This window comes from Haliotis asinina, chromosome 4 (assembly GCF_037392515.1).
Source record: "Haliotis asinina isolate JCU_RB_2024 chromosome 4, JCU_Hal_asi_v2, whole genome shotgun sequence".
NCBI lineage: Eukaryota > Metazoa > Mollusca > Gastropoda > Lepetellida > Haliotidae > Haliotis > Haliotis asinina.
In genome coordinates, this window is record NC_090283.1 from 62,664,384 (window position 1) to 62,736,472 (window position 72,089).

Consider the following 72,089-nt stretch of genomic DNA (forward strand, 5'->3'; position numbering starts at 1 on the left):
TGGGTGGGAGTACACAGCCCAAGGTCAGGACACAGTCATGACGTCACTATTGCCAGCTATGACGTCATGCCGCCCAGGTAGCAGGTCTGGCAGACGTCCAGCTGTTCCCAGCCGCTGTTTGTAGCCAAGACACTTTTATTGTGTGAGAAGCAACTGAGTACCGAGACCGGGGACAATGTCATGACGTCATCATAAGGAAACAAAAGTGCAAAAACTGAAGATTGGTAACAATAATAGCAACCAGTATTGCCCTTAAAATAAACTTTTGTCTGTTGGCAGTTCCGTTTGTGGTGTAGTTCATTTTACTACCTATTCAATCAAATGGAACACAGGAAAATATAAGTTCGTATGTACACACGCGACATGATCAAAGAAGGTGTAGTTTTCCGGGACTTCTTTCACAAGTCAAAAAAATTATTTACGATTTCACAGCCTAAATTGTGTATTAATTTCACTTGATGAGTCCTGTGACAGGCTTATCATGAAATCGGTCTTAAGTTTCAGAGTAGCCGTGTAAAATGGAAATATCGCGAAGGAATTCAAACTTTGTTTTCCAATTAAAAAACCTAGTATTTCTTTGAAACGCCTTGGCTTGCGTTGCATATGCTATTACTTGCAAAGCTGACTGTCTGACATAGGTCTACATACTCGGATGCGACTGTTTGACATAGATCTACATACTCGGATGCTCACAAGCAGCATGTTTTAAGGTTGTACCAGTTACTGTAGTGACCTCACCAACGTGTCTAATAGTTTTAGACAAGGAAATTCTTGACACTAAACTTTTCATTTTGTCCGACTGTATTTCATTGTCGATAATAGCTTGCGGACATTAGTGGATAGTGGGTGTACAGGCTCTCACTACAGGACGTACAAGCTGTCAGTACAAGATCCACTGGATGTACAGGTTGTAAGTGCTGGATGCACCGGCTGTCTCCTCTGGATGTACAGGCTGTCTCTACTGGATGTACAGGCTCTCAGTATCAATTGTACAGGCTGTCGTTACAGGATGCTGCGTGTACAGGCTGTCAGTACTGGATGTGCAGGCTTTCAGTACTGGATGTACAGGCTGTCAGTACTGGATGTACAGGCTCTCAGTATCAATTGTACAGGCTGTCGTTGCAGGATGGACAGGCTGTAAGTACATGATGTATAAGCTGTCAGTACTGGATGTGCAGGCTGTCAGTATCAGCATCAGCACTGGACGTACAGGCTGTAAGTAAGTCATGTAAGGGCTTCAAGTACTGGATATACAGGCTGTAATTTCCGGATGTACAGACCGTCAGTATCAGATGTAGAAGCTGTCACTACAGCATGTACAGTCTATAAGTACAAGATGTACAGACTGTAAGTAAAGGATGTACAGGTTGTCAGTACTGTATGTAAAGGTTGTCAGTGCTGGATTACAGGCTGTCAGTACTGTATGTTCAGGCTGTAAGTAGTACATTACATGTCGTACGTAGTAGACAAACAGACTATCAGTACTGGGTGTAAGTACTGGATGTAGAGGTTGTCAGTACTAGATACACAGGCGGTCAGTCCTAGATGTACAGGTACTAGGGGTACAGTCTGTCAGTACTGGGTGAACAGTCTGTTACTACTGGGTGTACAATCTGTTAGTGCTGAGTGTACAGGTTGTCAATACTGGATTGAAGGCTGTAAGTAGTAGATAGATATACAGGTGGCCAGTACTTGATGTACAGGTTGTGAGTACTGGATCACAGGCTTTAAGCAGTGGATGTACAAGCTGCCAGTACTTGGTGTGCAGGTTGTCAGTACTGGAATACACGCGCGCTGTAATTAGTGGATGTACAGGTTGTCAAGCTGTAAGTTGTAGATGTACAGGCAGCCAGTGAGTGAGTTAAGTGAGTTAATATTTAACGTCACATCGGCAATCTTGCAGCCATATCGTGACGAGAACAGTCTTGAAAAGAGGAATTTATATATATAGTAAACAACCTGTCAATGAAGGACAGTAAAACAACTAGAGTATCACAATAATAAATAAAACTAGCTTGGAAAGTTAAAACTAACATCACTTTTCACACAATACCATAAAAACAGGCTCCATAGATCGCCAACAACTGAAGGTAGATCACCATACTAGAGACCATGGGGACTTACAGTACCTTTGCTACCTGCATAGACCCTAGCTGGATTTACACCATCCCCTCAGCTGCTGGAGATTTTATGCAAGATTAGCCACAAATTAAAATGACAGAAATACTACAGCTACAAAAAATGGAAGATTAAAATTGACCTCAAATGTTTTGGGACTTACGTACCCTCTCAGGAGGACAATTATTTTACGGTACTTCAACCCCCTTCGAGGATACAGCCACTAACGATCTCAGTTACTAATTCAACTTCCAATCATAAAATGTTTAGATATTTACAAGTCAGATAACAAATCTAATTCTTTTAAAAATGCAAAAATTAAATGAGAACGTACGTTACTAAAAAGGTCCATCATAGTACAGGCAGCCAGTACTAAATGTACAGGCTGTCAGTACTGGATTACAAGTTGTAATTAGTAGATTACAGGCAGCTAGTACTCGGTGTACAGGCTATCATTACACTGTATGCACAGGCATCACTAATACTTCTACAAGTTGTCAATACAGGATGATCAGGCTATCAGTATACTGGTCGTACAGGCTGCCAGTACTTGACAGTATTCCTACTAGATGATAGTAGCAGCAGCAGTAATAGTAGTAGTAGTTGAGTGAACACAGTGACGCTTTCTGATGTGTGTACTATGTGACAAACTCGATTACCTAACGCCTCGCGACCCAACTACGTTCATTTCTTGCAGCTATTCTCTGCACCATGATAATCTTGGTATTAAACTGTTTCTCCTATCCCACACGTGTATCCATGTGAAACATATCTCAGTAACCTCCAGTGCTGGTTTTAGCTTATCAAAAAGTTGAAAATTAGTTTTAAAAGTCCTAATTTAAACACACACCGACATGCCCACATGTTATGAACGTCATCGAAATCACAGCACGCCTGACAACACTGACTGTAGCCTGTGTATGTAGATTTTGAAACAAGGGACTAATTCATGCATAACGATGTTCAAATAAGATGTTTGGAGATGGATTATGTGTGCAATTTCTTGTCGACGTTGAGGAACGTCGACGTCTGTCTCGTCGACGTAGGAGCCGGGAACAGCAGGAAGAGGAATATCGTTGGTGGGTGTCAGTACAGGATGTACAAGCTGTCAGTACAAGATTCACTGGATGTACAGGTTGTAAGTGCTGGATGCACAGGCTGTCTCTACTGGATGTACAGGTTGAGCAGGATGCATGTTGCTGTTTATTTAAGTGGGCACCAGATGTGACTCGTGAATATTATCTGTGAGACATTGTATTTACTGCATAACTTAGTCAGGTTGGCATTAGATGTGGGAAGAGCTTCTGACGTGCCTCTATGTGATGTTTTCGTAAACTTTAAGTTTCCTATAGGTGCAATTATTTATACTGTGTTATTATAATAAACATTCTTTGTTAAAACTATATTGTATTCAGTTGTCATTTACCCCGCAGCAAAGAGTGGAAAGAACCTGGGTCAGTAGTACGAGCTTGGCATTTAAAGTTTCCATATAACACCTTTTATGTAAATACACAACGCAAAGTCCATTGGTGGCCAGACTCGTCCTATTACATCTGGAACGCTTGAGTAACTCACGTCCAACTGGGATGTTGTTGCATAACACAGTCCAATAGGTCTCGGGTTCAGAGACGTCTCACAGTGCCCCACTGTTTCAGACGCTTGTTATTTACTGCTAGACATATATTAGATGGTCCTGCGCACTAAACGCATTTGTGACAAGAGAGGCATTTGTGACAACACTTGGCTGCTACAGGTAGCTTCACGATTATGCACGTGCAATACATGCTAACCGTGACATGAAATCAACACGGCATATTCCTTCGAATGATAAGACTGCAATTTCAGGCATAAGATACTGATATTCCACGCAAACCTTTAGTTAAGACGAAGACAAATAGATGATTGGGGCATTGACAAGCATTTTAGATATTCAACAATTTTGTTAAAAAAAACCCAGGAAAATGTCATTTGGTTCGTGAAATGGATCGGTGGTCCTAAACATATTTGCTCAGTATATTGTGTTGATTCAATTCGTTGGGATTGTACCTGTTCAGAAATCGAGTGTGCTATAACAATTGATGCGTGAAACGCACGGGGAAAATGAACTTCTCGATATTTATCAGACAACCTGTCTCCCTCTTGTTTCAAGTGAATCGTTCTGTGGGGCGTTCCCAAGTATGCAAATTGGGGTCATTTGTCAGGTCGTGGATCATCTTATATGCATTTACCAGTAACACAAGGCTCGTACTACACGAGGCTGTGTCACAACACCTGAAATCCGTTCGATTCCATTTGAGACCACTGAATAGCTCACTAACACAAAATCTAATAATTGCAACAAAACCAAATTTTGCACAGCCACAAGACCAACTCTGACGATGTGTCTCATAATTTGGGACACCCGAATAAAAAGATGTTTAACAAACGATCATCATTTTCTTGTCACTATTTTGTACGAGGGGGGGCCTCTTGGTGGTAGAACAGCCAGGTGGGCAAGGTGCACGTGTGAAATTGACACGTGTGAGTTGCTCGACAAACCAGACATTCGTGATTGAAACGTGAGATTATCACACGACGCTAAGTCAATTATTTGCAAAGTATTTAACTTTTTTAAAAACGAAAGTGAAAGGGGTAGGCCTCAATGTGCTTTGGCTAAGTATCGTTTATGAACTGCACGTGCTGTTGGGATGACGGAAGGGAAGTCATAAAATGAAATTTCTATCGTTTGAGCTGGGTGAATTAGATAGAAATTGATTTCTCTTCTGGGACAAACCCGATAAAAAGTGGAGGTAATGCATGGTTTAGAGGGCGCTCTCAGATATGTTCATAAATGTGACGTCACAGGACGTTAAGTTCATTCTCGGCTGCGACGACCAGTACTGAACATACTGATTTGTTACATTTGAAATAAACGTTTTGTTTATGGAGGTGGTGCAAGAATGGTTTTATATAAATAGTATAAAAATCGAGATGTGGACACTGCTGCAGTGGTGTCATACCTACCTTGTAGGTAGAAAAGATGTTACAGTAGCATCTGATATTTTACACTGATAATATGATTACTTTTACTTTTAGGATGCAATTGTAGAAACTGCCTTGCAGAAAAGCTGTGAAGGTTAATCTGAAAGAGGCTTGTAAGCGTCGAACAAGACGAGGAGGCTTGTATCATCACTGACGTCATGTGTTGTACCACGTGCAACTGTAATAAACGCCTCGGCAAGTGTCGCAGGGGGCTTACAAAGATGTTAGTTGTTTTATCTGGTTTGTGCTAGTGGTAGAAGGAGAACTATCTTAAAAACTGTCCCGATTCAACCTGCACGGACACAACTGAGGGGACCGTCTTAAGACCCACACAATGTGAGATAGTCGATTCATTTCAACAACAGCTGATTTGAAACGCCATTAAGTCTCTATATAAGCAAAATACCTTTGTCTCTCTGCGTATTCTGAAAAAAGCATATGAAAACAAATCATTCTTTGGTTATTTCAAAATATCAGTTGTCGAAGTTGCTTCACAAATTTGGTTTCCGTTACAAAAAAAGTAGGCTCAGAAAATAGACGTGCACTGTGCGAGAGGTCTGATATTGTTCGACTAAGAAACCAGTACTTACGCACAATTCGAAAGAAACGTACAGAGGGTTACGAGCCTGAATATGTGGGCGAAACATGGGTAAATGCTTCCCATACCACAGGGACACAATGGTTCGCTAGCTCCTCTTCAGAGTCCTGTGCCAGAAAATTATCACTTGGCAAGGGAGAGCGACTGATTGTGCTCCATGCTGGTTGCAAGAGTCGGGGATTCCTACCTGGCTGCTCCCTAGTCTTCAAGGCAAAATTTAAAGACAACCGAGACTATCATAACGAAATGAACGGGATGGTTTTCTTAGAAATGGGTACAAAATCAATTGGTACCAGCACTGCTCCTAAAAGTCTGATTGTCATGGATAACGCTCAATAGCATGGCGTTCAAGTACCTAATACAAAGGCCCCGACATCTAACAGTAAGAAGAGGGGCATGACAGAATGATTGCAAAACAAAGCAATATCGCATCCAGAAAAGCAGCCAAACCTGTCCTGTATGACATCATAAAGTCAAATAAAACCACACCTGTCTTTAAGGTTGATGAGTACCTTACAGGACAAGGTCATTCAGCTTTGCGATTGCCACCCTATCATTGCGATTTAAACCCAATAGAACTCATTTGGGGTATGATGAAATCGAATGTTGGCAGGCAAAATGTAACATTCAAACTTCGGGATGTACAGACGATTGTTCAACAGTCAATAGACACCATCAGGCAGGAAACATGGCAAAAGTGCGTTGAGAAAGTTGAGAATGAAATAGAAAGACATTATTGGGAACAAAGTGGACAGGACCATGCCACCATCAAGCCAGTCGTCATGAGGGTAGACTCTGATGACAGCGACACCGATTCGGACAACAGCGTCTTCTGAAAGTGGCAATACTGACTCCCATTGAACATCTCAAGTGGTAACCAGATAACTGCTTTTGAGATGACCCCATCTTCACAACACACGCGTGTTGATTACCTGGCCGTTCTACCAGGAAGTCCCTCCACCCTCCCAACACACACACACACACACACACAACTTTTTTATCCGGGTGTCCCAAATTATGAGACACATCATCAGAGTTGTAGTCGGTATGTATCGAAACATTTAACAATCCTTTCATTTTGTTTACTTTGGCAAAAAGTACCGGAGATTTCACCTGTGTAGAAAATGCTCATCTCAAACCACAGTCAAGATCCCCTACTTTGAAGTGGTTTCTCCCTGATATCGTACTATAAAACACAGATACATTCACACCTGTGTCTCGATTGTCGATTTATCGCATCGTATCCTCGCTATCAGCAGTATTCTATCTACGCATTCTTCGCCTTCGCATTCTATGGAATGAACCTACGCATTCTCAGAGATGTTCAGTTTCTTTCGTTCTCGAACAGCTCAGGGACCCCAGGGAGTCCAGACCACTCAGGGAACCCAGGTGATCCCGACTACCGAGACACCACAGACCACCCAGGGACCCCAGGCAACACCCACATCATAGGCTAGCAACAAGGCATCATCATCCAGGATGTTATCGACATCTTCGACGTCCACCCCGGCAACAACACCCGTTCCAACAACTTCACGTGGAGATGCAACAGCAATGAATGTGAGTAAACACAGCATTTGGTAATGTTTTTGTATCCCTCAATAATTAAATTTTTAATGTGTTCATTAAGATTCTGGCAATCTGATTGGTTAACTGGGAACATTTCTTTTGATTTCATTTCCCAATGAATCTGAAAAAAATAAACCACGCCCACCGAACCGGACTACTTTCGGACCTGAGGAATGTCGGGGAATACCTTTACACAGCGAGGGAATTCCCTTGCACTCGGGTACCTTAACGAACTTTGGGTAAACATTGAAGTGATACATTGTGGTTAACATAAACAAATAACTCAAAATTATCCGTGAACGTTAATAACGTTGCAACGCCTCGACAAGAGCATGCGCACGTTGGAACATCAGTTCATGGCATCGCAATCCCAGTCACATCACAGCCTCTTTCTACTTACACAAATACTACAATCTCAGTTCCACTAACTTCATATCATCTGGCTTCTTTTCCAATTTTCACTTTCAGTTCGCAGGTAGTAATGCAAACGTTTGAACTTGAAACTTTGCCGATACCGGGACGCGTCACGTTGAGTTGTTCCACTCTGATTCGCCGACCGATGTTAGCTTGGTTGATTGACAGCGGTTTGGGGGTGTTCAATGCTGATTGGCTAATGGTTTGGTAGGCGTGTCATTTTATGTAAATGAGTCACCTGAGTCATGTCACGCCATTACCGAATTCTTACTCCGAAAATGTTAATTGGTGGTAACAAAGATATCTGTTTCGATGAATTTGATTATGTTTAAAGAAAACATTGTTGAAAAGGTATAGTATTTGTTGCTGAATTTCATTATAAGGATTGACTGTGTATTTCTTTCGTTGCATTGAAGAATGAAACTAAAAACCAGGGGCGGTATTCTAAAAAAGTCTAAGATTTCTCTTAAGTTTTGTCTTAAGTTTTCAAAAATTGACTTAGCTAAGTCAGAAACTTAAGTTCGTATTCATAAAGTGACTTAGTCAAAAACTTAGCTGAGTCGGACGTTAAGTCGATCATAAACTTAAGTTCTTGGCCGCGGTGCGTGCGCATCGTTGCTAGTGGGAAAATACCAGCAACGGAAAACTTCCGGTGGAACTCTTTAATGCAAGAAAATAAAAAGTGACGTCAAGCGGGGATTCCCTTCTGTCATCGGAACGCAGACGACAAGAAATCATGGCCGAGACCGATGCTAGCAAGAAAAGAAAACCCAACTGGCATAAAGAAGAATGTCTGCTGTTAGCAGAATTAGTGAAGGAGAGGAAGACTGTAACAGAGGGGAGATTCGGACCGGGTGTGACTTCGGCAAACCGACATGAGGCGTGGCAGGTGAGTGCATTCAACACGTTAAAGAACGTCTTATCAGGATAAATTTGATAACACGTAATTATGTATAATTACCTCATGAATTGATGGTACATTGTACAATAGGAAATATATACGAACCTTCAACATCATCAATTAGTATAAAAATTTACGAGCACCATTTAATGTATTTTATCAATTTTTGTGTAAACTGATTTTTAAAAAAATGGTTGATTTGCACCAATTCCCTCCTTGTAATATAAAGTATTATGCTGTCAGTAATGATTGTTTATTTACAGAAATATTCCGTACATTCTTTTCTACAGACCAAAAGTCGTTTGGTTCAACTTATAATGTCCCTGAGTAATGGTACACAAATACTAAATCAGAGAAATCATTAATCATAATGAAAAATTACTTTTACATTAATTTGAAAATTGTCATGTTCTCTCCTGAAACAGAAGAATGCCAAAACCAAATTTGTTATTTTCAAACCAAGGATCCAGGTAATATTAATCCAAATGTGAACCAATTTTTGTCTTAGAAAATCACAGACACCCTCAATGCAAATGGTCACCAACAAAGAAGCAAAGAGGAGGTCATTAAGAAATGGAAGAATCTGAAGAGTGCCGGAAAAAGTGCTTACAGCACATTCAAGAATTCAACAACTGCAACCGGTAATGTTTAGATTTTATTTCCTACAAAGAGTAATATATCTGGGATAAGGCCTAAAAAAATTCTTGGGGTTCCCATGTCTCTACTGACCCAAAATTTTCCCACTGACCATAACAATTTTACTCACCATAATAAATCCGACTTTCTTTCAGTTATGTAAGTATTTTAAAAGCACAGGAGAAAACCTAAAGTAGTATCATATCACACCATTGTTTATGAATTATAAAATCACAAAAACACCAACTTTTAGTTTTGTGTGAGGTAAATCTGTTCATTGCCATGAATAAAATTGATCATCTATATTTCATATGAGCAGGTGACTATGGGTTGATTGTGTAATATTTTTAATCTCACCAATGTGGTATGTTATAGTAGTATAATTAATTCAAAGTAAGTCTGACTATATTTTCAGGCGGTGGACCACCCCCAACACCTATAAGCCCTGTCACAGAGGCGGTGGTGGACTGTATTGGCAGGGATAACACTGTCCTAACCGGGATTGGGCCAATGTCAATGGATTCAAGCTTCATACAGCTCCTACAGCTAGACCAATCCTTCGAAAAGTAGGTAATAAGTTATTGATAGTATTATATGAGTTCCCCAGGCTACATGCATGACTGACTGTGTGAAGTCATAATTTAAAATTAGAAATTAGTTAAACCTTCTTTTAAGATATAAAATAAGAACAGAAAACAGGAATTGAAAAGCATATGTATTAAAATGAATACAAGATTGATGATATACGTTTATGTTTCAGAGAGTTAGAGCCATCATTGGCATCACCATCAACATCAGCATCAGCCTGCACATCAGTCTCCACATCAGCTACTTCCTCAGCAGTTTTGGAAAAAGAGAAGTTGTTACTGGAAATTGAGGTTCTGAAATTACAGAAAATTTATCTTCAGTCAAAAATCAGGAAATTGGAAGAATAGCTTTTCACATGTATTTTACTAGTTCCAAATATACAGAACAATCTTTAACAAGCACAAGTATTGCTGTTATGAAATTGTTGTTGCGTGTGACTTATCCCTAAAATACAAAATTGTGTATGTTATCATTGTTATGTCAAAGGTAGACATCTCTTGTGTAATTTTAAGAGCTAATGACAACCGATGAATACAAACTTAATGAACAGTCAGAATATTGGAAAACAACACCTTGGATTTTCTTTCACTTGAATTGTTGGTACAAGACATTATCTTACTCTGAAATTATGGCATATTTCTTGACTTGCATCTGACATTTTCGCATATTTGGAGGCTTTACTTTTAATGTTATCCAATATTGCTACGACTGATATGACCAAATGTTATCTGTACACTTGAAAGATGATGCCCACTGATAATCTACTTCAGTTTTGGAATAAATTGCATCTTATTTCCGGTACATGATTTTCAGGGCCAGGGGGAATTGTGATCTTCGTAAGACTGGTGTTGATGTTTAAGATGATATACATGTATGTGGTTAAATTAACCATGGGATGAGGTTGAACCCCTTTTTTTATATCAAACGTTTCAAATTATTATAGTTTTATGGCTTGTTATGATGCTGCTATTTAAAGAATGTACATATGGAATATGTTTGAAATCGAATAACTTGAGGCTTAAACATGGGTAATATTAGCATAATTCTAAAGTGCTAGAACTCAGTCTGATCCACTTTACACTTGATGCCATTTTGCACAGAAAAATGAAAACAAGTCAACCTTGACTGTTAACATAGGAAATTTTGCTTTTACCTACATGAATCATCTGGATGAATCCTAGAATGTATTGCAATGCAAACAATTATATTGAGTTTTTCAATGGATGATATTTATTAACCCTTTGAATGAATTCTTCTTATGATGCCATAATCGTAATCTGTTAAACTATTTCACATCAAAGGAATTATTTATTAATTGTAATGTAATTGCATGATCTTATGACAGACTTTAATAGTCTGATGTTTAGGGTGTAAATTATACCCGCTCTACAGAGTAAGGGGGGTATATAGAGTTCACTCTGTCCGTCCATCCTTCCATCCCAAAATTTGGACCTGAGCATATCTCTGAAAGTTTACATGTTAGGTTCACCAAACTTCACATACATGTCAATCATTACCAATAGATGTGCCTTTTGCTATTTGGAAGTTGGGGTTTTTTTTCAAAATTTGGGGTATTTTTTACTGTTTCCATGGAAACATGACTATTTACTGGCAAAGTGTGTGCAACATGAGACAGTCTATTTCAATTTTATGTCAGGTTTCCACAGGAAAAATAATGTTTCCATAAATTGTTAGTCTAATTAGTACATGGGAAGTAGGGGGATGTAAGCTTTGTTCAATTCTACACTTGTTTCAATTATACTTATGATTACATAGCTCTGTCAATAAGCATTGATTTATACACTTTACTGTAGTGTGTGAACAGTGCTCATTGTTCTCATGTTACCATGTTGGTTATTTATAAACTGCTATATGTAATATAACTCAACACTGCAATTAGTATATTGATAGAATATACCGGGATGCATCATGTGTTCTGTTCTTATTGATACTGTATTGTAGAAAATTGGGTTGGTTTCAGAAACTAATCCTTTCTACCAGTCCTAATAAATGTTGGAAATAATTTTGATAGTTGCTTCAGTCAATCAGTAATGTATGTCATCAGACTTACATGGAAAGTGAGTCCTTGCAAACTGCTCCCTGTACCGAACTCCCATCAAACCTTGTGGAGGCAGGACTGCTGGTGCTGCGGCTGCATTGCGCTGTTGTTGCTGTGGTATACCATCAGCTGGTGGAATTGGAATATTACGTTCCTTGCAAATATTATGCAAAACAGCGCCGGCCATAATGATCTGAAACACATGAAATGACACAATGACAAAATCTCCAATGAACATGGCACATCTTATTACAGCCACTTACAAGATATTACTAAATTGAGTGATTTCTCAATGACATATTTGTATCCCTTCATTTAGCTTCTCATTTTTACCTTGCAAGTTCTCTCTGGGGATTGTCTGATTTCACCATGAAGGACTCCAAATCTGCGCTTCAGTTGGCCAATTCCACGCTCAACACAACTCCTTGTGATCTTGTGTGCTCTGAAAATAATTGTCTTAATATCAAAATATATCAAAATAACTTTGGTTCACACCAGTTTAAAAAAAACAAAAAACAAAAAAAACATGAATGGGGTTAATAATGATATTATTGTATTTATTTAGTGCCTAATATGCTCCATAGATATGCTCAGTGGCACTGTAGCAACATTGGGAAAGGAAATAGTTCACACAGCTTTACAGAAGAGAAGCATGAATTGATAGATGTTAAGTAGATATTTAAGAGTTTGGGTTCCTTAATCTTCTTATGTTATTTGAATTCAATTTTACTGAAAAAAAATTCAGGTATATTATTGTTAGAATGTGCATTATCATAAAAAAACTAAAAAAACTAGAAAAAGTTGAAGATAGATACAAATTACTTTGATGTGATCTGATCAGTGTTTTGTGTCAGTGCCAAATTAATGTTCTTACATTGAAACACATTATTATCAAATCATTGAATTTATATTATTATTATTATTATTCAAATGATTATGATAATAAATATGATCATCTGTTGGATATATACTTGCATGTAACGCAAGGTTTAATTTGGTTATTTTTTTCCGTATTATGTGTATCCAATTATGATCGCAAGTTTTTACAAACTAGCAAGGGAGGTTACTCCAATATTTTGTGGATAGTTCTTACCGGTTGTAGCGTGCCTGACTGCCGGGTTCTGGGCGAAGGAATGGAGTAAGCAGCCAACGTTTAGACGGATAACCACTATCACCGAGAAGGTGACACCTAGCTGGCAAGTTGTTGCTCTCCATTAAACGGAAGAGGCCACTCTGAGAGAGGATTCTTGAGTCGTGTGTGGACCCAGGCCAGCGTGCCACGATGTCAATGATACGGTCGAAGGGATCGAACACTACCTGACAAATACAAATCCACAGCAACAAGTTTACAAATTTCTTACAACCAATCGACGATTCAAAATTTTGTGAGATTATTTGGAAATAAGCTTTGAGAACACAAATATATGAATCTGTGAAGAAAGTACCTGTGTGTTTATGCTGTGGTAGTGATGTCGATTGACGTAAACATCCTCATTTACAGTTGGTGCCTGTATTTGTATATGCGTGCCGTCAATGACGCCGATCACCCCTGGGAAGTTCGCCGTCCGGTGAAACTCCACCTTGTTGCGTTGACACTCTGCGGGACTGGGAAAATGTATAAACCGTGCCACCATGGCAGGGGCGGACAAGGCTTCAACAGTCGTGTATATCGCACGTGAAACGCTCGGTTGACTCAACCCGTGATCATCCCCATTACACAATTGAAACTTGCCTGTTGCCAGAAACCTCAAAGTTACTAAGAGCTTTGTTGTTGCATCAATAGCATGATTCCGTCCAGTCAGTGGCTGTATTTGTGCTCCAATAAGTTGCAATAAAAACCTAATACCTTGTTGATTCAGTCTGTATCTTCTAAGTAGTTCCTCGTCATTCATATCATTGAATCTGTTGGATCTTGGTAAATATACACGCTGTGCGGCTGCCATTTTGGTTAGACTTAAGTTGAAATCCTATATTTAAGCCTACATGGGTGCAGGCTTAAGAACTAAGTCAAAAAACAACAAGACTTAAGTCTAAAACTTTTATTGAATATGACTAAGAATAAAGAAGTGATTTAAGACAAAACTTAAGTTTTTCAAAAAAAACTTAAGTCATTTTTATAGACTTAAGTTTTTTTTAGGACTTAAGACTTTTTTAGAATACCGCCCCAGTGTGCAAACTGCATGAATCCGCGTAGCGGATTCTTACAAACGTTTGCACATTGGTTTTTATACTTCAATGCAACGAAAGAAATACACAATCAATCCTTAATTGAACTTGTTTTACTACATGTCTACAGGTTCTTTACACGCCTACTATCTTATTCCTGAGGCGTGTTCGGAATCGTGAAAGCCCGCGTGCGCTCGCGAACTATCCTCACAGCTACATCGCCAAGCGAACCAGTATGGCGACGAAGACAGAGACGGTGGAAGAGGTGATGTTACAAAACCCCAAAGGCACCAAACGTTACTCGCTGTTTGTACCTACGTCACTGAGGATCCAATCTGACAGTGGTAAGCTAACTGTGCAACCGTGAAAGAGTGACGCAGTGTATGTTATGAGTGGATACCATGCAGCAATCGTTAGTAAACGTGTAATGTCACACACGTGCTCTTTGCCTCCCACTGTCTGAAGTGATGTTTTTTGCTATTGCGAAGTCATTAGTGAGTGAGTTAATATTTAACGTCACATCGGCAATGTCGCAGCCATATCGTGACGAGAACATATACGAAAAAAAGAATACATATGGATAATATGAAGAACCTGTCTACGAAGGACAGTAAAACCACTAGATTATCACAGTTAGTATTAAAACTAGCGTGGAAACTTAAAAAGTGATAGTATCACTATTTGGACAGTACAATATAAAAACAGGCTATAGATCGCCAACAACAAAGGGTAGATCACCATACCAGGGACCATGGGGACTTACAGTACCTCTGCTACCTGCATGATCCCTGGCTGGATTTACACCATCCCTTCAGCTGTTGGCGACTGTATGCAAGGTTAGCCACAAATTAAAATGACACATATTCTACGATTAAAAAAATGGAAGATTCAATCTGACTTAAACCGTTTTGGGACTTACGCATCCTCTCAGGAGGACAATAATTTTACGGTACTTCAACCCCCTTCGAGGATACAGCCACTAACAATCTTAGCTGCTAATTCAACTTCCAATCATAAAATACTTATTTATCTACATGTCAGTCAATAAATTCAATTCTTTTAAAAATGCAATAATTAAATGAGAACGTACGTTACTAAAAAGGTCCTTCATAGTTCTTGATTTAAAATAATTGTCCCTTGTGATGGAATATTCAACACAGTCAAGTAAGACATGCTTGACCGTGATGATTTCATCACAAGGGATGCAGAACGGAGGAGCCTCACCTTTCAAAAGATATTCATGCGTATACCTAGTGTGGCCAATACGACATCGTCGTAGTATGACCTCTTCAAATCTGGACCGACAACCCAAGTAGGTGTAACCAACATATGGTTTTATTGCATGTAATTTATTGATACCTACTTGTGTGTCCCACTTCTTCTGCATCAGATCACGGATGTAAGATCTAATTGTAGCTTTATAATCAGTATAGGGAATATGAAGTGGTGTCACAGATTTGTTTAGCGCTGCCTTAGCAGCAAGGTCAGCCAAAGTGTTACCTGAGATTCCAACATGGCTGGGTAACCAACAGAAGACGATGTCGTATTGGCCAGTCGCAAGATAGTTATAAAGTTCAATAATTTCTATTAAAAGTGGATGTTTACATGCTAGGTGTTTAATAGCCTGAAGGCAAGAAAGAGAGTCTGAAGAGATTATGTACTGTTTATGTTTAGGATGTTTTTGGATATATTTAAGAGCTGTTAATATGGCGTTAGCTTCTGCTGTAAAAATAGAACTATTATCTGGTAATCTAGACGATATTGTTCTGGATCCAAATACAGCGGCACAAGCCACTGCGCCACCGTCCTTGGACCCATCTGTAAATAAGGATTTATAATTGCTATATTTATGTTTGAATTGATGATATTCTTGTTTGTATTGTAATTCATTAGTTTCTGATTTTTTAAAGGTAGTTAATGTTAGGTCGACTTGTGGCCTAACCAACTGCCAAGGAGGAGAGGAAAGAAGACGGGAAGGAGCTATGGTTTCCAGCTCAATGCCAGCCGAAGAAAGAAAGGGTTTAATTCTGTGCCCGAGAGGTGGAACAAGAGAAGACTTTTTGTTGTACAAGTCCTCGTACAGAGGATTGAAAACACAGTTATATGCAGGGTTAGATTCGTTAGAGTATAGCTTTGTTATATATTGTAAAGATACTTTTATACGGCGTTGTGTAAGAGATGGTTCATCGGCTTCAACATACAGACTGTCAACAGGAGAGGTTCTAAAGGACCCAAGACAAAGTCTTAGACCTTGATGATGAACAGAATCTAATAATTTTAAGTTGCTGTTGCAGGCTCCACCATATACGATGGAGCCATAAATGTGACATATGTTGCAAGTTTAGAACGGACAAGTGATCGATATAGATGGAGGAGGGTAGCTTGATCACCTCCCCATTTAGAATTTGATACCACTTTCAACAAATCAAGTGCTTTCAGACATTTAGTTTTCAGAGATTTAATATGAGGCAGAAACGTTAGGTGTGAGTCAAAAATTAATCCCAAGAACTTGGCCTCCTTGACAACTTTAATGGGAGTGCCATCTAGAGATAGTTCAGGGTCTTTATATGTGCTTTATATTTACGACAAAAATGTATGCAATTAGTTTTGGATTTAGAAAATTTAAAGCCGTTTTCAAGACACCATTTATTTATTTTGTTTAAACACAACTGCAACTGCCGCTCTATGGTATTCATATTTTTACCACGACAAGAAATATTAAAATCATCCACAAATAACGAACCATCAATAGAATCATTTAAAACTTTCAATAAACTATTTATCTTTATACTAAAGAGTGTGACAGACAAAATACTGCATTGTGGAACACCCAGATCCTGATTGTAATGATCAGACAGGGTAGAACCCACTCGCACTTGAAATTGTCTATCATTTAAAAAGCTGGCTATGAATTGCGGCAAACGACCTCGCAAACCGAAGTCATGTAAGTCTCTTAAAATACCATATTTCCAGGTTGTGTCATATGCTTTTTCTAAATCAAAAAAGATAGACACAGCGTGTTGTTTTTTCATTAGTGCGTTTTTAACAAATGATTCCAAACGCACTAGGTGATCGACAGTACTTCCATTTTTACGAAAACCACATTGTATATCAGTGATAAGGTTATTAGTTTCCAAGTACCAAACAAGTCGATTATTTATCATGCGTTCCATGGTCTTGCAAACACAGCTTGTTAGTGAAATAGGTCGATAATTGGACGGATCGGTATGATCACGTCCAGGTTTAGGTATTGGTACTACTATAGCATCACGCCATGAAGACGGAAATTTACCGGAAGTCCAAATATCATCAAAAATAGATAAGAGTGCCTCTAAACAGGACTCTGGTAAGTGCTTCAGGAGCTGATAATGGATGCTATCAGCTCCAGTAGCAGTGTCATGAGCTTGATCAAGAGCAGTATGGAGTTCATGAATAGAAAATGTTTCATTATAATCTTCCCCATTATCTGAGTTGAAATTAATAGTTTTCTTTTCTTGTTGTTTTTGATACTGTTGGAATTTAGATACATAATTAGAAGAGGAAGAGTGTTTAGCGAGGGTTTCACCCAGTTTATTTGCAATATCTGATTTATCAGTAAGCAATTGGTTTCCATGTCTAAGATGATGGACAGTAGATTTAGTACCTTTACCCTTAATTTTCTGGACCATGTTCCATACCTTGGACATGGGTGTCCGAGAATTTATTTTGGACACATAATTTTGCCAAGATTGGCGTTTGTTCTGTTTAAAAGTACGCCGTGCTTTAGCATTTAAAATTTTAAATTTATTTAAATTATGAACCATAGGATGGCGACGGAAATAATGCTCTGCCTTTTTCCTTGCCTTCCTAGCTTGTTTGCATTCATCACTGAACCATGGTTTTCGGACATGTGGAACTGCAGAGGACTTTGGTATACATTCATCAGCTATGGAGTTCAGTTCATGAGAAAAGCATTTAATGGCATCTGGAACGTCAGTAAAAAGTTCAGGTTTACGTTTTTCAGCATACAGTGTTTCATATAAAGCCCAGTTAGCCTTTTTAAAATTCCGCCTTGATGATGGAGGAACATCAGATGGAGTTACAGATTTTAGTATAGTAGGAAAATGGTCACTTCCACAGAGGTCATCGTGGACAGACCATTCGAATTCATTTAATAGTTCTGAATTTGTGACTGACAAGTCGAGAGCAGAATAAGTTCCTGTACCAGGATGTAAATATGTATTGGAGCCATCATTATAAATACATAAATCATTATCTGAACAAAATTCCTCCAGTACTTTACCTTTACCATTTATTGTTGCACTACCCCAGAGTGGGTTGTGTCCATTTAAATCTCCCATAATAATGCAGGGCTTTGGGAGTTGATCATATAGAGCTTGAAGATCGAGTTTGTGAAACGTTGAAGACGGAGAAACATACAGAGAACACAATGTAAACGCAACGTGCAAAGTGGGTCGCACTGCAACAGCCTGAAGATTAGTAGTAAGTGTAACTGGGCTATGGATAACGCTCTGTTTAACTAGAATGGAAGACCCTCAAGTGGCCCTGTCACCCTTAGGCGAAAAACAATGGTATGCACTTAACGGACGTAGGTTAAGAACATCTGTCTCTTTCAAATATGTCTCCTGCAGACAAAACGCTGAGGGTGATAAATCTTGGATTAAAAGTTGTAATTCATGGAAATTATTCCTTAGTCCCCTACAGTTCCATTGTATAATAGGATTATGATAGTCTATCGCTTGGGAGGATTTATTGGGGATCTTCCCCGTACCTTTTTGGCGGGCGACAAGCTGTGTGCCCTGGAGCGGACGTTTTCAGTCACGTCCATGTCCTCAAGGGATCCATATTTGTTGTATAGATTGATTTTATTGTCTGACCCTTTGGGGGCTCTACCACTAAGTTTTTTCAAAGAATCTGGCTTTGTACCTTTGCCTTTAGAGAGTTGTTTAGACTTTGTAGGCTGAGATGATGCGTTAAGATCAGAGGATGTTTCACACTGGCTTTGAGATGTACTAGGGACTGATTCTGTTGTTTGGGTAGATATTGCAGGTGAGAATATCAGAGGAGATTCCGTTTTAACCCAGGTCAGGTTTGTCTGACAGCATACAGATGACGTTGTTGTTTTAGCGGTTACTGCTTCTGACGATGTTCTGGTGATAGACGCATAGCTCTCCTTATGTTCTGAGCTTTGAACTAGCTTTTTAGCTTCCGCAAAACTAACGTTTTGAGTGAATTGTATCCTATTTATCTCCATTTGACGTTTCCAAGCAACTTTTAGAGTAGGAGGAGTGGTCACCCGCACAGTTTGTACATTTTTTAACATTACTGTCACAATCTTCTGTTGTATGTGTCTTTTCGCCACAGTGAGCACATACAACAGACAATGTGCAAGTATTGACGCCATGACCTAACTTTTGACATTTAAAACACCGCAAAGGGTTTGGAGTGAACATGTCCACATTGATGTTACAATAACCTGCTTTAAGAGATTTTGGAGCAGTTGGTGAGGAAAAGGAGAACAGGTAAGTATTGGTGTTATTTACAACATCATTCTTCCGGATTGTGAAACGTTTTACATTGAGTACACCCTCATCTTTCATCTCAGAGATGATGTCAAGCTCTGTCATATCCGCAAACAATCGGTCACGATCTCTGATGATTCCCTTCCTCGTATTGAGTGTTTTATGAGCCGTAACCGTGACTGGAACGCCGACAAACAATTCTGTGCTCATAAGGTTTGTGGCTTGTTGCCTTTTCCCGCATTCAACCAACAAAGCACCGGAACGCAAACGTCTAATATTCTCGACATCACCTGCAAGGCCCTGTATACCCTTGGATATGGCAAAAGGGTTCAACTTTAATGAAGTCTTGTCAACAGTTTCAATTACAAGAAATCGTGGCCAGTATTCAATGGACGTGGGCAGTCTTTGATCAGTATCAATTGGATCAGTGTCTAGTTGTCGTTTGGTTTTTTTAGGAGGGTTTTCATAAGCCATGGTTAATTTCCAATAGTTCGTCATCCGAGCTCCCCACCCACCACGGAGTATCACAAGGACAATGCTAAAAACAAGTGGGTCTCCAACTTGCAGCACCAAGGATACTCGGATGATATACTCCAGCAGAAGAGTTATTAATAACACATCTACCAGATTGGCCCATGAGCCACCGCCTTCTGGCAAAAGACTCTAGGCAAAATGCAAAACACATCAAAATCATAAACATGTTTAGAGAATAATTCTGCCAAGACCACAAGTAACACATTTTCCAAACAGATTAGTGTAGTGACAAAAAATTGAGTCCATACACAGGGCTTGGCGTGACCAGCCGATTGATAGAATCGGGCCGATTCTACCACCCGTCTAGGTGAAGTAAGGGCCAAAGTGGTGTGTTGGGCAAATGGAACGCAATTTAAAGCCCATCTGCCCTCAACTACCAGGATTCCGTCCTCCACCGACACGGGACGCAACCCACGGCAAACAGGTTGCCCAATTTAGTCGCCTCATACGACAAGCAATGGGGTGCTGTGGACGACATTCTGCCCCGGGTCCACACGGGAACGAAGTCTTTAGTACACTGCATGAAGTTAGCATCTTGAACTTGTATTGTCGCAGCTCTGTGAAATCGACAATGTATGATGTGCCATTGTTCATGTAAGGTTAAAATGTCATTGTGATGTGTACAGTGAAAACATAATGAAGATGACCATTCGTGATCAAACATGAGTGAGTGAGTGAGTTAATATTTAACGTCACATCGGCAATATTTCAGCCATATCGTGACGAGAACATTTAACACTGAAATGGATGATATATAATTTCATAAATAACCTCTCAGCAAAGGACAGTAAAACAACTAGAATATCACAGTTACAATTTAAAACTAGACTGGAAAGTTAAAACTAAGATCACTATTAGGACAACACAATATAAAACACGGGCTATATATCACCAACGACAGAAGGTAGATCACCATGCTAGGGACCATGGGGACTTACAGTACATTTGCTTCCTGCATGGACCCTAGCTGGATTTACACCATCCCCTCAGCCGTTAACAATTCAGACAATCTAGCCATAAATTAAAAGGACACGTATTCTACGATTAGAAACAGTGGAATGTTTTGATGTACTTTAAATGTTTTGGGACTTACGTACCCTCTCAGGAGGACAATAATTTTACAGTGCTTTAACCCCCCTCGAGGATACAGCCATTAACACTCTAAGTTACTAATTCAAACTTCCAATTTTAAAATATTTATCTATTTACAATTCATTTAGCAAATCTAAGTCTTTTAAAAATGCAATAATTGAATGAGAGCTAACATTATTAAAAAGATTTTTCAAAGTTCGTGAGTTAAAAAAATTATCCCTTGTGATGGAATATTCAATACAGTCAAGCAGGACATGCTTGACTGTGATTCTTTCATCACAATGGATACAAAACGGAGGATCTTCACCTTTTAATAGATATTCGTGAGTATACCTCGTATGGGCAATGCGACATCGTCGCATAATGACCTCCTCAAATCTTGACTGACAACCCAAGTAACTATAACCGATATAAGGTTTTATTGCATGTAATTTATTTATACCTACCTGGGTATCCCACTTCTTCTGCATCAGATCACGGATAAAAGATCTTATTGTGACTTTATATTGTTTCTTGGGTGAAAGAGCAGAAATAACTTTGATAACTTCTGTTTCTGTCAGCTCTTTGGGGGCTCCAGCATCAGAGGTGGCATGCATCTGGAACCGAAAATGAATTACCTATATCATCAATGTGTACACGAAGGTAATTCATTACTATTAATTCTACAATGAATCTCCCCAACTAAAAATGGCTTTCCATTAGCAAATCTTTTCATTCTAGTATTTCTGATCCTCGTCAAATCAGTATGATGTAATGAAAAGATGTCCAATTTTGTGCAAGATTGCAAACTGCAATGGCCCAGAAGTGACTAATACTTTTATCAAATGCATTTACATTCAATTATGACCCGTGTGAATTTGCCTTCACACTTAATTGTTGTTTGGGCAATCTTCACTGTATAAATTATTTCTACCTGCAATGTACCTGTGTTCATCTCAACATCAGTTGGTTCTTGAAGCGTAGATTCATCATGATCATCACCTTGATGTTCCTGAAAAATAAGATTCAACATAATCATTATTTATAATTTCATTCAAGTTTTTAATATGATCACTGTATTAGATTTCATCTGTAGAGAAGAGCAAACCATGTATCCTAGGGATTGGGAAAGAGAGCCTTGACAATGGGCCATTTTCATGATTATTAGCCATTTTCTGAATTTTGACTAAGCTACAGCCCTGGTATCAATAGTAAACTTCAACATTTTTAATGGGCCGTTTTCTAATGTGTGAAATGGCCCATCCTATCCCAGGTGTACCATATCCAGATTTACATGTACTCTATGCAAATGGGTAATAAACATTAATAATATTTTTTAATCTGAATGTTTACACCAAATTAGCACATAATTTGGTATCATGATGGGTATGACATATGGGGTAGGTGTATCACCTTACCCCTACACACATAATGGTCAATAAGTGTGTGATGTATTTCAATGTACATACTTGACTTTCAGTTGGAGACTGACAGGCTGACTCTGGACGGTTGATCTCTTGCAGTGCCTCATCATCATAGTCTGAACCATCAGAGTCAAATGCATCTGGGAATGTTGAAATGGAATCATCAGTAGGTCTCGCATGGGGAATCTACAATTTAAGATATCAGAATTTTTTTTTATTTCTTGTAATAAATATGACATACAAACTTAGTAAACGTAGTACATGTACATTCATTGCTTCATGTCATGTATGTGAAAAACATACAGAGCGAGTTGTGATTTAATACCACTTTCAACACTATTTCCATTCTATCATATCTGTTAGCATTGGTTACTATTAGTGCATGAACAATGTGTACACCAGCAATAGGGTTTATCATGTTAAAGCTAAACTTATCAACCATGTCTCATAATTAAAAGTCAGGTTATCACTGCACCAACACCTGAGTATAGAGTACAGTTCTCTATACTACAGACACAATTGTTGTGACATTTCAACCAAGAAACCTGTGGTTTAAGCTAACACTGTGCTATTCTGTTCTCAAAATAAGTTGATATGTACCATTTCTTTAGTGGAACTTCAAACTAACAACCATATGTGAGGCTAGATTATGGTCATGCATTAATCCCCTTGGTCAAAGACACTTTCCCATAAAATCTAAGCTACACCATCACAGTAGTTTAGGAGAAGAAGTTGACTATCCGATGGAACTATCTTAGAAAGAATACTGGACACAGGTTCAAACCTAATAAGCAACAAGCACATCTGAAAAAGTGAAAAAGTCTTACTTCTCTGCAACAAGATAAATCCTCTTGAATGTATGATCCTGAGTCTTCAATGAAATCATACCCCTCCTTAGGATGTTTTTGACAACATGTGACCCGTGAAGGTCCCGGGGTAGAATAGGCCTTCAGCAACCCATGCTTGCCATAAAAGGTGACTATGCTTGTCGTAAGAGGCGACTAACGGGATCGGGTGGTCAGACTAGCTGACTTGGTTGACACATGTCATCGGTTCCCCATTGCGCAGATCGATGCTCATGTTGTTGATCACTGGATTGTCTGGTCCAGACTCGATTATTTACAGACCGTCGCCATACAGCTGGAATATTGCTAAGTGCAACGTAAAACTAAACTCACTCACTCACTTTGACAACATGTGCCTCTGTAGTTTACAACTTGTATGCCCTTGATGTCAGCAGCACGACCAATAGCCACACCAAGTTGGCCAGGTCTAGGGATTCTTTTAGCATCTACTATCAGCCTGTGCAAGGTTAAGCCTTGAGCTTTGTGGACAGTCAATGGAAAGGCAGGGGCAATTGGATACTGGTATCTCTCAGCTTCAGTGGTGTTTTCCTCAGCCTTATAAACTGAGAAACATGCTTTGCTTAGTTTTATTGTGGTGTGGGGAGAAGCAACTTAGACCACTGCCCAGTCCCTTTTGCAAGTTTTGTAACAAAATAACAGGACAATCAACTTTAAGGAACAAAGTTTCCATAGCTGTAGTGTGCATCAATTTTTCTTTGTTCCCCGAGTCATCTGACTTGTAACACTTCAGTTCACCTGGAGGCCTATTACGTTCCATGACATTATGAATGTCAACCTCCATGTTTTCAGTATATAACACTGTAGGTTTCTCCCCTTGGGGTGGAGGTCTGAATAAATTTGTTTGATGAGATGGAATTCCCCTTCAGTCTCCTTCATAGCAGTGATCAAATTGTGTTCCGATTGTCTACAAACCTGTGTCAAATGCACCTTGCGTTTTAGAACGGAATCCCAAATATTTTATTCAAAACAATATCTGCCAGGTTCCCATATTGAAGGATTGGGAACAGGTGGTAACTGGAACCAATCACCCACAAACACCAACTGTGTCCACCAAAGGTAACCTGGCTGTTCTTCACCTTCCTGCATATGTACTCCACCTGCAAACCAAAATAGTATGAATCAGACTTCATGTAAGTCATAATACAAAATGAACAAAAGGCCTACAGAGAATTTTAAGCATAAGAAATGTGAAATTGAACTTCTTGTTTGGGGATCACTTTACTGTCATGGGGGAGGGAGGTTTGTTTTTCATAAAATTGTTTATCTTCTTAACTAATATGATAGAGAGGCTTTCGTAACAAGCAATATATTTACATTTAATTGTATCTCTAATTCAGTTATAAATCATGTAAATTATCATTTAATCAATGAACAACTAATAAGTAATTAGGAGGGGTAAGTTTAAGTTCTAGAATGTTCATGTTGTTAACAATTGGATAAATCAGTCAATACACATGTTAAATTAGAATGTCATTTCTGGTTTTTTAACTTTAAGGCCATAAATCTGATCATCCAACTTACCTTCTCAAAAATGGCAGTGCTGATCATACTGGTTTCATCTGCAATTAGTATATATGTAGCTTTGATCCGTGTACTTAAGCAGTTCTTCACCTTCCAAATGCCCATCTTGCATCCCAACCCAGGAATGCAATGTTCTGCCACTCCGAAACTCTGTTGAAGCCATACCCGTGCTGGCCACAACACTGACATTCTTCCCAGGTGATGACAAACGTGCAGAAGTTTCTGGTATGGAAAGAGATTTTCCAGTGCCAGCCTGTCCGAAAACAACTACACTGTGACCTTTTCTTATCAAGTCATATGCATATGCATAAAGAATACATTTCCGAGCATATGATATCGATAAGTACCTTTAAAATTTTACGTGGTGACATTTTCAACCTTGCCATGTACGCTGTGTTGTGATCGTGACGTGGACCAATCAGAGAGCTGGGTTGCATTCGGCGCGGAGTCTCCATGTGAGTAACGTAAACTTCCGTCTTACAGAAATGCGATACCGGTCAAAAAGCGGTCAAAACGGCGTAATAAGGCAAAATAAAAATTACGTCGCGGATTAGGTCCATGTTTACCCATGTCAAGCGGGAAATTAGCGAGAATCGAAGTTCATCGAAGTATCCAATATGGCGAGTGAATTACCTTGTTCTTATAGTCCTTTATGATAAGGGTCTTACCTCCCTTGGTTGAATTACCTCCCTTGCCATTGGCGAGCAAGATAGTAAACAGATCGGATCAAATGGCTTTGAAGGTTGTACAGTGCGTGATTGGAAGGCACACCTGCGGGAACGTGGCTGTCATGTATCAGGGACAAAGGCCGAGCTCGTAAAGCGTGCTATGGGATTGAGGTTTCTGTCTGAAAGGCAGTTCTCCAACACTGACCTTGAGCAGACAGAGGACAAAGTTGAACACGTAGATCAATGTTGATGTTTTTGATATAAACAGAAGTCATTTTCTCAAAAATGATTTTTGGCCGAAAATGACATGTTACGACATAATTAGGCTGAAAATGGGTGAAAGTTTACTTTGTTTTACAATCATAGGCTCCAATGTCATTTCAGTGTTCATGATCATGATGATGTAGATCTAGATCTAGCATATATAATTATACAAATTCTGAACCTATCAATTTTTGTCAACTTTTCATAAAATTCGGCACGAGTGTTAATCACCTCCTCTGAATCTATGGAATTTCAAACTAGAATCCAGTCCACATTATTAGAGATACTGTGATTTAATCAACAAAGCATAATTTTTGTGACATGTCACTGAAAGTCCCATTGGGGAATCAGCTTGTAAACTCGACTATCATCAATTTACAAAATGAACCAAACACAAACACTACAAATACTAAGCTGTTGTTTCAATTTTTCGTTCTTATACCCAACTATTCCATGAAATACATTGCTATTGTAATGCAAAGAAACATAAACTTTGTTATTATTTAATATTTAATGAATTTACATTTTGATCCGGACTCTCTCGGAGAAAAACTCCCTGAACAGTACCCAGCTCTGAATGGACCGACAGTGAAGAGAACATTTCCATTATTAGATATTCAGATCTTTACAATTATCTTGTCCTAAACAGAAGAATGAGTGAGTGAGTGAGTGAGTTAATACTTAACGTCACATCGGCAATATCTCAGCCATATCGTGACGAGAACATTGAACAATGAAAAAGAGCATATATAAATCATAAAAACCCGTCAACGAAGGACAGTAAAACAACTAGAATATCACCATTTCAATTAAAACTAGCATGGAAAGTTAAAACTAATAGCACTATTTAGACAATACAATATAAAAACAGACTATAGATCGCCAACAACAGAAGGTAGATCACCACACTAGGAACCATGGGGACTTACAGTACCTTTGCTACCTGCATGGTCCCTAGTTGGATTTACACCATCCATTCAGCTGCTGGCGATTGTATGAAAAGTTAGCCTAAATTAAAAGAACATCAATGCTACGATTAAAATCCTGGTAGACTTAAATTTACTGTGAATGTTTGTGGACTTACGTACCCTCTCAGGAGGACAAAATGTTTACAATACTTCAGCTCCCTTTGAGGGTACAGCCACCAACGATTCAAGTTACTAATTCAAACTACCAATCATTAAAATGCATCTATTTACACAACATAATTTTCAAAATTCCACCAAAAAATCAATTTCTTTTAAAAAACCAATGATTAAATGACAACTAACAGTGCTAAAAAGGTCCTTGATAGTTTTGACATTGAAAAATTTATCCCTTGTGATGGAGAATTCAACACAGTCAAGCAGAATATGCTTGACCGTGACTCTCTCATCACAAAACGGATACAAAACGGAGGATCCTCACCTTTTAAAAGGTATGCATGAGTGTATCTTGTATGGCCAATACGACATCGTCGCAAAATGACCTCTTCAAATCTGCACTGACAACCCAAGTATGTATAACCAATGTAGGGTTTTATTTCATGTAGTTTATTTATACCTACTTGGATGTCCCACTTCTTCTGCATCAGATCACGAGTGTAAGCTCTAATGCTAGCTTTGTAGTCAGAATAAGGAATACGAAGTGGTGTCACAGATTTGTTAAGTGCTGCCTTAGCAGCAAGATCAGCCATTGCGTTACCGGAAATGCCAACGTGGCTGGGTAACCAACAGAAGACGATGTAGCAAGATCATTATATAATTCAATAATTTCTATTAAAAGTGGATGTTTACTAGAAAGATTTTTAATAGCCTGAAGGCAAGAAAGAGTCGGAATAGATTATGTATTGTTTATGTTTATGGCGTCTTTGAATATATTTAAGAGCTGTTAATATGGCGTTAGCCTCAGCGGTAAAAATAGAACTGTTGTCTGGTAATCTAGAAGATATTGTTCTGGATCCAATGACAGTGGCACAAGCTACTGCACCACCGTCCTTGGACCCATCTGTAAATAAGGATTTATAACTGCTATATTTGTGTTTCGATTCATTATATTCTTGTTTATACTGTAATTCATTAGTTTCTGATTTTTTAAATGTGGCCAGTGTTAGGTCCACTTGGGGCCTAACCAACTGCCAAGGAGGAGAAGAGAGAAGACGGGAAGGAGCTATATTTTCCAGCTCAATGCAGCAGCAAGAAATGGTTTAATTCTTAAACCAAGAGGCGGTACAAGGGAAGATTTCATATTGTATAAGTCCTCACACAGAGGACTGAAAACACAGTTATATGCAGGGTTTGACTCACTGGAATATAATTTTGTTACATACTGTAAAGCTAATTTGATACGTCGCTGCTCAAGAGATGGCTCATCAGCCTCAACGTACAGGCTGTCAACAGGTGAAGTTCGAAAGGAGCCAAGACAAAGTCTTAGACCTTGATGGTGAACAGAATCTAAAAGTTTCAGGTTGCTTTTACAGGCTCCACCATAGACAATGGAGCCATAATCAAGTTTTGACCGGATCAGTGATCGATAAAGTTGCAGGAGGGTAGCTTGGTCCCCTCCCCATTTAGAATTTGAAACGACTTTCAACAAGTCAAGTGCCTTCAGGCATTTAGTTTTGAGGGATTTGATATGTGGTAGAAACGTTAAATGTGAGTCAAAAATTAATCCCAAGAACTTGGCCTCCTTTACAACTTTGATGGGAGTGCCATCTAGAGATAGTTCAGGGTCCTTATGTGGCTTATATGTTCTGCAAAAATGTATACAATTAGTTTTGGACTTCGAAAATTTGAAGCCGTTTTCAAGACACCATTTATTTATTTTGTTTAAACACAACTGCAGTTGCCGTTCAATAGTATGCATATTTTTACCTCGGCAAGAAATATTAAAATCATCCACGAAAAGCGATCCATCAATTGAATCGTTTAAAACTTTTGATAAACTGTTGATCTTGATGCTAAAAAGAGTGACAGATAAAATACTGCCTTGTGGAACACCCTGATCCTGATTGTAATGATCAGACAGGGTAGAACCCACACGGACCTGGAATTGTCTGTCATTTAAAAAGTTGGCAATAAATTGAGGCAAACGACCTCGCAAACCAAAGTCATGTAAATCCCTCAAAATACCATGTTTCCAGGTTGTGTCATATGCTTTTTGAAGATCAAAAAAGATAGACACAGCATGTTGTTTATTAATTAGTGCGTTTTTAACAAATGATTCTAAACGCACTAAGTGATCGACAGTACTTCTGTTTTTCCGGAAACCACACTGTATATCTGTGATAAGATTATTTGTTTCCAAGTACCAAACAAGTCGATTATTTATCATGCGTTCCATGGTCTTGCAAACACAGCTAGTTAGTGAAATAGGTCGATAATTGGACGGATCCGTATGATCACGTCCAGGTTTAGGTATTGGTACTACTATGGCGTCACGCCATGACGGAGGAAAGTTACCCGATGTCCAAATATCATCAAAAATATTGAGAAGAGTTTCCAGGCAGGATTCCGGTAAGTGCTTCAGGAGTTGATAATGTATGTTATCAGCTCCAGTAGCAGTGTCATGAGCTTGATCAAGAGCAGTATTGAGTTCATGAATAGAAAACGTTTCATTATAATCTTCCCCATTATCAGAATTGAAATTAATAGTTTTCTTTTCTTCTTGTTTTTGATATTGCTGGAATTTTGGTACATAATTAGAAGAGGAAGAGTGTTTAGCAAGGGTTTCACCTAGTTTATTAGCAATATCTGATTTATCAGTAAGCAATTGATCTCCATGTTTAAGATGATGGACAGTAGATTTAGTACCTTTACCTTTGATTTTCTGGACCATGTTCCATACCTTGGACATGGGTGTCCGAGAATTTATTTTGGACACATAATTTTGCCAAGATTGGCGTTTGTTTTGTTTAAAAGTACGCCGTGCTTTAGCATTTAAAATTTAAAATTTATTGAAATTATGCACCATAGGATGGCGACGGAAATAATGTTCAGCTTTCTTCTTTGCCTTCCTAGCTTGTTTGCACTCATCGTTGAACCATGGTTTTCTTATGTGTGGAACTACAGAGGAATTTGGTATACACGCATCAGCAATGGAATTCAATTCATCAGAAAAAGATTTAATAGCATCGGGAACGTCAATAAAACGTTCAGGTTTAAGTTTTTCAGCACACAGTGTTTCATATAAAGCCCAGTTAGCCTTTTTAAAATTCCGCCTTGATGATGGAGGAACATCAGATGGAGTTACAGCTTTTAATATAGTAGGAAAATGGTCACTTCCACACAGGTCATTGTGGACTGACCATTCGAATTCATTTAATAGTTCGGAATTTGTCAATGACAAGTCGAGAGCAGAATAGGTCCCTGTACCAGGGTGTAAATATGTGTTGGAACCATCATTATAAATACATAAATCATTGTCGGAACAAAAGTCCTCCAACAATTTACCTTTAGTGTTTGTAGTTACACTACCCCAGAGTGGGTTGTGCCCATTTAAATCTCCCATTATAATACAGGACTTCGGGAGCTGGTCATATAGAGCTTGAAGATCAGTTTTGGCAAACGTTGAAGACGGCGAAATATAGAGAGAGCACAGCGTAAATGCTACATGTAAAGTAATTCTCACTGCAACAGCCTGCATGTTAGTAATAAGTGAAACAGGGCTTTGAATAACGTTTTGTCTGACTAGAATGGATGATCCACCAGTGGCTCTATCACCCGGAGGTGAAAAACAATGATATGTATTAAAATGACGAAGGTCAAATGTATCTGTTTGTTTTAAATATGTCTCTTGGAGACATAACGCTGAAGGTGTAAAATCTTGGACTATTAGCTGTAATTCATGTAAATTAGTCCTCAGTCCTCTGCAGTTCCACTGTACAATATTATTGGAATAACCTATCTTTTGGGGGGATTTATTGGGGATCTACCCCGCACTCTTTTGGAGGGCGACAAGCTATGTGCCCTTGTTTGGATGTTTTCGGAAACATCCATATCTTCCAAGGATCCGAACTTATTAAAAAGTTGGATTTTGTTACTAGACCCCTTTGAGGCTCTTCCACTTTTACCCTTTTGTGAAGATTCACATCTAGATTTAAGCTTGTTTTTCTCAGTTTCTTTCACATTGGATTGAGAGGTCCGTTTTGCATTTGTCTGAGATAATTTCTCCTGTGTACAAGGTACATCCTGAACACCCATGGGCTCCGGAAGTACGTCAGCAGTTTGAGTGGATGATTGAGGTAGCAAAGTCTGAGGAGTGTCAGTATTAATCCATGTTAAGTTGGTTTGACAGCAAACAGAAGACTTGATTACATTCACGGTTGGCGAAGGCGATGTTCGGGTAACAGAAGCATAAGTTTCTGTTAAGTATGATCTTTGGACAAGTTTTTTTGCATCTGCAAAGCTAATGTTTTGAGTATATTTGATTTTGTTGATTTCCATGTTCCGTTTCCAAACTGGACAGTCTTTTGAGAAAAAGACGAGTGACTTCCGGCGCAGTTAACGCATTTCTTAAAGTTGTTGGTACAATCTTCTGTTGTATGTGTCTGCTCACCACAGTGAGCACACGTGACAGACAATGTACAACTATTCACTCCATGTCCAAATTTTTGGCACTTAAAACACCTTAATGGATTAGGAACATAGGTATCAACAGCGATGTTACAGTATCCAGCTTTCACAGATTTTGGAGCAGTTGGCGAGGAAAAAGAAAACAAGTATGTATTTGTTGGAACAGTTTCTTTATTTTTCCGGGTTGTAAACCTTTTGACATGCATCACACCTTGATCTTTCATCTCTGTCCCAATATCTAATTCCGTCATGTCCGCAAACAACTGATCACGATCTCGAATTATGCCTTTGCTAGTGTTGAGCGTCCTGTGAGCTGAGACTGATACAGGAATTCCTACCAACATTTCAGTTGTCATCAGGTTTGTAGCTTGCTGTCGTTTACTACATTCAATGAGAAGAGCTCCTGAACGCAAGCGTCTAACATTTTTGACATCACCCGCAATGCCTTGAATAGCCTTCGATACTGCAAACGGGTTCAACTTTAGTGGTGTCTTATCATGAGTCTCGATCACTATAAAGCGTGGCCAGTAGTCAATTGATTGGGTCGGTCTGTGTTCATTATCATCTTCTTCAGGGTCCAGTGGACGTTTTAAGCCATAGTTGGTTTTAAATGGTTCATCATCCGAGTTCCCCACCCACCACGGAGTATCACAAGGACAATGCTAAAGCAAGCGGGCCTCCAGCTTACAGCACCAAGGATACCCGGATGATATACTCCAGTAGAAAAATCAAAAGATTAATATTTCCACCAGATTGGCCCATGAGCCACCGCCTTCTGGGCATACGACTCTAGGCAAAAACATATATAAAATGATGAATTTCAAATTACTATCTCCAAAGAGCCAAGCATGAAAAATCAAATTACCAGTTTCATAAATTTTGAGCATGAAATAGTTGTAGCTCAGGGCTTGGCGTGACCAGCCGATTGATAGAACTGGGCCAGTTCTACCACCCGTCTAGGTGAAGTAAGGGCCAAAGTGGTGTGTTGAGCAATAGGAACATTGGTCCTGCTCCCATTGCCCTCAACCACCAGGATCCCCTCCTCCACCGACACAGGGCCGCAACCCACGGCAAACGGGTTGGTGGACCAAATATCCCCCCGGGTCCACTACGGGGGTGTCGGCGAGCTCTTGGCGTTACCCAGCACCCACCACGAGGAGGTGGCTCGCCACGGGTGCCTAAACAGAAGAACTTTTGATCAGAAAACAACAAAAGCAAAGCGTCAATTGAAAGCGAAAGTATTTGAACACCTCGGGGGAAGAAAGTTATAACCCACCATTGGTGATTTTCAGCGATTTTCATATTTTTTTGTGGGTTGCCAGACCATAACTAATCATGTGAACGGAAATTATCTCCCCTTACTCTTAAACTTAAGCTATTGCATCAACACCCAAAATATCACAAGCCGCACCCACATAAACAAATTTCAGAAAAACAATCATAACCCACAAAAACATGGCGGAAAAATGTTCACAGATCAGCAAGTTTTAGCGCAATTGTCTAGTGACAGTGAAAACGATGACAGCACAGTTGATCCTACATATAAAGGGACAACTTCTGCATCCAGTGACAATAGTTTTCCCAGAGGCAAGTTGTATTTTGCTTTAGATTTAGGCATTTTCCTGTATTTTGTGGGTTATCATATTCTTTCAAAAATGCTCATTTCGTCAATCGTGACAACCCCAGGGTTCTATTACGGAAAAGCAATAGCATTTTCACCAAAAAATGAAATGATACTTTGAAGTTAATTATATACATATGCATGTAAAAACGTTTGGGGTGTCTTCAACAAAAGATAAACAGAGAAATTTTGTATTTGTAGTTTATTATTTTTCGTGAAACGAAAGTGGGAAATACTGAGGGTTATCAACCGACACGTTATCACTAAAACGTTCACTTTGGTAAAACATTATGATTGTTCAGATGCAAGTTGACAGCTAGCATTTTCTTTTCACAGATGACACTGATAAATCTACCCGAGGAAGTAGTAGTTGGAATTCTGGAATTCATTGAACTGGAACACTTAATCAAATCAGTCATTCCCGTCTGCAAATTCCTGTACAATATTGTTCATGGAAACAGTATCCTCTGGAGCAATGTGGATGACTTTGCTGTTGACCTTTTTATGTTTGAGAAGAACCATCTGCAAAAACTGATGTCTCATTCATCCTGTTTTAGATATTTTGAAATACCATATGCAGAGTACTTGTTTTCATCCACCTGTGCAAGTGACATTTTGTGCCAACAGCTGTCCAGATCTACACACTGAACATCGCTCATACACCCATACAATCTCTTTCATTTCTGACTAACATGAACCATTTAAAGATTCTAAACACTTAGTGGATGTTCTGTGCTCCCAGGGAATGAAATTGAGAATATTAGACACTGCCCAAAACTTGATTTTTTGTATGCGAGTTTTACAGAAGTCAAAGCACATGACCTGCGTTCAGTTCTTCCTTCAGGCTTGCTGCACGTTGATGCCGCTTGTGTAGAGTTCTCATCAGCACAAGTTATGCAGGTCATATCAAAGTCATTTGCATCCCCAATGTCAATGTTAATCTCACGTGCTCCAGGCTGTTCACATGAACAATTTAGGTTGATTGAGAGAACATATGCTGATTTTGAAGTAAAGTTATTTAACTAATCGATTTCAGGATAAAAGAGAGACAGAAAAAACACAGTCTAGAAAACGCAAACGAAACAGATCCTAAAAGGCCATGAATAAAGATTTAAAGAAAAAAGGAGAAGCTTATGTATCAAGTAGTGGGAAGAAAGTTGATGCAGTCACTATAGTCACTGCATGCTCTTGCAGTAAAAAGTGTATGGAGGGCCTGGGTGAAGACAAAGTGAAATGTTTATTTGATGGGTTTTGGAAATTGTCTAACCACGAATAACAGAATTCTTATCTTTTTGGATGTATAGAAGTTACATCTGTGAAGAGACGATACAGTAGCCAACCATCAAATAAACGCAACTCTTCTGCTGTATACTCTGTCCAAAGTAGTGAGGGCCGTATAAAGTATGTAAAACTGCATTCTTGTCAATTCATGGTTTGCAGAAAAGTATTGGGCGTGTGAACAATCTTGTAAAAGCTATCAGAGATGGCTTTTCATCACCTCCATTGGATAAACGTGGGGAAGCACTCGACACGTCCTCATGCATACACCAAAACACGTGTTGACAAAGTAAGAGATCACATCAGATCCTTGCCGACCTATACCAGTCATTACAGCAGGAAGAAGAACTGAGTTATGAGTATTCTGATGCTTCTTGTTACAACAATTACAAAGACGAATTCTGTGCACAACATAACTACAATCCTGTCTCACAAGATAAGTACCGTCGGGTGTTTGTTGAAGATTTCAACATCAGTTTCAAATCGCCAAAAATGACACTTGCAAAACATGTGATGCTTTTCAGATTGACCTCCATCAAGCTCAGCAGCAGAACGATGCTGGTCGGATCACAGAGATACAGCACGAGCAAGAACTACATCAACGAAAGGCTGAAGCTGGACAGGAAAACATCAAAGGGCAGACAGAGCTATCTAGGTCCTCTGAGGACCCCTACCATGTCATTAAATTTGATTTACAACAGGCTCTTCCCACGCCAAAACTGTCAACAGGTCCAGCATTTTTCAAAAGGAAAGTCTGGACATACAACCTCAACGTCCATGATTGTCATGATGAAAAGGGTTATTGTTTTCTGTGGGATGTATCAGTTGCAAGTCGGGGATCAGAGGAAATCGGAAGCTGCATCAAGAAGTATATTGAAGATCGCGACATAAAGGGCGGTACACTGATAGCAATTTCAGATAACTGTGCAGGTCAAAATAAGAACTGGACTATTCAGTTTCTGTGGCTCTACTTCATAGCAACTGGAAGATTCCAGAGAGTTGAACATCACTTTCCTCTAGGTGGTCATAGCATGTTGCCGTCCGACAGAGACTTTGTATTGATTGAGAACCACGTCCGCAAACACCTCCAGTATGTTTATACCCCAGCACATTGGAGAGAAGTCATCCAACAATCATCCACTAAGCTTGAAGTAACTGAAATGACATCAACTGACTTCTACAGCCTGAGTGACCTTAGATCACTGTTCACTACGAGAACAAAAACAGCAGATGGAACAGTCTTGACGTTCAAGGATGTTGTCAGATTCAAGATGGAGTCTGGAGAGAGTATTGGGCAGATTCACACCAGCACCTCGTTTAACACTGATGTTTGGACCGATATTTCAGTGAATAAACGCGGAGCACAAAAATCTATCGATGAATTTCAGTTCAAACAGAAGTACTTGGGTGCTCGGAAAATTGACAAAGCTAAACATACTGATGTCATGTCACTGTTGCCTTATATTCCACCAGTACATCATAACTTCTACTTGTCTCTGAAGGAAGCTGAAACTGTTCCAGGACGATTCTCTCAACATAGACTGAAGATTCATTTATAATGCACTACTGATTAGTATAAGTAGATAACTATAGATACTTTGAGATAACACATGCTCTTTTAATTAAGTATCAAGCTGAAACCCTGTTCCAAGAAGAATTTAAGAGTTTCCAGATGTTTCATTCATGATGTTAAAATTTTAGCAGCTTTGTTGTTGGTTATATTTCTGGCTGAAAACAATTTTATTCATTTAGTTTTTATCAAGTTGACACTTATTCATTTAGTTTTTATCAAGTTGACAACTGTGATATTTTGTATCATCGTTTTAATCAATTTCCACTAAGGAACGACTGTTGTAGACAGGATTTCGAGATGGAAACAATAAGGATGTTTGTTTTCATTAATAATGTCAATTGAATAACACTACCACTCTGTTTTTGTGCTAGTTTGGAGTTATTTCTTATTTTCAATCATGTTCTCAACAAATAAAATTTCTTTTTCAAACACATGGTATTGATTGATATTGACTTCAGGAAGACAATGATAAACCATTTTCAGAAAAAATGTTATAACCAACAAAAGTGTATGGTGTGGTGTTATTTCAAATGTAAAAATCACAACTTTATAACTCTTATTTTAGTACAAATATTTATATTTCATTAAACAAATACATGATCTACAAAACAGACATGTCAATATCCAGTTATTCCTTTTAAATGCGTTTTTCTCAAAATGACAAAAGTGTGGGTTGTAACTTTCTTCTCCCGAGGTCTTCATTTATTGATGAGGGCCATGTCCACACAATTAAATATCACAGTATAGCAGATGAATGCTCCCACTGTTATGTGAAGTGTAGGGTTATCCCATCCGTACCTGGTAGCAAGGAAAATCAAAGACCTGATTATACTGTCTGGGTAGCCCTAGCCAAGCTGTGAGGAAATGTGCATGCAGCTGATTGCACGTGTGGAGCAGGGTAAGTTTAGTTTCCTTTTCTACATTTGTAACATAAACAAAATGGTTTCTTTCCATGTTGCACCCCCGTCTTATTAAAATCACATCTTGCAGGGATCATAACAGGGGGATGGGCCAAGATGAAACTTAGAGGAAACTATCACATTAAGTTTAGATAAAGATATACTACTGACAAAATCTAATTTTATTTTTTTAATAGGCACCCCTATGTAAGCTGTCTAAATATATCCAGGCTGTTGGGCCCATCTGAATTTGTTAATGGCCATGGCTGTTTCAAATGGCCCCTCATATTTGTCAGATTTGATGATTATGGAAGAAATAGAAAAAAACGTTCTTGAAACTATCATCTTTTTTATATTTTCAGGAAAGATGCATGTTGCAACCATGTTTCTGCTCTGCTGTATGCCCTTGTTGACATGAGCGAGAAAAAGGAAAAGGAACTGAATGCTTCCACATCTAAGAAGATGGCTGGAACCGAGAAAATGGAAACTATCCCCCAGTGAAATCTCAAAACCGTATCTTCACTAAGTACCAGACGCAAGAGAGAAGCACTGAGAAGAAGCTGTCATCTTCAACAACAGCCACTACTAGGATATCAGATTTCGATAAGACTACCCCAGTAAATGTGTCATCGTTTTTGCGACAAGTTGCATAACATTTCACCAAATTCTGGCTTTCTATTATCACAAGATAAGTATGTTAAGCTTTATGTTACGTCTCCACCTCCACTTCCCAAACTACACCAAATTGACTTTCTTTAACATGCCAGTTTTGATCTTAATTCTCAGAACTGCAAGGATGAGTTTCAGTCGTACTTCAATGATCTTCATGTCAGTCCTGAAACGTGTAGGAATATTGAAACAGCAACCAAAGGGCAAGCTAATAACCCCAGATGGTACGATGCTAGAGAAGGACGCATAACTGCATCCAACTTTGCGAAGGTTTGCGCAATCAGAGACCAGACACAACCCGATGCTACGATTTCTCAGGGTCTAGGCTATAAGAAATTTGACAGTGCAAACTTCAACTACACTTTATAGAATTATGATTGAAATATGTAAGTTTTAAAAATTATTAAAATTTCCTTTCTGCTCATAAGGTATTGTAAACCAATAGTTAGTGTGTTCAGCAATTCGATTGGTCAATTTCTGGGATCAAATAGTCTGAATGATGTTTTGAACAACAAATTAATCTTATCTGCTTTGTAAAGTTGTCCGTTAACTTCAGGATTTGTCAGCAGCCATGTATTCTATGTCGATCTGTTTATTTGTGATGTTATTTACAACCTTTAGTCCCCCATTTTCAGCAATGACCAATTCTGATATAAGTTTCTCAGTTTACATTCACTAGTGAAAAAAAGCAAACAAATACGCTAATTATTGTGCGATCGGTTTACAATTTTGATAAATAAATTCAGTTGTTACATTTCCGGGATTTCATTCTTATTCAACACGTGCAAATTGTATCTTTGAAACATCGGCTGACGCCTTTGGTTTCAAATCAATTTGCGTGTGTTGAAAGAGAATGAAATCCTGCAAATTTAACAATTGAATCCATTTATCTTCTAAATTTAGTTAAAATTATCCCTCTTCATCATGTGTAAGTGGTGATTGCCAATTTGTCCAGGCAGCACAAATTTTCCATATATGTGTTACAAGATGAGCTGTAGTTGTTAGTTGAAGAATGCGAAAAGTGCTCTTTCCACATCAATCCTAAGATTAGCAATCCTCCTTGTTACCTCCACTTGTGTTCTGTTCAACTGTCTTTTTCCTTTCAGAGGGGGTATGATAAGTTTAAGAGATCTAGGTGCTGTTTGGTCAGTGATAAGAAACTCCTTGTCCGCCATTATTGCATCACCTGGTTGACACAAATCAAGAATATTACATTTCACAGTCAATTGTTTGTCACTAATAGCTCCTGACCACAATTCGGAGACGAATGTTAGAACACCTGCAGGACTTACGCCTATTAGTGCCTTGTACGTCATATGAGTTTTATAATGTGAATACAAAAGGGATGTATTAATATTTGATTGCGGAGTCTCAGTAAATACTTCTGGGCAGTCAATTATTACACGACAGTCAGGATGCACCCGTTTGAATTTCTGTGGCATCGAGTCCATTATTGCAGATTTTGATGGCCAGTGTATCTAAAAAGAGAGCTTATGTGAAAAGTAACATATCCAGTGGTTTGCTATGGCACTACATGTCGACACAGAAACCTTGAATCTATATGACAAGTCCTCAAGCAGTAGTCCGAGTCGCAGACGCATCATGACAAGAACAAATTCATCAACCAATCTCAGACTTCTTGGTCGTCCAGCATTCCCTCCACTACCTTTGCGATTTGTATGTTCCGTAGCATCAGTCATTTCATCAAAAAGATCGCCAACAACAGAGGGGAGATCAACATACTAGGGCCATTGGGACTTAGAGTACATCTGCTACCTGCATGGTACATAGCTGGATTTACACCATCCCCTCAGCTGCTGGCGACTGTATGCAAGATAAGCCACAAATTACAATGACACATATTCTACAGCTAAAAAAGTGGAAGATTAAATCTGATTCCAAATGTTTTGGGACTTACGTACCCTCTCAGGAGGACAATAATTTTACGGTACTTTAACTCCCTTCGAGGATACAGCCACTAACAATGTTTTCTACTAATTCAACTTCCTATTATAAAATATTTATCTATTTACATGTACTGAAACAGATCTAATTCTTTAAAAACGCAATGATTACATAATAACTAACATTACTGTGTATACCGCGTATGGCCAATACGACATCGTCGCATAATGACCTCGAACCTGGACTGACAACCCACGTAGGTGTAAACAATATAACATTTCATACATGAGTCATTGCAGCTATGTAATATGGGCCTACCTTTAGAATACATCTCCACAAACTTTAAAGACACGTCATGATACTAATTTACGTAATTGCAGGTGATTTTGTTCAAAAGCACGTTCTTGAAACAATATCCTATGACGCTGGCGTAGCAACAAGGTCGTCAAGCTCAGCCAGTGCGTATAAGCTCCGCTCACTCTGATGTTTCATCTCCACCAGCCATGTCATCATTACAGAAAACCAACGATGTTGCGAGTTGCCAGTGGTAGTTCCCGGCGGATGCGCACTTTTTCGCAAGCACCAGTTTAAATATTTTTTTCTTTTTTGACTAGTATGCTCATATTTCTTTGTATTAAGAGGTGCTGAGGTGTTATATTTTGTATTTTTAAATTTAGTAAGAATGACTTACATTGGTCACATTGTGCCATGTTTTATTATTCGCAGTTTTGGTCAAGTATAATAATCTAAACATATTCTATATTTCGGTTTCAAACGTAACTATTTAGGTCAAATGAATTATAACTGTAAACTAACATACATATATATCTTTGCAATTCAGTAATTTGCACCATTACAAGGAAATATTTATTTTTCGAAGCGGTAAGACTACACTGGATACGTCAGCCATTTTCGTGTCGGTTCGGTGAGCGTATTTATTAGAATTATTCCAAGGTTTAGGTTTAGATTGAGGGTAAGGGACCTAATCCAATATAGTAGGTAAATGCATGAGTAGCAATTGTTTTCTTTTTCCATTTTTAATACTTTGTTGACAAACAAAAACGGGAGACCAAAACTATCAAAAGTTAAATATACGATGAAATGGTTTCATGTCGAAATTTTTGGCTGGGGGAAATCGGCCTCCAGCAACTTTCACCTCTAGATCTACATATTTTCAATAATGGTTCGAAGTCAAACTCACCCTCGTGCCGTCACCAAACATGCCCATGTCTCACTCTTTCCTTGGCGCGACCGTCATTATCCTTACTGTGTTCCCTGCAAGACTTTTCTGTCACGAAAACACACAATCATTTTTATACAAGCACGTCGATCATTCATGCATGCACCGTGAAGTCAACGCCTGACGTCAACAATCGTTTTCAGTTCGGACCATATCGGCTCATTCAACACAGCATGGTATCTTGTAGATTACGGAATGGGACGATCGTGCTAAATGATACCGGGACCATTCGGCAACCGTCAGTAGATTGAAAGCACGGGGCACCAAGTCTACCCGTAACCTTCGTAATTGAACCTTCTGTTCATTTCAGTGACGTCACAGGAATGACTAGCTAAATTTGTACGTTGTGCAACAATGTGGACGTAGCCCAGTTGTCGGGCTAACAATCTGAAGGTCGCGGGTTCCGACAAACTGGTTGCCTGTCTAACTGACATGTGACCTACGGCTGGGAACGTGGTGCTCCGTAATATGAAATGCTGATGACTAACCTGATCAGATTCTCTTTCCAATGAGGCATGATACATTACAACCCTGGCAGAGTAAAATCAACCTAGAATTTGGGGCCAAATTTTTCTTTTTGACAATTCATAAGTGACCCCAACCCAATTCTGATTTACATTAAAATATATTATGGTCAGTGGAAAGTTCTGTCCCTTATCAATCAGCTCAAAGATTAAAATCTCAATGCAATATTCAACTGGAACTTTAGCTGATTCCTCCTCTGCTGTTGTCCATGTTCCCTTGTGTGGTGATCTACCTTCAGTCGTTGGTGATCCTTAGCCTATCTTGATATTGCATTGTCATGTATGGTTCAATATTTTAGATTCAAATACTAGTTTTATATTTATATCTGTGATACTCTAGTTGTTTTACGGTCCTTCGTGGACAGTTTATATAAGTTATTTATGATTGTTAATATATTATTAACTTGATTTAGTCTCGATATCTTAACTCACTCCTCTGCTGATGTTCCTGCAGGCCTCTTCACAACAATAATAGAAATTTTGTCTCTGGCAGGGTATGTAGAGACAACTCTGTGATTTGTTAATGCAAGTAGATTTGTTAATGCAAGTAGCTTTGCAATATCAATTTGTCCCTTCAGTGATAGCGTTGCAGTCATAGGGAGTATAGTAGCATGAGGCAGTACCGCTCGTGGTTCTGTGGAAGAGTGGTCGTAAATTGTCCTCAGTCCAACATACAGTGGGCTTTATCGATTTCAATATAGGTTTTCACATCTTCTTGAAAATTTGAAAATGTTTATGCAAAAAATCTCATTTACAGGGTTCTGGCCAATGATACCTTCAGGATGTGTGTACAAAGGTAAGCATGATGGCCATGTAGTAACTTTGTCCCTTCTGGAGATGTAGAATTGAGATATTTCAGGTTAGCAGAGAGGCTTATTGCTTTATTCCCAAACTTTCCAGTTCATTCATCAAAGATCACATCCAGTGGCACAATGATGATAATGAACGCAGGTTTGTCACGGGATCTAGTGTGTATTATGGGTAGAATTTCATATATGAGTGATTGCCCATATCTTTCCCCTTGCAAAACATTATTCAGCGTGTCTTCCTGTGGTGGGCACCCGTGGCGAGCCACCTCCTCGTGGTGGGTGCTGGGTAACGCGAAGAGCTCGCCGACACCCCCGTAGTGGACCCGGGGGGATATTTGGTCCACCAACCCGTTTGCCGTGGGTTGCGGCCCTGTGTCGGCGGAGGAGGGGATCCTGGTGGTTGAGGGCAATAGGGACCTGCAATCGTGTTCCTGTTGCTCAATACACCACTTTGGCCCTGACTTCGCCTAGACGGGTGGTCGAATGGGCCCGGTTCGACCAATCGGCTGGTCATGCCAAGCCCTTTGCGGGGATTATTCATGTAATTGCACAAATTTGATTTTGTGTTTGTTTCAATTTTGGTCTTGGCTTTTCACTAACAAAACATTTTAGATTTGAAAACTGATGTTATGAACTTTGCCTAGAGTCTAATGCTTATACCCAGAAGGCGGTGGCTCATGGGCCAATCTGGTGGAATAATTCTTTAATTTTTCTGCTGGAGTATATCATCCGGGTATCCTTGGTGCTTCAAGCTGGAGATCCGCTTGTTTTTAGCATTGTCCTTGTGATACTCCGTGGTGGGTGGGGAGCTCGGATGATGAAAAATGACTTATTCACCATGGCTTACGAAACTCCCTCAAAAAAAACAAAACGTCCACTTGACAACGATGATGAACAGCGACCTTCACAATCTATTGATTACTGGCCACGGTTTCTAGTGATTGAAACTATTGATAAAACACCGTTGAAATTAAATCCGTTTGCGGTTTCTAAAGGCATTCAAGGCATTGCAGGAGACGTGAAAAACATTAGACGCTTGCGTTCAGGTGCTTTGTTAATTGAATGTAGCAAACGACAGCAAGCATCCAACCTCCTTTCCATTGAATCATTTGTTGGTACACCTGTGTCCGTTTCTGCACACCGAACTCTAAACACAAGTAAAGGTATTGTAAGAGATCGGGATCGATTGTTCTCTGACATGACTGAACTGGATATAGCCACCGAAATGAAAGACCAAGGCGTCATGTTTGTCAAACGATTTACCACCCGTAAAAACTCAGAAATCCATCAAACAAATACGTATCTCTTTTCGTTTTCTTCTCCAACTGCTCCTCAATCCATAAAGGCTGGCTACTGCAATATCAGGGTTGAAACATACATTCCCAACCCTCTCAGGTGTTTCAAATGTCAGAAGTTTGGCCACGGTGTGAACACCTGTACGTTGTCTGTCACGTGCGCTCACTGCAGTGAGAAGACGCATGTGACGGAAGATTGTGAGAGCAGTTTTAGAAAGTGTGCCAACTGCTTTGGAGCACACTCGTCGTCCTCCAAGGAGTGCCCGATGTGGAAAAAGCAGATGGAGATTAACAAAATTAAATTTACTAGAAACATCAGTTTTGCAGAAGCTAAAAAACTTGTACAATCTCCAGAACTAACTGAAACGTATGCATCAGTAACTAGACCACTATCAGATTCAACCCTAAAACAATCCAAAGTCAAAACTACATCAATAACCTGTCAAACAGACTTGACATGGGTGAAAACTAATACTCCCGAGAGGTTTTCACCGGAACAATCCACCCAAACATCAGTTTCAGCCCAAATCCAATCTGAGTCTCTGAGTAATCATGACACATCTACACCACAGGAGATAGCACCATCTCAGTCCAGTGCAAATGTCAAACAGGTTGTTAAAAGTAAACCCAAACCAAGGCCAGATCTTTCTAAAAAACTTCAGAGTGGCAGAGTCTCCAAAGGATCAGAAAATCGTGTTCAACTTTATAATAAATATGGTTCGCTTGAGGACATGGAAGTGTCCGAACACACCCATCAAAGGGCACATAGCTTGTCGCCCACCAAAAAAGTGCGGGGCAGATCCCCAATCAATGCCCCTAAAAGATAGTCCGTTCCAAAACTGTAGTACAGTGGAATTGTAGAGGGTTAAGGACCAATTTCAATGAGTTACAGCTACTAATCCAGGATTTTGCACCATCGGCCTTCTGTCTGCAGGAAACCTATTTGAAGCAGACAGATGCTTTTGATTTACGTCAGTTCGTTTCATATAATTATTTGTCACCTCCGGGTGACAGGGCCACAGGAGGGTCTTCAATCCTTGTAAAGCAGGATGTTATCCATAGTCCTGTAGCTCTCACAACAAATCTCCAAGCTGTTGCAGTGAGACTAACTCTTCATGTTACCTTTACACTATGCTCTCTGTATATTCCGCCTTCTTCAGCACTCCAGCAGTCTGATCTACAAGGTCTCTATGACCAACTTCCTAAACCTTGCATCATAATGGGTGATCTCAATGGCCATAACCCAATTTGGGGTGGTACAAACACTAACACTAAAGGTAAACTAGTGGAAGATTTTATAGCCAATAATGACTTGTGTATATACAATGATGATTCAAGCACTTATCTGCATCCTGCAACTGGCACCTACTCTTGTCTAGATTTGTCTCTTGCAGACTCTACTCTACTTAATGAATTTGATTGGTCAGTCCACAATGACCTCTGTGGAAGTGACCACTTTCCAACTATATTATCAGAAAATACTCCATCTGACTCTCCATCATATACCAGATGGAATTTTGCCAAGGCAGACTGGTCGTTATTTCAAACTTTATGTGCATCTAAATTAAGACCCGAATGTTTCAGTCATATAACCGATCCTATTCAATTATTTTCTGACGTTTTAAATAAAATTGCTGATGAATGTATACCAAAGTCCTCTACAACTCCACATGTACGGAAACCATGGTTTAATACAGATTGTAGACAAGCCAGGAAAGCGAGGAAAAAGGCAGAAAATTATTTCCGTCGTCACCCAACTGTCCATAATTTAAACAAATTTAAGATACTCAATGCGAAGGCGCGTCGTACTTTCAAACAAAATAAACGGCAATCTTGGAGGAACTATGTCTCCAACATTAACTCACGTACGCCAATGTCTAAGGTATGGAACATGGTTCAAAGAATTAAAGGCAAAGGTTCAAAAGTTGCTGTTCACCATCTTAAAGATGATGACAATTTAATTACTGACACACCTAAAATTGCAAATAAACTTGGAGAAACACTTGCCAAAAATTCATCATCGACAAATTATGTTCCTGAGTTTCAGAGATACCAGAAACAACAGGAAAAGACAAAACTTAATTTCGCTTCAAATAATGGTGAAGACTACAATGAAGTGTTTTCTTTACATGAGCTACATATTGCACTTGAGCAAGCTCATGACACGGCAACTGGTGATGATAATATACATTATCAGCTACTGAAACACTTACCTGAACCATGTCTAATGGCACTTTTAGATATATTTGATCAAATATGGACGTCGGGGGAATTTCCCCCTTCATGGCGTAATGCCATTGTAGTCCCAATACCAAAACCTGGCAGGGATCATACAGATCCGTCGAATTACAGACCGATATCTCTAACCAGTTGTGTCTGTAAAACCATGGAACGTATGGTAAATAATAGATTAACTTGGAATCTTGAAACCAATAACCTGATCACAAATATTCAGTGTGGTTTCAGGAAAAATCGTAGTACCATTGATCATTTGGTACGTTTAGAATCCTTCGTTAAAAATGCTATAGTAAATAAACAACACGCTGTATCGATTTTCTTTGATCTCGAGAAAGCTTATGATACGACCTGGAAGCATGGCATTTTGAAGGATTTACATGATTTTGGGTTCAGAGGCCGTTTGCCTCTTTTTATATCAGAGTTTTTAAAAGACAGGCAATTTCAAGTACGAGTGGGTTCAACCCTGTCTGATCATTACAATCAGGATCAGGGTGTCCCTCAAGGCAGTATTTTGTCCGTCACTTTATTTAGTATTAAAATCAACAGTTTATCCAAGGTTTTAAATGATTCAATTGATGGATCACTTTTTGTGGATGATTTTAATATTTCTTGTCGTGGTAAAAATGTGCGTACTATTGAACGGCAGCTACAACTTTGTTTAAATAAAATAAATAAATGGTGCCTTGAAAACGGCTTTAAATTTTCTAAATCCAAAACTAATTGCATACATTTTTGTAGGAAATATAAGCCGCATAAGGACCCTGAACTATCTTTAAATGGCTCTCCCATCAAGGTTGTAAAGGAGGCCAAGTTCCTGGGTTTAATTTTCGATTCTCATTTAACCTTCTTGCCACACATTAAATCCCTTAAAGCTGAATGTCTGAAGGCACTCGATTTGTTAAAGGTTGTTTCAAATTCCAAGTGGGGAGGGGATCAAGTTACCCTCCTTCACTTATACAGATCATTGGTACGATCTAAACTTGACTATGGCTCCATTGTATATGGTGGAGCCTGTAAAAGCAACCTTAAACTATTAGATTCTGTCCACCACCAAGGTCTACGACTTTGTCTTGGATCTTTTAGAACCTCACCTGTTGCCAGTCTCTATGTTGAGGCTGATGAACCATCTCTTACACAACGCCGTATAAAACTGTCTTTACAATACATCACTAAGTTATATTCTAATAAATCTAACCCTGCCTATAACTGTGTGTTCAGTCCGCTTTATGAGAATTTGTACGACAAGAGGTCTTCTCTTGTTCCACCTCTAGGACACAGAATTAAACCCTTTCTTTCTTCGGCCGGCATTGAGCTGGAAAACATAGCTCCCTCCCGTCTTCTTGCTTCTCCTCCTTGGCAGTTGGTTAGGCCACAAGTTGACCTAACATTAACTTCATTTAAAAAATCAGAAACTAATGAATTACAATATAAACAAGAATATAATCAATTAAAAACTAAATATAGCAATTACAAATCCTTATTTACAGATGGTTCCAAGAACGGTGGTGCAGTAGCTTGTGCCACTGTCATTGGATCCAGAACAATAACTTCTAGAATTCCAGATAACAGCTCTATTTTTACTGCAGAAGCAAACGCCATATTAACTGCTCTTAAATATATTCAAAGACATCCTAAACACAAACAGTACATAATCTATTCAGACTCTCTTTCGTGCCTTCAGGCTATTAAAAACCTAGCATGTAAACATCCACTTTTAATAGAAATTATTGAACTTTATAACTATCTTGCGACTGGCCAATATGACATTGTCTTCTGTTGGTTACCCAGCCATGTTGGAATCTCTGGTAATACTTTGGCTGACCTTGCTGCTAAGGCAGCGCTAAACAAATCTGTTACACCACTTCATATTCCCTATACTGATTATAAAGCTACCATTAGATCTTACATCCGTGATCTGATGCAGAAGCAGTGGGACACCCAGGTAGGTGTCAATAAATTACATGCAATAAAACCATTTGTTGGTTACACCTACTTGGGTTGTCAATCCAGATTTGAAGAGGTCATTATACGACGATGTCGTATTGGCCACACTAGGTACACGCATGAATATCTTTTGAAAGGTGAGGATCCTCCGTTCTGCATCCCTTGTGATGAAATAATCACGGTCAAGCATGTCTTGCTTGACTGTGTTGAATATTCCATCACAAGGGACAATTATTTTAAATCAAGAACTATGAAGGACCTTTTTAGTAACGTACGTTCTCATTTAATTATTGCATTTTTAAAAGAATTGAATTTATTGACTGACATGTAAATAAATAAGTATTTTATGATTGGAAGTTGAATTAGCAGCTAAGATTGTTAGTGGCTGTATCCTCGAAGGGGGTTGAAGTACCGTAAAATTATTGTCCTCCTGAGAGGGTACGTAAGTCCCAAAACGATTTAAGTCAGATTTAATCTTCCACTTCTTTAATCGTAGAATATGTGTCATTTTAATTTGTGGCTAATCTTGCACACAGTCGCCAACAGCTGAGGGGATGGTGTAAATCCAGCCAGGGACCATGCAGGTAGCAGAGGTACTGTAAGTCCCCATGGTCCCTGGTATGGTGATCTACCCTCTGTTGTTGGCGATCTATAGCCTGTTTTTATGTTGTACTGTCCAAATAGTGATACTATCTTTTTTTTAAGTTTCCACGCTAGTTTTAATACTAACTGTGATAGTCTAGTGGTTTTACTGTCCTTCGTAGACAGGGTCTTCATAATATCGATATATATTCTTTTTTGTCATGTCTGTTCTCGTCACGATATGGCTGCAATATTGCCGATGTGACGTTAAATATTAACTCACTCACTCACTCACTCTTCCTGTGGTGGCTTGAAGTTCAAAATTGCAGTTTTGTGTTCTTGGTGGTACTCCTCTAGAGATGCTGCATACACATCTTGAAAGTTGTATTTTAAACATGAGATGAATGAGCAAACGTAGACCTTGTACTTTACAATTATTGGTAAAACATAAATAAATGAATAAGTGAAATTTAAGACATTATATTTGGTAAAACAATGCAATTAGTTGGGTAAAAAAACAGCAACCACACTTTTTGATAATACAGTCTTCTATACAATAACAATTATGAAGTATGCAGGATTTGGGAAAGGGGCAATTATTTCCTAAGATAAATATTATGTAGTGACTATTTTATAAATTTAATAACAACAAATGTTACCGTACGGAGGTGTTCTAAACTGACACAACACCTGGTTCCCACCTACATAGATAACCTTGAATAAAAAAAACCCACATGTACTACAGGGATAGGTAGGAACAGCGCATGTTTGGCAAAGATTGGAGACGAATTTTCCCCATTTTCTGTAGTTGGAAAACGCGATTCAACAATGCCAAATGGTGAAATGAGGTATTTAGCTATGAATTAATTGATAAATACTTTGACATTCACCCTGTCATCGGTATACTACTTTCATTCTGCATTATAGAGCCAAGTGTGGTGTGAATGTCGCAGCTCGAAGTCACAGGGCTACTCGTGTCAGAGACATGCTGGCTCAAGGCTCGTGTCCTTCAAGAAGGATGTCATGTCAGGTTGTGAATATTTTTAGGTTTATTGGATTATGAATGAATAAACAGACACAATTATGTAACCTGCTCATTGTCCTTTCCATTCATACCTCTGTTATACGATAAATACACAGCCAATCCTCATAATTTTTTAAAAATCTGGATCCGTAAAAGAACCAAACGTATTTATGTCAACACCTCTCCAGGTAAAGAATTCAAACGGCTGGTTGTCGTAAAGTAAGGTTAAACGTAATGTGCAACTGCACAAATGGAATATAGACTAACGTACAAAAGAAACTACACATCTGTACTCCGGTGTATTTATTTTGAAACGTGTTTTGATTGTGACTTCCATGTCACAGACTTGGTGTACATGTTGCTGTACGCGATGGCGACGTTGCCAGGTTTACGTTCCCCGACGATTACGTCCATGTTGAAAATGTCCTGAAATATATACGTGGTTTTGTAACGTAACACAAAGCCACAAGTGCGTAGTTTCTTGTGTGCGACAGTATATAGAGTGAGTAATTTGAAGTCGGGTTATTTATTACATAAACACTCCAGGCGGAGGAATAAATACTTACATTGGCGTGACGTGTATCGGGTGGTTGTTTTATATAATGTTGACGCAAATTACAGAGGGTCTTTAATCTGAACAGAGATTTGCAATGAGAAATAAACGGGAAATAAATCAAGCAGATGAGTTCGTTGTCTTTACTCGCTCTTACATCTACACCATGTACTTTTCTGTAAGCTCAAATAGTATAATCAAGTAAAGTCTTGTGGATCCTAAAATGTCACCTCCCCATATGCCAAAAATCTGAAGTAGTTTAACCAAGCAGATTTCTAATGCGTTTGTTAGGTTGTGAGCCGGAAGATCTGTTCTGACCTGGACTACCGACTGCTGTGCCTTCTACAGAAGCTGTACGCTTTCTTCGCTCAGTGTTCTTTATTGACGCTCCTGCTATAAGTGTCACACACAAATTCCATCTTGGCAGGGCCTAGGACATATAGTATTCTTAGAAATTATTGAAAATCATGTTGCGTCATGTAACTCATTACGTTTATTAACTTCTGGCGTTTTACTTACATAAACATGTTAAAACATCATCCTTTTATAGTCTCAGTCTTGTTATAGTACTTTGTTAGACCTCCTCGCTCAGCAATGCATGCCTGAATACGCCTAGGCACACTACCCATCAAAGTTTGTAGGTAATCGTGTGACAGGGCATCCCAATATTGGACCACCTCGGCCTTCATATCTTCAATATTTCTCAGTCCCTTTTGGTTTATTCTGTCCTTCATGACTCCCCGCACATTCTCAATTGGGTTTAGGTCTGGGCTGTAACTGGGCCAGTCTAAAACTTGAACATTTTCGCCCGACAACCACTGTTTTGTGTAGCGCGCAGTGTGTTTTGGGTCATTATCATGCTTGAAAATCCATTCATCTTCATACAATGTTTGTGCTGTCGGAAGAAGGTGACCATTTAGAATGTCAACGTATCTTTCTTTTGTCAAGTTTCCCGTAAAAACACACAATGGCGTCACTCCGCGAGCCGATATGCCTCCCCACATGTGAAACTTCGGGCTATGTTTTGGTCGCTGGTAGATAGGTTTGACAGTATCTTTGGTCCATATTTTCACACAATTAGGGAAAAGCCAAACAGAACTTTCATCCGAAAAGAAAACATTATCCCAATCTTGATTTTCATGAGCCCGACACCAGTTGAAACGTTTTTCCTTTTGTGCATCTTTCATCAACGGCGAGGGAATTCCACGTTTTTTCACCCAATTAAGTCTCTGTAATTCCTGCCTGACTGTTTCATTGCATACCTGAGGACTTCCTCTGCTAATCATTTCATTTCTGATGTTCTCAACACTTTTCAATTTGCCCCTACTCACAATCTGCCCAAGTCTTCGGCGATCCACAACACTGAATTTCCTAGGCCGACCTGCCCCTGCTTTGTGCTCTATCACGGTTCCTGTTTGAATATTCTTCAAAGTTCTGTATACTGTAGACAGGGGAATACCATGTCTACAAGCTAACACTTTAGCATCAGCCTCACCCCTTTCAAAATCTAGAATGAGCTTTCTTTTCTCTCTTGCTGTAAATTCTGCCATGTCAACACAGGAAGCCGTCTGCTCAGACAAGGGAGATAACTCTTGACGTAATGAGCTGCCTTCTAAGCCTTCAAGAGTTGCCTCCCTCATTTAGTATGCTTAGTGCATAGTGAAAGCCCTTTTTCCAATCTTAGCATCATTAGAAAAAAAAACAAAGATTTTCTCAATAATTTCTGGGAACACTGTAATATACCAATAGCATATTTTAGCCTAACCCTGCGTATAGTCTGGTCTAGGATATACTATGGCCTGTTACAAAGAATTCTCTTTATGAAAATATTATTCGGATGAATGTAAGCAAATTAAAATCTTAAATGTGAGTTAACTCTCAAACAAATTATGCGTTTGTGAATACAGTTCAAATTTCGAAGGAAAGCATCATTACATCCTTGAAGGATTGGTATTCTTGAAGCACTGGAATCCGCAGTGAATTGGCACGTGTTGGCATATGATGTGATAAGAGTCAGTCCCTTGATGAAAGAACTCCAGTCTCCTTTGTGGCCAAAGGTGGGACTTCGTCCAAACCCGTCACAAATGCTAAGAGCTTTCCCAGGGCCTGGATTTCTGAAAAATATATGATAAATGTTTTGATTAAATATATAGTTCAATTTTGGCAAATCGCATGTCCCGATACAGATACCTCTATTGTACAATTATTGTGATTTGTTTCTTATAAATCAAATGCAATTAGCTATCCAATTCTACAAAATAAGAGGGAATATTCGTTTCCTAAGAAAATGCACGAGGTTGTTTGTATTCGTAACTATTTCATAAGAGGGTTATTCATATGACACAAAAGAAGTCAGATTATGTCACTAACTGTTTGTAAGAGGGTTGGTCAAAAACTTCTAGTTTCATTATCATTAAATTTTGTACTTAATAAATCCGAAAAAAAAATCATTTTACCTTGCTCCATATGATCAACTCGTGTGAACGCATCAGATGCCTGACACATATAGGGTCAGTATTTCCAGTGTAATTCGTAGGATTCACCATCCTACTGCAATCAAACCCTCGAAAGGTTGTCTTCCATCGTAGGCACATGCACGTTTGTTAAAGGTGTACGGGAATGATTGTCTTTCGTATTCCACTTCTAGGCGAGATTTGCTCTGGGAAGAGCTTTGATGATGAATGGACGTCCCACTTCAGTCAAGCGCCATGCTATGTTGAAGGCTTCAGTTCTAATTTTACATGATAATGCGCCGTATTACACCTCCCCGACTTACGAGGGTTGCTGCACATCAGCATCTTCATCCTCCACCATGACCTGACCTGGTTCGACGTGACTGACACGTATCCGTGGAACACGCTGTATGGATACTGTGTGTGAGTGTATATGTTACACTAAGGATTACAACAAAGTGGCTAAAGTGGCTACAGCTGCATTTCTCCAGCGAACCTGCGATCTCAATTCCTGATAGAAATGAATGCTACAAGGTTCACTGAAGGTGACACTAAACAGACTGTCCACTTGCACTGCATCACATTCAGGTCTGTCTGTTGCAGTGAAGAGACCTTTTACTTATTCTTGCATACTCCTCCATCTGGTTTAGTACACCAAGGGTGCGGAGACCATTTCTAAACCTGGACGCATTCAAAGAAATATGAAATTGTCATCAGGAAATGACAAACCCCTCTGTTGTCCAACATTTTTTTAAAACACAGCAAATGTTCTTCTGATAGGAAATCGTAAATGACTGATTCGTGCAAGTTAGGATGTCACATCATCAGTGCAAGACCCAAACGTGAATACACGCAAACTCACTTCTGAAACTGCCGCTCGAGTTGCAATGCGACGGCCGTGGTCACATTCTTACGTGGCCTGACCAGTCACTGTAACCAATTAAATCCACGGGTCTCCTTGTCTCTTTAACTGATAGAAACTGGCCAATAAATAATGTTCAGTCACGTCCCGTTTTCTGTTAACAATGATATGCGTTGTCAACGCCTGCACAATGTCCTTCTGTTTGACATATCTTGCCAAGGACAGAGCACCCATAAAATCTACTATGTCCTCCACAGACACCAACGCCTCCTATGTCCAAAAATCCAGCTTCATCTGTTGCATCCGGGCTATCTAAATTAAGAACTTTGACATCATATACAGATGGTAGACAGAATTTAGTTACGCAACAAATATGTACATGTTGATTTCTTCGAACCAAATGCGTTTGCACATTAAAACATACACACACTTCACTCCAACACACCCAACAGAATGAGCCCAGATATGTTCTTCATGGAAAGCTAAATATGCGACCAGCACAATGCAATGTTTGATGTTGCACAATCCATTACACTGAAAACATGGCACAAAACATTTTTCTCGGATGATAGATGATAGGCATAAGGGAAGCAGGCGTATCCCTAATAATTCTTTCAGAGCACATTGACGCTATAAGGTCAGTGGCCAGCTATAAGGTCAGTGGCCAGCAGACAGTTACCCAAACAAGGGGTGATCTGAAGGACAGACCTCGTCACAGTCGAACACAGGAAGACTAGTGCATGTGACTATCGTCTTTTTTTTAGAATGGTGATCGGTAGTCCTTTTCGTTCTGCCTACAGTTAGCGTGCTACAGTCGTCAGCGTGTTGCGTGAGTTAGTTATTAAACGTCTTGTCGCAGCAGGATTAAAGGTTCGGTGGCCACGTCTGACACCTGGGCACAATAATAAAAGATTACTCTGCTAGACAACGTCAAAACAGGAACATTCGAACTTAGTGACTGCAATTTTGGACGGATGAGCCACACTACAGCGTGCACGTCAAGATGATCACGACAGTTGTTTACGTGTCAACCGGGCAGCGACGGATGAGCTGAACCTGGAGTGTGTCCGTACCTACAGTCACTGAGGGCGGTGGCTCCACCATGGTATGGTCAGGATTTACTTATGACGAGGTAGACAGAGGAAGGTCAGGGGTAAAGTTTCGCAGTGAGATTATTGAAAAAAAACCCCCAACTATTCCTTTCCTTCACACCACACCTGACACAGCATTCGTCAACCACGATGACAATACTCGCCCGCATCGTGCTATTGTTGTTCAGGAAACCAAACAGGAACACAGAATGGAGCCCCTTCATTGGCAAAGTCCCGATCTCAACCGGATAGAGCATGTTTAAATCTTATTTACGGATGGGTCCAAGGGTGGTGGCGCAGTTGCTTGTGGCACTGTCACTGGATCCAGAACAATATCTTCTCATTTACCGGATAACAGCTCTATTTCACAGCTGACGCAAACGCCATATTAACGGCTCTTAAACATACAGAGACATTCAAAGACAGTCTAAACAGAAACAGTATATTATGTTTTCAGACTTTCTTTCATGCCTTCAGACTATTAAAAATATTTCTTGCAAACATCCACTTTTAATTGCAATCATTGAATTGTACAATGATCTTGCTACTGGCCATTAGGACATCGTCTTCTGTTGGTTTCCCAGCCACGTGGGCATTTTCTATGGGAACACAATGGCCGATCTTGCTGCCATGTCACCATGTTTTATTCCATACTCTCATTCCAAAGCTAGCATCAGAACCTACCTCCATGATCTGATGCAGAAGTGGGACACTCAAATAGGTATAAATAAATTACTTGAAATAAAACCGTATATTGGTTACACCTACTTGGGCTGTCAGTCCAGATTTGAAGAGGTTATTTTACGACGATGTCGTATTGGCCATACTACTGCTAGACACATATTAGATGATCCTGCACACTAAACGCATTTGTGACGAGAGGCGGTACAACGAATTGGGCGAGGACACTTGGCTGCTACAGGTAGCTTGACAATTATGCACGTGCAATACATGCTAACCGTGACATGAAATCAACACCGCATATTCCTTCAAATGATAAGACTGCAATTTCAAATTCCACGCTAACCTTCAGTTAAGACGAAGGCAAATAGATGATTGGGGCATTGACAAGCATTTTAGATATTCAACAATTTTGTTAAAAAAAACCCAGAAAAATGTAATTTGCTTCGTGAAATTGATCGGTGGTCCTAAACATATTTGCTCAGTATATTGTGCTGATTCAATTCGTTGGGATTGTACCTGTTCCCAAATCGAGTGTGCTATAACAGTTCATGGGTGAAACGCACGGGGAAAATGAACTTCTCGATATTTATCAGACAACCTGTCTCCCACTTGTGTCAAGTGGATCGTTCTGTGGGGCGTTCATAAGTATGCAAATTGGGGTCATTTGTCAGGTCGTGGATCGTCTTAAATGTGTTTACCAGTAGGTCCCTGTCCAATCGAATCGGTGTCCCAAAACCAGTAATATCAAGACTGTCATTATTGATGTTATCATTAAGCCAAGTTTCCGTCAGGCACAACAGACAGCTGTCTCGGAATTCAATCATAAATTTAGTACATGCTTCAAGTTCTGTTAGCTGCTTGCGTAGTGATCGAACATTTGACAATGAAATCGTAGGTAATTTTTTACGATCTCTTACTTTTCTTCTGAGTCCACCTCTCTTACCTTTTTTGCGTTTTCGTGATGATAATATGTCCTGTGCACAATCCGTTGGACAAAAAGTAAGGACTATTCCCTTTCCCATTTCAGACAACATCCTTGTGTTGTAATTATGGTTCCAAATGCAAAGAGAAACACATATTTTTGTAAAATTGTTTGTTTCTTTTGTTAATTGATGTTACTTAAGATACACCAATATAAAACTCTCGCACATATTTACCCTTTCAACGTGCTTTTCTTTGAAACTTTTGTCTTGAACTTAACACCACACGTTTATCACTCTCAACCAGAAGCTGTTAATGAGCATGATAAATGGACGAATCAATGTGAGGGTCATTACTTGTTCAACTTGGCTATAAGATATCTGCTTTAAAAAAACCCAAACCAAACCAACAACAATAAATATCAGCATGAAAACATGTATTAATTTCGAGTTTACTTATTTCCAAACGGTCTCTGCTTTCAGTGCCTGTTAGGGATACATGACATAGTTAACATTATATTGTAAAACATAAGTCGTTGCTTATCATGTAAATATCGAATATATGGAATTGCCAGATGTTTTCCAGTGGATTTATTAATGTTTTATTAAGTCTGCATTGTTTAGGAACATCATTTAGTACCCCTTGGTATAGCTGGTTTGTCACACGTACAGACCCTGAACTAGACCTGCCCATGCAACATTCGTAACTTCTCCGTGCAGCGTTCGAAATACCCGCCGGCCCAGCGCCGGTTGTTATTGTATCCTGCTGGCAGTTTCAGATATGTGCCGGTCCATATGATCTTCAGTAAATTATCTGTCAATTTATTTTCAGCTGGAATGTTTCCCCATTTCAACTTTATTAACGTCCAGGAATCATCCATGATGTTACGATAGCTTAATTTCACTCCATGGTATAGAGGGCTTCGGCCTTTTTACTGAAAATAGTAACAGTATCCCAGAAGGCCACGGTATCGGCCATATTGATAGGCTTTGTTTGTCGAGTCATTCTGCTCACGATAAAGCGATTACAAGTACACAAGTCCGTATTTTTCAGTGGAAAATAAGTTTTCCTGATCTACAAGATGGAGAAGTATACCGAGTCACTAGACAAGAAGGCTTTCACCCGTTACAAGGTGAAAACGTCTGTAATTGGTGGTGAAGATCCTTACAAGACCGACATGTCTGAGTGGAGTAAAGATCACGACATCTTCCCTGAAGTTTCCTACGCGGACTTGGTAAACTATTTTATTTTTCAACCCAGCCCATTTTACACACTGAAAGATTTTAAAAATTACCAAAGTCTCGACAGTTATGACCGTTTTGTTTGTGGATGGGTTCGAGACGTTTGTGTCTATCTGCACAGGCCCTGTGGACATCGTATTATCAAAGAAAGAGTCATGCATTCCTAGAAGTTATCTGTTCCAAGTCACAACAAAAATAACTTCGTTTCTGTTTTTGTGGAAACCTGACGGATACTGGGTAATGTAGGCTTCCGCTACGTTTCCGTTTCAGGAAACGCACAATGAGAGTTTCCACAACTGAAAATAACAAGTCTTGGGTTCCGTCAACTGAAACTGTAGTTGGGAGTTTCCACTTAGTTTCAGTTCACTGAAACCTTTTTTATAGCTAGAATAAGTAAGTTTATGATCTTGCGGAAACCTTGTGGATCCTATATATTGTAGGTTTCCTCTAGGTTTCTGTGCAGGATATGACAGTGAAAGCGGAGAGTTCCGCTTAGTTCTGTTATGTGTTAGATTTATTGTATTTTTATGTGAAGAAGAAGAAGAAGAAAAAAGAAACTCTGGAAATGTTATGATTCAATTGTTTCATTTCTTAGAATAGTTCACATTTTAATGCAACATGGCAGCCGCAGTAGTACACAATTCTGAGGCATTCTGAAACAGAATTCTCTCCACACAAGCATTTACACCTGTGTGTCAATAGGTAGGCACACTGAATGAAGACGGTCAACTTTGCAGCAAGACACTGCACAAAGTGCTTTGTTCTTCTGCTGATGTTTGTCGCTGTATGCGAGTCCTGGTTGATATCTGACAAAGCATCTGAATCAGAATCAGTCAGGCTCTCAGTCACGCTTTGTGGTGGTGTTAGCTCGCAAACCTTGAATGCCCTGCTAATATCTTCGTTAGTGTCTGGGAAAGAAAAGGATCTTCAGTTTGAATCAACTCAACTGAGAAAAAAATCACTGAATAAAGCTTGTAAAATCTAATATTTCCAATGAATGAAACATAATTCACAGGAGTATATATGATAACGTAAACAATATGTATTTAAACATATCAAATACATATTACAACTTTCTCACTTTCAGTCACATGTATGATACATGCATTAACTATATTAAATATGGACAGCAAAGTGACAGTGCAAACTCGTTTGAGTGAAATCTGAAAATTCTTTGATGACTTACCTGATGAAACATTGTCATCCATCCAAAACCTCTTTGCAGACAGATAAACATCTTGTCGTTACGGAGATAGAGATAACGTGCTTTTCTTGAAACAAAGGGCTGGCAGAGAGGACAGGAAAGCTGGAATTTAAAATATATGAATATGTATTACGCATGAATCCATGTACAGTTACATTTTGAGTGAGGTCAAAAAGGTGTATTCTATGTATCTACACAGTGTTTGCTTCATTGTAAAGGTTATATGAATAATAATGTTATAAAAAAGATATCACAGATAATATAGCGTAAATTATAAATACCAATGAAGGCCACTTGTCATTCGCCGAGTTTGTTGGTCCACAATCCATATCTGTAAATCAAATAATTGACACAATGATTCTTTCAGAAATATGAAACACTAGGCGTGATGATAATGTCGAAGTATTGTAGGGCTAAAACATGCAACATGCAATGATGAACATGGTTTTCATGGTTGTGAAATAAATATTAAATCTTCAAATTGATTAACTGGTATAACTGAATAAACAGAACTGACACAAAACATAAGATACTAGATGATTAGATAATCTTGTGAATTTATGATGTGGCTTGGTTGAAATATTTCTGGAGTACAGATTGTACGAGTAGATATAAGGAAGTCATATATACGGAATATTTCTGGGTACCCCTGTGAGAAGAATATTGAAGAAACCAACCATATTTCCGAACTTTTTCCTTGTGATTGTAGGCTGTCTTCCTTGACAATTACTTGTCCCTGTAGCAGAAAGTGGCACGAATAATCTACAGAAATCATGAATGCTTGCATGTACAAATGATAGCCAAAGGTCAACACAATTGTCCTTTGTGCTTCATTCTTCATTCACATTGACAAATGAATTAAGGTTTGAAAGATTTTGTGACACATCACAAAAAATATATTAGTAATAATAATATTTTTGGAGAAGAAAAAGCGAATGGATGCGAGTAACTCGGGGTACCTCGGCCGTGTCAGGTAAGACCAACGATTTTTGTTGTCACATAATGTTTAAAGAATTATTACGTTAAGGACAGAAATCCTGCTAGATTATGAAACTTAACTCGCGAAAGCATATTTTCGCTCGTATTATGTTCAAAGGTTATGGTAAAATTTATCATCCATTTCAATAGGTCTACGTGATATAGAATACGGAAAGCCAGTATTCAGTAGAGGACGTCAGGTGTACGCGAGACGGTCTCCCGTCAGGCGTACAAGTGACTACCTGAGGGGGTCACTCATACGCGTGACTGCCTGATCACTGAGAGAAAAATTCTGCATGTCACACAAAAAAACGTCTAAAATTGTTATTTTTAAAATAATGAAACAAAATTTGCTAGTCATTGACAGATGGTCAAGTTATTAAATGATGTGAATGAAAACATAAAAAGAGGAAACTAAATTGTCAAAAAATGACAAAAATGTGCAAATTTTGAGCAAAAATGGGCGATATTCAACAACGAATTTCACCTATGTGCATAATGTTCAGAAACTTACATTTAGTGAGTGAGTTAAAATTTAACGTCACATCGGCAATATCTCAGCCATATCGTGACGAGAACATCTAATATCAAAATTAATTATATGTCTACTATAAAACCTGTCAACGAAGGACAGTAAAAGAACTAGAATATCACAAATGGAATTAAAACTAGCATGGAAAGTTAAAAACAACATCACCATTAGGACAATACACTATAAAATCAGGCTATAGATCGCCAACAACTGAAGGTAGATCACCATACTAGGGACCATGGGGACTTACAGTACCTTTGCTACCTGCATGGACCCTAGTTGGATTTACTCCATCCCCTCAGCTGCTGGCGTGTGTACAATATGCTAGCCAAAATTAAAACAAGAATACTACGATTAAAAGCCTGGTAGATTCAAATTTACATCGAATGTTTGTGGACTTACGTACCCTCTCAGGAGGACAATAATTTTACAATACTTCAACCCCCTTTGAGGGTACAGCCACTAACAATTCTAGTTACTAACCTAAACTACCAATCATTAAAATACATTTATATACAGAACATATAACTCAAAATTCAACCGAGAAATCAATTTCTTTTAAAAAAGCAATAATTAAATGAGCGCTGACTGTGTTAAAAAGATCCTTAACAGTTTTTACAGAAAAATACTTATCCCTTATGATGGAGAATTCAACACAGTCAAGCAGGATATGCTTGACCGTGACTCTCTCATCACAAGGGATACAAAACGGAGGATCCTCACCTTTTAAAAGGTATGCGTGAGTGTATCTTGTATGGCCAATGCGACATCGTCGCAAAATGACTTCTTCAAATCTGGACTGACAACCCAAGTATGTATAACCAATGTAGGGTTTTATTTCATGTAATTTATTTATACCTACTTGGGTGTCCCACTTCTTCTGCATCAGATCACGAGTGTAAGCTCTAATGCTAGCTTTGTAGTCAGAATAAGGAATAAGAAGTGGTGTCACAGATTTGTTGAGTGCTGCCTTAGCAGCAAGATCGGCCATTGCGTTACCAGAAATGCCAACGTGGCTGGGTAACCAACAGAAGACAATGTCGTACTGGCCAGTAGCAAGATCATTATATAATTCAATAATTTCAATTAAAAGTGGATGTTTACAAGAAAGATTTTTAATCGCCTGAAGGCAAGAAAGAGAGTCGGAATAGATTATATATTGTTTATGTTTATGGCGTCTTTGAATATATTTAACAGCTGTTAATATGGCGTTAGCCTCAGCGGTAAAAATAGAACTGTTGTCTGGTAATCTAGAAGATATTGTTCTGGATCCAATGACAGTGGCACAAGCTACTGCGCCACCGTCCTTGGACCCATCTGTAAATAAGGATTTATAACTGCTATATTTATGTTTCAATTCATTATATTCTTGTTTATACTGTAATTCAATTGTTTCTGATTTTTTAAATGTGGTCAATGTTATGTCCACTTGGGGCCTAACCAACTGCCAAGGAGGAGAAGGAAGAAGACGGGAAGGAGCTATATTTTCCAGCTCAATGCCGGCAGCAGCAAGAAATGGTTTAATTCTTAAACCAAGAGGCGGTACAAGCGAAGATTTCATATTGTATAAGTCCTCACACAGAGGATTGAAAACACAGTTATAAACAGGGTTTGACTCACTGGAATATAATTTTGTTACATACTGTAAAGCTAATTTGATACGTCGCTGCTCAAGAGATGGCTCATCGGCCTCAACGTACATGCTGTCAACAGGTGAAGTTCGAAAGGAGCCAAGACAAAGTCTTAGACATTGATGGTGAACAGAATCCAAAAGTTTCAGGTTGCTTTTACAGGCTCCACCATATACAATGGAGCCATAATCAAGTTTTGACCGGATAAGTGATAGATAAAGTTGGAGGAGGGTAGTTTGGTCCCCTCCCCATTTAGAATTTGAAACGACTTTCAACAAGTCAAGTGCCTTCAGGCATTTAGTTTTGAGGGATTTGATATGTGGTAGGAACGTTAAATGCGAGTCAAAAATTAATCCCAATAACTTGGCCTCCTTTTACAACTTTGATGGGAGTGCCATCTAGAGATAGTTCAGGGTCCTTATGTGGCTTATATGTTCTGCAAAAATGTATACAATTAGTTTTGGACTTTGAAAATTTGAAGCCGTTTTCAAGACACCATTTATTTATTTTGTTTAAACACAACTGCAGTTGCCGTTCAATAGTATGCATATTTTTACCTCGGCAAGAAATATTAAAATCATCTACGAAAAGCGATCCATCAATTGAATCGTTTAAAACTTTTGATAAACTGTTGATCTTGATGCTAAAAAGAGTGACAGATAAAATACTGCCTTGTGGAACACCCTGATCCTGATTGTAATGATCAGACAGGGTAGAACCCACACGGACCTGGAATTGTCTGTCATTTAAAAAGTTGGCAATAAATTGAGGCAAACGACCTCGCAAACCAAAGTCATGTAAATCCCTCAAAATACCATGTTTCCAGGTTGTGTCATATGCTTTTTCAAGATCAAAAAAGATAGACACATCATGTTGTTTATTAATTAGTGCGTTTTTAACAAATGACTCCAGTCGCACTAAGTGATCGACAGTACTTCTGTTTTTACGGAAACCACACTGTATATCTGTGATAAGATTATTTGTTTCCAAGTACCAAACAAGTCGATTATTTATCATGCGTTCCATGGTCTTGCAAACACAGCTAGTTAGTGAAATAGGTCGATAATTGGACGGATCCGTATGATCACGTCCAGGTTTAGGTATTGGTACTACTATGGCGTCACGCCATGACGGAGGAAAGTTACCCGATGTCCAAATATCATCAAAAATATTGAGAGGCGTTTCTAGGCAGGATTCTGGTAAGTGCTTCAGGAGTTGATAATGTATCTTATCAGCTCCTGTAGCAGTGTCATGAGCTTGATCAAGAGCAGTATGGAGTTCATGAATAGAAAACGTTTCATTATAATCTTCCCCATTATCAGAATTGAAATTAATAGTTTTCTTTTCTTGTTGTTTTTGATATTGCTGAAATTTAGATACATAATTTGAAGAGGAAGAGTGTTTAGCAAGGGTTTCACCCAGTTTGTTAGCAATATCTGATTTATCAGTAAGCAATTGATCTCCATGTTTAAGATGATGGACAGTAGATTTAGTACCTTTACCTTTGATTTTCTGGACCATGTTCCATACCTTGGACATGGGTGTCCGAGAATTTATTTTGGATACATAATTTTGCCAAGATTGGCGTTTGTTCTGTTTAAACGTACGCCGTGCTTTAGCATTTAAAATATTGAATTTATTGAAATTATGCACCAGAGGATGGCGACGGAAATAATGTTCTGCTTTTTTCCTTGCCTTCCTAGCTTGTTTGCCCTCATCGTTGAACCATGGTTTTCTTATGTGTGGAACTGCAGAGGACTTTGGTATACACTCATCAGCTATGGAATTCAGTTCATCAGAAAAAGATTTGATAGTATCAGAAACGTCAATAAAACGTTCGGGTTTAAGTTTTTTAGCACACAGTGTTTCATATAAAGCCCAGTTAGCCTTTTTAAAATTTCGCCTTGATGATGGAGGAACATCAGATGGAGTTACAGCTTTTAATATAGTAGGAAAATGGTCACTTCCACAGAGGTCATCGTGGACTGACCATTCGAATTCATTCAGCAGTTCTGAATTTGTCAATGACAAGTCAAGAGCAGAATAAGTCCCTGTACCAGGGTGCGAATATGTGTTGGAACCATCATTATAAATACATTAATCATTGTCAGAACAAAAGTCCTCCAACAATTTACCTTTAGTGTTTGTAGTTACACTACCCCAAAGTGGGTTGTGCCCATTTAAATCTCCCATTATAATACAGGGCTTCGGGAGTTGGTCATATAGAGCTTGAAGATCAGTTTTGGCAAGCGTCGAAGACGGTGAAATATAAAGAGAGCATAGCGTAAACGCTACATGTAAAGTAATTCTCACTGCAACAGCCTGCATATTAGTATTAAGTGGAACAGGGCTCTGAATAACGTTTTGTCTGACTAGAATGGATGACCCCCCAGTGACCCTATCACCCGGAGGTGCAAGACAATGATATGCATTAAATTGACGAAGGTCAAATGTATCTCTTTGTTTTAAATATGTCTCTTGGAGACATATCGCTGACGGTGTAAAATCTTGGACTAATAGTTGGAATTCATGCAAATTAGTCCTCAATCCTCTGCAGTTCCACTGTACAATATTATTGGAATAAACTATCTTTTGGGGGGATTTATTGGGGATCTACCCCGCACTCTTTTGGAGGGCGACAAGCTATGTGCCCTAGTATGGACGTTTTCAGAAATGTCCATGTCTTCAAGAGACCCATATTTATTGAACAGTTGAATTTTGTTCTGTGACCCTTTAGGAGCTCTACCACTTTGTTGCTTTGAAGCATCAGCCTTTGGCTTCGGTTTACTTTTCACCGTTTGTTGACTATCAGCTGTAGACTGAGACTTCGAGTGTGACTGAGATGCTGATTTGTGATCAGAAGAAGACTTTGAGGTATTAGGAAGTGATTCCTCAGTCTGTGATGATATAGCAGTGCACAAATGCTGTGGAGAGTCGCAATTTACCCAAGTCAAAGTAGTTTGGCAGCCTGTGGTTGATGTAGTGCTAGATTTAGATCCCGATGATGTTGTTGCTACTGTAGCATAAGTTTGTGGAAGTTCAGATGTCTTTACCAGTTTTTTGGCCTCGGAAAAAGAGATATTTTGAGTAAATTTGATTTTATTGATTTCCATTTGCTCTTTCCAAATAGGACATTGCTTAGAAAATGAAGAATGGTCGCCTGAGCAATTGGTGCATTTTTTATAATCACTGTCACAATCTTCTGTTGTGTGTGTCTTCTCACCACAGTGAGCACACACAACAGACAATGTGCAAGTATTCACGCCATGTCCATATTTCTGGCATTTAAAACACCTGAGCGGGTTGGGGATGTAGGTATCAACTTGTATGTTACAATAGCCTGCCTTCACTGATTTAGGAGCATTTGGACATGAGAAAGTAAACAGATAGGTATTAGTTTGGAATGTTTCATTGTTTTTTCGGGTTGAAAAGCGCTTCACATACAGCACACCTTGATCTTTCATTTCTGATCCTATGTCAATTTCGGACATATCAGCAAACAATCGATCACGATCTCTGATGATACCTTTACTAGTATTCAAGGTCTTGTGAGCAGAGACCGTGACCGGAATGCCCACGAAAGATTTCATGTTCATCAGGTTTGTTGCTTGTTGCTTTTTCCCGCATTCGACTAGCAGGGCACCCGAACTCAAGCGTCTAATGTTTTTCACCTCTCCAGCAACACCTTGAATACCCTTGGATACAGCAAAGGGGTTCAACTTTAACGGTGTCTTGTCAGGAGTCTCAATAACAACGAAACGCGGCCAATATTCAATCGATGCAGACGGTCTATGGTCAGTATCAACAGGGTCAATATCAAGTGGACATTTTGTTTTTTTGGTTGGGGTTTCATACGCCATAGTTAGTGTAATATGGTTCATCATCCGAGCTCCCCACCCACCACGGAGTATCACAAGGACAATGCTAAAGCAAGCGGGCCTCCAGCTTGCAGCACCAAGGATACCCGGATGATATACTCCAGTAGAAGAGTGAGTGAGTGAGTTAATATTTAACGTCACATCGGCAATATCTCAGCCATATCGTGACGAGAACATTTAATACTAAAATGAAATATATATCTATTATAAAATCTGTCAGCGAAGGACAGTAAAACAACTAGGATATCACAGATTAGAATATAAAACTAGTAACTATACCTAAAACAATTTATCTATACAGGACAATACAATGTAAAAATGGGCTATATATTGCTAACAGCTGAAGGTAGATCACCATACTAGGGACCATGGGGACTTACAGTACCTTTGCTACCTGCATGGACCCTAGCTGGATTTACATCATTCCCTCAGCCATCAGCAATTTGTGAAATCTAGCCATACAATAAAAAGACATTTATTCTACGATTAAAAACCTGGAAATTGAGAATTTACTTTCACTGTTTGTGGACTTACGTACCCTCTCAGGAGGACAATAATTTTACAATACTTCAACCCCCTTTGAGGGTACAGCCACTAACAATTCTAGTTACAAATCTAAACAACCAAGAATTAAAATACATCTATTTACAGAACATGTTATTCAAAATTCAACCAAAAAATCAAGTTCTTTTAAAAAACCTATAATTAAATGAGAATTAATGTTTGTAAAAAGATCCTTCATTGTTTTTACTGTAAAATACTTATCCCTTGTGATGGAGAATTCAACACAGTCAAGCAGAATATGTTTGACCGTGACTCTCTCATCACAAGGGATACAAAATGGAGGATCCTCACCTTTTAAAAGGTATGCATGAGTGTATCGTGTATGGCCAATACGACATCGTCGCAAAATGACTTCCTCAAATCTGGACTGACAACCCAAGTATGTATAACCAATGTAGGGTTTTACTTCATGTAGTTTATTTATACCTACTTGGGTGTCCCACTTCTTCTGCATCAGATTACGAGTGTAAGCTCTAATGCTAGCTTTGTAGTCAGAATAAGGAATAAGAAGTGGTGTCACAGATTTGTTGAGTGCTGCCTTAGCAGCAAGATCGGCCATTGCGTTACCGGAAATGCCTACGTGGCTGGGTAACCAACAGAAGACGATGTCGTACTGGCCAGTAGCAAGATCATTATATAATTCAAATATTTCAATTAAAAGTGGATGTTTACAAGAAAGATTTTTAATCGCCTGAAGGCAAGAAAGAGAGTCGGAATAGATAATATATTGTTTATGTTTATGGCGTCTTTGAATATATTTAAGAGCTGTTAATATGGCGTTAGCTTCTGCTGTAAAAATAGAACTGTTATCTGGTAATCTAGAAGATATTGTTCTGGATCCAATGACAGTGGCACAAGCTACTGCACCACCGTCCTTGGACCCATCTGTAAATAAGGATTTATAACTGCTATATTTATGTTTCAATTCATTATATTCTTCTTTATACTGTAATTCATTAGTTTCTGATTTTTTAAATGTGGTCAATGTTAGGTCCACTTGGGGCCTAACCAACTGCCAAGGAGGAGAAGAAAGAAGACGGGAAGGAGCTATATTTTCCAGCTCAATGCCGGCAGCAGCAAGGAATGGTTTAATTCTTAAACCAAGAGGCGGTACAAGTGAAGATTTCATATTGTATAAATCCTCACACAGAGGACTGAAAACACAGTTATATGCAGGGTTTGACTCACTGGAATATAATTTTGTTACATACTGTAAAGCTAATTTGATACGTCGCTGCTCAAGAGATGGTTCGTCAGCCTCGACATACAGGCTGTCAACAGGTGAAGTTCGAAAGGAGCCAAGACAAAGTCTTAGACCTTGATGATGTACTGAATCTAATAGTTTTAAGTAGCTTGAAGGGTAGCTTGATCCCCTCCCCATTTTGAATTAGAAACCACTTTCAACAAGTCAAGTGCTTTCAGGCATTTAGTCTTAAGTGATTTAATATGCGGTAAAAACGTTAAGTGTGAGTCAAAAATGAGACCCAAGAACTTAGCTTCCTTCACAACTTTAATTGGTGTGCCATCTAGAGATAGTTCAGGGTCTTTATGTGGTTTATATTTACGACAAAATTGTATACAGTTAGTTTTCGATTTAGAAAATTTGAAGCCGTTTTCAAGACACCATTTATTAATTTTGTTTAAACACAACTGTAGTTGTCGTTCAATGGTATGCATATTTTTACCACGACAAGAAATATTAAAATCATCCACAAATAACGATCCATCAATTGAATCGTTTAAAACTTTTGATAAACTGTTTATCTTTATACTAAAAAGTGTGACTGACAAAATACTACCTTGTGGAACTCCCTGATCCTGATTGTAATGATCAGACAGGGTAGAACCCACTCGGACTTGAAATTGTCTATTATTTAAAAATTTGCCTATGAATTCAGGCAAACGACCTCGCAAACCGAAATCATGTAAATCTCTCAGAATGCCATACTTCCAGGTTGTGTCATATGCCTTCTCAAGATCAAAAAAGATAGACACAGCATGTTGTTTATTGACTAGTGCATTTTTCACAAATGATTCTAAACGCACTATGTGATCGACAGTACTTCTGTTTTTACGGAAACCACATTGTATATCTGTTATAAGGTTATTTGTTTCCAAGTACCAAACAAGTCGATTATTTATCATGCGTTCCATGGTCTTGCAAACACAGCTAGTTAATGAAATCGGACGATAATTAGATGGATCGGTATGATCACGTCCAGGTTTAGGTATTGGTACTACTATGGCATCACGCCATGAAGAAGGAAATTTCCCGGAAGTCCAAATATCATCAAATATTGATAACAGCGTCTCTAAACAGGATTCTGGTAAGTGCTTCAGGAGTTGATAATGTATGTTATCAGCTCCTGTAGCAGTGTCATGAGCCTGATCAAGAGCGCTATGGAGTTCATGAATAGAAAAAGTTTCATTATAATCTTCCCCGTTATCAGAATTGAAATTAATAGTTTTCTTTTCTTGTTGTTTTTGATACTGCTGGAATTTAGGTAAATAATTAGAGGAGGAAGAGTGTTTAGCGAGGGTTTCGCCCAGTCTATTTGCAATATCTGATTTATCCGTAAGTAACTGATCTCCATGTTTAAGATGATGGACAGTAGATTTAGTACCTTTACCTCTAATTTTTTGGACCATGTTCCATACCTTGGACATGGGTGTCCGAGAATTTATTTTAGATACATAATTTTGCCAAGATTGGCGTTTGTTCTGTTTAAACGTACGCCGCGCTTTAGCATTTAAAATTTTAAATTTATTTAAATTATGCACCATTGGATGGCGACGGAAATAATGTTCTGCTTTTTTCCTTGCCTTCCTAGCTTGTTTGCAGTCATCGTTGAACCATGGTTTTCGAATATGTGGAACTGCAGAGGACTTTGGTATACACTCATCAGCTATGGAGTTCAATTCATCAGAAAAACATTTAATAGCATCGGGAACGTCAATAAAACGTTCGGGTTTAAGTTTTTCAGAACACAGTGTTTCATATAAAGCCCAGTTAGCCTTTTTAAAATTCCGCCTTGATGATGGAGGAACATCAGATGGAGTAACAGCTTTTAATATAGTAGGAAAATGGTCACTTCCACAGAGATCATCGTGGACTGACCATTCGAATTCATTAAGTAGTTCTGAATTTGTGAGTGACAAGTCGAGAGCAGACACCCTGTACCAGGGTGTAAATATGTGTTGGAACCATCATTATAAATACATAAATCATTGTCAGAACAAAATTCCTCCAACAATTTACCTTTAGTGTTTGTATTTACACTACCCCAGAGTGGGTTGTGCCCATTTAAATCTCCCATTATAATACAGGGCTTCGGGAGTTGATCATATAGAGCTTGAAGATCGGTTTTGGCAAACGCCGAAGACGGCGAAATATAAAGAGAGCAAAGTGTAAACGCTACATGTAAAGTAATTCTTACTGCAACAGCCTGCATATTAGTAACAAGAGAAACAGGGCTTTGAATAACATTTTGTCCGACAAGAATGGATGATCCGCCAGTGGCTCTATCACCCGGAGGTGCAAAACAATGATATGCATTAAACTGACGAAAATTAAATGTATCTGTTTGTTTTAAATATGTCTCTTGGAGACATATCGCTGAAGGTATAAAATCTTGGACTAATAGCTGTAGTTCATGTAAATTAGTCCTCAATCCTCTGCAGTTCCACTGTACAATATTATTGGTATAAACTATCTTTTGGGGGGATTTATTGGGGATCTACCCCGCACTCTTTTGGAGGGCGACAAGCTATGTGCCCTAGAACGTTATTGTACAATTGAATTTTATTTTGTGACCCCTTAGGAGCTCTGCTACTGTGTTGTTTTAAAGCATCAGGCTTTGGCTTTGGTTTACTTTTCACCGTTTGCTGACTATCAGATGTTGATTGAGACCTTGAATGTGACTGAGATGATGATGATTTGTGATCAGAAGACGCCTTTGAGGTACTAGGGAGTGGTTCCTCAGTCTGTGATGATATAGCAGGGTACAAAAGCTGTGGAGAATAGCAGTTGACCCAAGTCAAAGTAGTTTGGCAGCCTGTGGATGATTTTGTTATTTTGGAGCGTGACTCCAATGTTGTTTTTGCCACCGCAGCATAACTTTCTGGAAGATCAGTTCTTTTTACTATATTTTTGGCCTCAGAAAAAGAGATATTTTGAGTGAATTTCATTTTATTTATTTCCATTTGTTCTTTCCAAACAGGACATTGTTTAGAAAATGAGGAATGGTCGCCTGAGCAGTTGGTGCATTTTTTGAAGTCACTGGTACAATCTTCTGTTGTGTGTGTCTTCTCACCACAGTGGGCACACACAACGGACAATGTACAAGTATTTACACCATGGCCGTACTTCTGACATTTAAAACATCTCAGTGGGTTCGGAATGTACACGTCAACCTTGATGTTGCAGTAACCAGCCTTCAATGATTTTGGAGCTGTCGGAGATGAAAAGGAGAACAGATACGTATTGGTTGGAACACTTTCATTGTTCTTACGGACTGAAAAGCGTTTGACGTCGAGCACACCTTGATCTTTCATTTCAGTCATGATGTCAAGTTCTGTCATGTCAGAAAACAACCGATCACGGTCTCTGATGATCCCTTTGCTCGTGTTTAACGTCTTATGAGCAGATACAGTAAGCGGAATTCCAACAAACGATTCTATGCTCATCAAATTGACTGACTGCTGCCGTTTCCCACATTCAACCTGCAGTGCACCTGAACGTAACCGTTTAATGCTCTTAACTTCCCCGGCAATACCTTGAATACCTTTGGCAACTGCGAACGGGTTCAATTTTAGAGGCGTTTTATCAGCAGATTCAATAACAAGAAAGCGTGGCCAAAACTCAATTGATCTGGACGGTCGAAGGTCATTATCATCAACATCATTTTCAAGAGGACGTTTGGTTTTTTTTGTGGGGATTTCATAAGCCATATTTAGTGTTGAGATTTCATCATCCGAGCTCCCCACCCACCACGGAGTATCACAAGGACAATGCTAAAAACAAGCGGATCTCCAGCTTGCAGCACCAAGGATACCCGGATGATATACTCCAGCAGAAAAATTAAAAGATTAATAGTTCCACCAGATTGGCCCATGAGCCACCGCCTTCTGGCATAGGACTCTAGGCAAATTTCAGAACAACATATGTCAAAATCAAAAATGTTTTAGATAATATAGCCAAGTCCAAAGTTATAACAATTCTAAAGTGTGCATTGAAAAATATAACAATACTCCATGCACAGGGCTTGGCATGACCAGCCGATTGGTCGAACCGGGCCCATTCGACCACCCGTCTAGGCGAAGTCAGGGCCAAAGTGGTGTATTGAGCAACAGGAGCACGATTGCAGGCCCCTATTGCCCTCAACCACCAAGATCCCCTCCTCCGCCGACACAGGGCCGCAACCCACGGCAAACGGGTTGGTGGACCAAATATCCCCCCGGGTCCACTACGGGGGTGTTGGCGAGCTCTTGGCGTTACCCAGCACTCACCACGAGGAGGTGGCTCGCCACGGGTGCCTCTCCAGTAGAAGAATCACAAAGAATTAATCCACCAGATTGGCCCATGAGCCACCGCCTTCTGGGCATAAGACTCTAGGCAAATTCAGAACTCCAACCAAAAACCAGAAAAGTCGATGAATAATTCAGTCAAGACCGAAATTAAAAGTCCAAATAAAATTTGTGCAATGATATATATATATATAATCCATGCACAGGGCTTGGCATGACCAGCCGATTGGTTGAATCGGGCCAATTCAACCACCCGTCCAGGTGAAGTAAGGGCCAAAGTGGTGTGTTAGGCAAATGGAAAGCAGTTAAAAGCCCAAATGCCCTCAACCACCAGGTTCCCGTCCTCCACTGACACGGGACGCAACCCACGGCCAACAGGTTGCCCAATTTAGTCGCCTCTTACGACAAGCAATGGGGTGCTGTGGACACATTCTGTCCCGGGTCCACACGGGAGAAGAGCACTTAGCATTACCCAGCACCCACCACGAAGAGGTGGCTCTTCATGGGTGCCGTTAAACGATTCTATTGATGAATCTTTATTTGTGGATGATTTTAATATTTCTTGTCGTGGTAAAAATATGCATACCATTGAACGACAACTACAGTTGTGTTTAAACAAGATTAATAAATGATCGAAAACTAACTGTATACAATTTTGTCGTAAATATAAACCACATAAAGACCCTGAACTATCTCTAGATGGCACACCAATTAAAGTTGTGAACGAAGCCTAGTTCTTGGGTCTCATTTTTGACTCACACTTAACGTTTTTACCGCATCTTAAATCCCTCAAAACTAAATGCCTGAAAGCACTTGACTTGTTGAAAGTGGTTTCAAATTCTAAATGGGGAGGGGATCAAGCTACCCTTCTCCATTTA

At 39.1% G+C, this 72,089-nt stretch overlaps 3 protein-coding genes and 1 pseudogene across 4 annotated transcripts; 1 reads left to right on the forward strand and 3 right to left on the reverse strand.

The window, feature by feature from the left end:
- The first annotated feature begins 8,163 nt into the window (after positions 1-8,163).
- On the forward strand, positions 8,164-10,665 carry LOC137282641 (nuclear apoptosis-inducing factor 1-like). Its single transcript, XM_067814426.1, has 4 exons — positions 8,164-8,609; positions 9,130-9,262; positions 9,673-9,823; positions 10,018-10,665. Exons 1-4 carry the CDS (start codon positions 8,457-8,459, stop codon positions 10,190-10,192), a joined length of 612 nt encoding a protein of 203 aa, XP_067670527.1. The 5' UTR covers positions 8,164-8,456; the 3' UTR covers positions 10,193-10,665.
- On the reverse strand, positions 10,051-13,835 carry LOC137282639 (putative nuclease HARBI1). Of its 2 annotated transcripts, XM_067814425.1 has the most exons (5): positions 13,350-13,835; positions 12,998-13,221; positions 12,238-12,346; positions 11,917-12,097; positions 10,051-10,138 (listed from the first exon to the last, which is right to left on the reverse strand). In XM_067814425.1, coding segments are annotated over exons 1-5 (963 nt in total). In that variant the 5' UTR covers positions 13,797-13,835; the 3' UTR covers positions 10,051-10,136. The 2 variants fall into 2 exon arrangements, with proteins under 2 accessions (XP_067670526.1, XP_067670525.1); XM_067814424.1 differs by lacking the exon at positions 10,051-10,138 and having other exon boundaries at positions 11,883-12,097.
- Positions 13,836-18,004: 4,169 nt separating this feature from the next.
- LOC137281078 (uncharacterized) lies at positions 18,005-25,113 on the reverse strand. Its single transcript, XM_067812217.1, has 7 exons — positions 25,009-25,113; positions 24,549-24,584; positions 23,449-23,568; positions 22,667-22,807; positions 22,132-22,209; positions 21,665-21,814; positions 18,005-18,034 (listed from the first exon to the last, which is right to left on the reverse strand). Exons 1-7 carry the CDS (start codon positions 25,111-25,113, stop codon positions 18,005-18,007), a joined length of 660 nt encoding a protein of 219 aa, XP_067668318.1.
- A 13,420-nt stretch (positions 25,114-38,533) lies between these two features.
- On the reverse strand, positions 38,534-39,232 carry LOC137281079 (uncharacterized; annotated as a pseudogene).
- Positions 39,233-72,089: the final 32,857 nt, after the last annotated feature.

Bases quoted from the DNA above. Each gene is read 5' to 3' on its own strand.
- LOC137282641 (XM_067814426.1), top strand. From the start codon at position 8,457: ATGGCCGAGACCGATGCTAGCAAGAAAAGAAAACCCAACTGGCATAAA. The intron at 8,610-9,129 runs GTGAGTGCATTC...TTTTTGTCTTAG, and splicing joins ACCGACATGAGGCGTGGCAG to AAAATCACAGACACCCTCAA. The intron at 9,263-9,672 runs GTAATGTTTAGA...CTATATTTTCAG, and splicing joins GAATTCAACAACTGCAACCG to GCGGTGGACCACCCCCAACA.
- LOC137282639 (XM_067814424.1), bottom strand. From the start codon at position 13,796: ATGAATGACGAGGAACTACTTAGAAGATACAGACTGAATCAACAAGGT. The intron at 13,222-13,349 runs GTACTTTCTTCA...TGTATTTGTCAG, and splicing joins ACCACAGCATAAACACACAG to GTAGTGTTCGATCCCTTCGA. The intron at 12,347-12,997 runs GTAAGAACTATC...AATTATTTTCAG, and splicing joins AGTCAGGCACGCTACAACCG to AGCACACAAGATCACAAGGA.
- LOC137281078 (XM_067812217.1), bottom strand. From the start codon at position 25,113: ATGGGCATTTGGAAGGTGAAGAACTGCTTAAGTACACGGATCAAAGCT. The intron at 24,585-25,008 runs GTAAGTTGGATG...TTTGGTTTGCAG, and splicing joins GCACTGCCATTTTTGAGAAG to GTGGAGTACATATGCAGGAA. The intron at 23,569-24,548 runs GTTACCTTTGGT...GGGTTGCTGAAG, and splicing joins GGAAGGTGAAGAACAGCCAG to GCCTATTCTACCCCGGGACC.